Source organism: Coffea arabica, chromosome 1c, assembly GCF_036785885.1.
Source record: "Coffea arabica cultivar ET-39 chromosome 1c, Coffea Arabica ET-39 HiFi, whole genome shotgun sequence".
NCBI classification, from domain to species: Eukaryota; Viridiplantae; Streptophyta; class Magnoliopsida; order Gentianales; family Rubiaceae; genus Coffea; species Coffea arabica.
In genome coordinates, this window is record NC_092310.1 from 50,257,533 (window position 1) to 50,329,470 (window position 71,938).

The 71,938-nt window shown below is 35.8% G+C and overlaps 5 protein-coding genes and 1 pseudogene across 6 annotated transcripts; 5 read left to right on the plus strand and 1 right to left on the minus strand.

Moving 5' to 3' along the window:
• Nucleotides 1–4,891: 4,891 nt before the first annotated feature.
• LOC113726549 (serine carboxypeptidase-like 2) lies at nt 4,892–10,076 on the plus strand. Of its 2 annotated transcripts, none has more exons than XM_027250332.2 (14): nt 4,892–5,216; nt 5,313–5,458; nt 5,978–6,054; nt 6,333–6,455; nt 7,290–7,392; nt 7,870–7,907; nt 8,029–8,130; nt 8,252–8,338; nt 8,791–8,952; nt 9,055–9,126; nt 9,211–9,329; nt 9,415–9,528; nt 9,642–9,687; nt 9,816–10,076. In XM_027250332.2, exons 1-14 carry the CDS (start codon nt 5,059–5,061, stop codon nt 9,897–9,899), a joined length of 1,431 nt encoding a protein of 476 aa, XP_027106133.2. In that variant the 5' UTR covers nt 4,892–5,058; the 3' UTR covers nt 9,900–10,076. The 2 variants fall into 2 exon arrangements, with proteins under 2 accessions (XP_027106133.2, XP_071931842.1); XM_072075741.1 differs by having other exon boundaries at nt 4,893–5,216; nt 9,642–9,753; nt 9,860–10,076.
• A 13,293-nt stretch (nt 10,077–23,369) lies between these two features.
• Nucleotides 23,370–28,428, plus strand: LOC140035303 (serine carboxypeptidase-like 2). Its single transcript, XM_072075720.1, has 14 exons — nt 23,370–23,680; nt 23,777–23,922; nt 24,442–24,518; nt 24,789–24,911; nt 25,746–25,848; nt 26,325–26,362; nt 26,485–26,586; nt 26,708–26,794; nt 27,186–27,347; nt 27,449–27,520; nt 27,605–27,723; nt 27,809–27,922; nt 28,036–28,081; nt 28,209–28,428. Exons 1-14 carry the CDS (start codon nt 23,523–23,525, stop codon nt 28,290–28,292), a joined length of 1,431 nt encoding a protein of 476 aa, XP_071931821.1. The 5' UTR covers nt 23,370–23,522; the 3' UTR covers nt 28,293–28,428.
• Nucleotides 28,429–36,125: 7,697 nt separating this feature from the next.
• Nucleotides 36,126–37,103, plus strand: LOC140006627 (proliferating cell nuclear antigen-like; annotated as a pseudogene).
• Nucleotides 37,104–43,252: 6,149 nt separating this feature from the next.
• On the minus strand, nt 43,253–45,704 carry LOC140006628 (limonoid 7-O-acetyltransferse-like). Its single transcript, XM_072048865.1, has 2 exons — nt 45,632–45,704; nt 43,253–44,768 (listed from the first exon to the last, which is right to left on the minus strand). The coding sequence occupies exons 1-2, from the start codon at nt 45,694–45,696 to the stop codon at nt 43,397–43,399; spliced, it is 1,437 nt and encodes a 478-aa protein (XP_071904966.1). The 5' UTR covers nt 45,697–45,704; the 3' UTR covers nt 43,253–43,396.
• A 1,814-nt stretch (nt 45,705–47,518) lies between these two features.
• On the plus strand, nt 47,519–50,253 carry LOC113687435 (protein FAR1-RELATED SEQUENCE 5-like). Its single transcript, XM_072047183.1, has 2 exons — nt 47,519–49,746; nt 50,010–50,253. Exons 1-2 carry the CDS (start codon nt 47,519–47,521, stop codon nt 50,251–50,253), a joined length of 2,472 nt encoding a protein of 823 aa, XP_071903284.1.
• Nucleotides 50,254–67,924: 17,671 nt separating this feature from the next.
• On the plus strand, nt 67,925–69,039 carry LOC140005914 (putative F-box protein At1g67623). Its single transcript, XM_072047187.1, has 3 exons — nt 67,925–68,049; nt 68,150–68,312; nt 68,641–69,039. Exons 1-3 carry the CDS (start codon nt 67,925–67,927, stop codon nt 69,037–69,039), a joined length of 687 nt encoding a protein of 228 aa, XP_071903288.1.
• The last annotated feature ends 2,899 nt before the right edge of the window (nt 69,040–71,938 follow it).

Sequence of the window (71,938 nt, forward strand, 5' to 3'; positions counted from 1 at the left end):
ACCTAATCCCAAAATAAAAAAGAGGTAACCATTCTGCACGCACACGGGGCCAAATAAAAAAGAATGAATAGTCAAAAAGCTCGCTAAATTATCAAGTATGACGTGGATCGGTTATCAAAATTTTCTTATAGCTATAAAGGTCACTAAACTGGCAAAAACAGATCAGTGAGGGTATTTTATCAAATTTTACCGATAAAACAGCTGATTGCCAAAGATCATTTTGCCTAAAATGTCATTGAATTTCAATGAATTAATGTTGTTTTATCCATAGAATTTGACAAAATGACTTCAATGACCCGTTTTTGTCAATTTAGTGACCTTTGTGACTCCAAAAAATGTTTTTATGACCCGTTTGATGACAAAAAAAAAAATGTTTGGTTGAACAATTACACAAGACACTTAAAATTTGTGGGTCCAATTACGTGAGAAACTTAAAATTGTGGGTCTAATTTGTCCAAAAAATGAGTTTGGTTGAGATATGATTCAACAATTACACAAGAAACTTAAAATTTGTGGGTACAAAGTACCAAAGGGGCAGAAGGAATTGTACTCTTAAATATCAATACATGCTAGTTCAATTATAGATATAATTAAAATCTGTAAAGTGTTGGTTCCCTCTCACACATTAATCTGGCATCTCGTACCTTTCTCAACTATTTCCCCCTCACATATTGGGTCTTAAGTTAGAGCAGTATCAACCTTTTATTCAACGGACAACATTGCATTCAAGCGTCTAGTGGGTGGAGTTGCCATTACTATGCTCCGATAACAATGCTAGGTAGGGATGACAACAGGATGGGGGGTCCCTCTCCCGTCTCCTGCCCTATTGCCAAATATCTCTCTCTACACCCACCCTATCCTTTGCCCCTACTCCTCCTCCCCTGCCCTTACCTCGGCTAGCTCCCCCCAAGGTATTTGCTGGGGAATGCTAAAAAATTGATCCTTTAGTTGTTTGCTTCCACAATAACTAACAAAAATTCAACATATCAACCCATGGACGCGGCTGTCCCTCATTGCCATCCCTAGTATTGAGTGTTTTTGGGTCTTCTCGTCACAAAAGCTATCTCAAGAGTTAGGGTTTTCTCCCACACTTATAACCAAATATCCTATCGCTTCTACAATCATGCACAATAAACTCAAAATTCCCCATTCACATCGGGCCCGGGGTTGGAATAACTTCGACCTTTCATTCAATGGGTCTAGGCTAGGATAACACCAACCCTTCATCCGACAATCAACGTTTCATTCAAGTGTTTAAATTGATTAATTTTTCATTTGAAGATGAAATTGGTCAATAATTGATAGTTTAAATACTAATGTATTATGTTAAAATGTTTGAGAACGAAATATATCTATGACCTCAATTTTAGGGATGAAAACTGGCATTTTCCCGCTTTTACTCTTTCTGTCAATATGTTAAGTTATAAGACGCTCTGCGATAAAGGAAAAAACATTTCTTTGAAAACTTCCATTTAGGAGATACCTAGGATGCGAGTTTATGGGATCCTTTATGACTTCGTTGCGTTAGTAGTCTTTCGTGTTGGACCTCAATAGTTCAGAGTTCTATGTTATCTCCTGCCACAATATCAGTTGAAGTTTGCTAAATACAAAGAGTATAGGGTCAACAATTTGTCGCTCTATGACGATAAGATTAATTATTAAGGCCCTAAAACTTACCTTTGATGATGTTCTCTTTTCTAGTCCACATAAGCTAGATTGATTACATACTATTTGGAGAAAAATTTACCATCCTGAGGTTAAAACTGATACATTTCCATCTATGGCTTCAGGGATACATACTTGGACATCCAAGACTAAAGTTCAAGGAATTCTTTACTGTGTAGTCCCGTTTGCTTATAGAATGGGCCTGATTTCTGATGAACTCTATGAGGAATTTTGATGAACTATGGGAAGGACGTGGGAGGAGGGAGAGGATAGGGAGGAGGTTGCAGGCTGGTGATGTCGGCATCGGCTGGCCAACAGTGGCAGGTTGAGGTGGGGGAGAAGGAAGAAAATGATGGAAAAAGTGAAAAATTTGTGTGTTCTTCGATATTAAGGGACGGGTACAATAAAAATTTTGAGATGTTTATAAAGGATTACTGTAATCAAAATAATTAAAAAACTTGTCTATTAAAAATTAGACTAAAAACTTGCATGCGAGACAGGTTCTGGAATAGAATTAGAATTATACTACAGTTGTAAGGCCACAATTACGGTATTGGATTTGGACCTCACATATAACTGTACTATAATTGCACGGAGTTTCAATGTTCCTCGTACAGCAACAGCAATTGCCCCACGATAATTTGAAGGAAAATGCAAACAAAGGAAACAAAATTAAAATCGGTTTTGCTGATTAACGTCAAAGAAATATTTTGACAAAAACTAGGAAAGTCTTCATTATTGGTCCCCAAATCTGCAATGAGTAATGATTAAACTTTTATCGTACGTACCAAAAAAGAAAATCGCAATCGACTAACATGTTAGTGGGATTCAAGGACCGAATAAGCAATTAATAAGACATCAAGTTAATAACAATTTAAGGAAAATGAGTCAAAAACAAGAAAATACAATTGACAAGAAAGATTTAACATGTTCATATTAATGATCCATTCTTTATTATGAAAAAAGTTCATACAAAAATACAATTTGAATTATAAACCCAACCCTTGTGTAATGTTTCTCATATTGGATTTGTTGGATCCTTCTGTTTTTCAAATACTATAAAATTTTTAAAAAGTACTCTAAAGATACTCTAAAAAATAATCTAAATTTTTTAATGTTTAAAAAAAATCTCAAAATATATTTTAAAAACTCTACTACTTTTAAATATTTCAAAATATTTTCTAAAAATATCCCAAAATATACTCTAAAAACTCTGTTACAGTAAAATTTTTCAAAAACACCCCCAAAAAAATCTCACTCTCATCTATAACACTTGACTCCTTTTTGTGTACTTTAATTTATGATATGACAGTCCCCTTCAATTTATAGGATATATTACTTGAGAAATACTTCAATAATAATAAAAATAACTTAACTGATTTCCAAACGTATGTAAATACAAAATTTCTTGGCAACTACTCCAAATACGTATAAATTACTAGAAACTATTTACTTGTCACACAAATAAAAATTGCCTAAACAAAATAAGTAATTTCCTACTAATCTCCACCAAAAAGCTTGATGTGTAGTTATACATACTGAATTATTACGTTACTGTAATGTCCATATATACATAGCTAATCCGAGTCCAACTTTTAGCTGACTTAAGTTTGTAGGATTTTCCTTTTCACCACTACTTACAACTTGAAAGTAATCTTGCATCCCTTTTTTAATTCTGCTCCCAACTATTGAGGTAATCAAGAAACAAGTTATTTTATTTTTAAAAAAAATCACCATACTTTTCCCCTTCACAATATTGTCTAGCCCGTGTGTGGTTTTTAAAATTTCACCATTAATGAAAACCTCGTAACTTTGAGAGTCTCGGGATGCATGAGAGTTAGATTTTTTTTTTTTGGAATTTTTTGACACACATGTCATACTGCTCAAACAACAAAACTGAAATACATCCAACATCAAGTACATACCATTGGAAATTGTTGAGAACATTTCCACTAAATTACATCCTAATTTAACATTGGACTCTATGTTTTTCCATGTCCTCAGAATCACTTGCCCAAATTTACTGTCAAATATCCTCTATGTTTGTTGTCTTTCAATCCTTTCTAGGGCTACAAACGAACCGATCCGCTCGCGAACGGCTCGAGTCGAGTTCGTACTGGCTCGAGTCGAAATCGATCTCGAATTCGAGTTCGAAATATTAAGATCGACTTACGAGTTCGAGTATATATATATATATATTTTTAATTTTAAGTATATATATTTTATATATTTTTTAATTTTAATAGTAAAATTACATATATATCATTAATATTTTATTATTTATTAAGAAAAAATATTATTTTATTTATTTTTTATTTTTTTCAAGCTCGAACTTGAAATTGTCAGCTCGTCGAGCTCGAATTCGAGTTCAATGAAATTATGTCGAGATTCGGCTCGATTAGACCAAAACTCGACTCGATTCGTCTCGTTTGCAGCCCTAATCCTTTCCCTTCAATGCCAAGCCTTTTTGACATGAATATTCTTTTGCTATTAAATTATTGAATTGAAAATTACCGCAATTCACTTAATACCAATAATTAACCAAAACCTAGCTATGATATTATACCAGATGTTGAGATCCAAGTGCTAACGAAGAATCATTGAAAAATTAAGTGCATGACAATTTAAAGAAAACAAATAAAAAACATGAAACTTCAAGTAGATACAAGATTAATGTGGTTTGACTCAATTATTAAATCTATATCTATAAAGGCAAAACTTGATATGCGAGAAAAATCTAATTTGAATCCCGAGGCAACCGTATTATGACTTTTCTCACGTAAAATTTAGGTAAACTTAATTTTTAAAAATTTAATAATTCAATTTGTATTGCACGCCATTTGACTAAGTAAAGTAACGTAATTTGGACCATCTGTGAAAATCGGAGCTAAGTCTTTTCCATGCCCCTTCACAGTAAAGCTATCATTTCTAACGATAGTTCGATCGTGCAATGCATGAGACTAGGGCAGAAATGGTTGCAAGTGCAGACGTTGCCTGCAGGTATATGCATTTTACATATTACATAATTTTATTACATGTGGTGTAATTTACTTTATATAATGTGAAAATTTAGAATAAAATTTTATAAATCTCGTATATATTATTAAAATCAAGATATAAAATGAAATTTTGACTGTATAATATTTTTTGGTCAAATTTTAATGATGAAATGGTGAATTGTCAGGAACGGTTGTTCCTCTTCCCAATGCATGAGTTGGCAAACAAGACATTTGTGTTGCTAGGGTCAGTTAAATTATTGGCTCCGATAAGGCGATTCTCCGTAGACATAGCAGCTTGTGGGTTAGAGTTCCAAGGTTCCAAGAGCTCTATCCAAGGATCTGGAGTCTAAAGTTGCTCTGCCTAGATCCCAAAACGAGAGATAGGCCAAGCTCAATGGAGAAGTTGCAGGTGCTCCTAAGGCATCCTATCTTCTGCAACCTGTTCTTGCTGCTAGTTTATGTTCAAGCTTGTTCAAACCTTGCGATGGCTGGTTCCATAGTTAAGTTTCTTCCAGGATTTGAAGGACCCCTCCCCTTTGAACTCGAAACCGGGTGAGCCACTAAGTATAACATATATATAATAACACTAGAAATTAACATTGATCAAAACTTAGAAGAAATACTTGATCCATTTTCTGATATTATCAGGTATATTGGAGTTGGTGAATCAGAGGATGTGCAGCTCTTCTACGCTTTTATCAAGTCAGAGTCAAATCCTGAATCGGATCCTCTTATCATTTGGTTAGATGGAGGACCTGGCTGCAGTTCATTTATTGCATTTCTCTTTGGGATAGGTGAATTCTAATGCCTTACACTTTGCAGTAGGTGTCACAAAAAAAAAAAAAAAAGGAACAATTGCGGCACTATTTTGATCTTGATTTTGTATAATCTTGAAACTCTGCAAACAGCCTTTCTGGTTGAAACTCTGCAAAAAAGACAAAAGACGTTGTCTGGTTGACGAAGCTTTATGTAAGGTCTTTTGTTTTGTTTTGTTTTTTTGGGTAAAAGTATTAATTTTATTGAATAGCATCCATTTGTCGCCGGTAGCAACTGCTACAAACATTTGTACAATAACTAACTACACATTCACAGCAAATTAAAATGCCCAAAATATAAATTAAGCTCCAAAAACACGCACCTAAATATTTTTTCATATGCATTGCTATAATAAGGCTTTTGAAAAACATTCCTAAAAACACCTATTTCAAATGGAGCCATAATCTTTATTTGTCTTTAATGTTCAAGTGATAATGACTGAAAAACTGGAGTGCCAGCATTTGATCAAGTCACTGGCCCGTGATTTCCTGTTGCAGGACCAGTAATTTTGGAGCCATTGTCGTTCGACGGAACTCTGCCCAAGTTGGTATTAAATCCCTCTACTTGGACCAAGGTAAACTCAAGAATTGAGTTTCTCTTTTTCTTTTATTTTATTTTCTTGCCAGAGAAAAAGAGATTTAAGTTGATGAGTATATCTTAGACTCATAGAAGTGTTACATGAAAAGGTTATTGAGATACGTATATAAATAAGGTTCCAAATTTTTTCTTTTTTCTTTTTTCTTTTTTTTTTGAAATAATGTTCAAATAATCTTTATCCAAACAAACCTAATTTTCAAGATTAAGAATTCGAGTAGACTGCAAGATTGAGAATCATTTCTTGTTACTTGTTAGGTTGTAAGCATCATCTTTCTGGATTCGCCAGTTGGAACGGGTTTTTCTTATGCTAAGACTGCAAAAGCTTCTCAATCTTCAGATTTTCAAGCCTCTGATCAAGCTTATGAATTTATCAGGAAGGTACACGCCCATCACTCAGCTAATTAATGAATCGTAAGGCTTCATGGAACGTTGGACAATTACTAATTAGGAAAATGCCATATTTGTCTCTAGACCCTTTATTATGCAAAAAGACCAGTGTACTATCATTTAATTATTTTCCTTCAGAATAGTGGAATCCTTCATGGCCGTCCCAAAATTGCCTCCATTGGATTCAAGTTCTCTATGAACACAGTTTTGATCGTATAGAACAGTTGACAGTGGAAGATGAATAAAAGTTACATCAATAATAATTGGCTATGGTAGTTTCGACAGTCAGCGTCATGGAAGCCATAGTAGAGGAGGTCTCTTGCATGGGGAAAGATCCCAAAGTCTCATGAAATGTGGCAATCTCTAGAATGGAATATCCCACTCAGTGTTTAGTTAGTGAAATGTTCTGATACGGCCTCCTATGATAATTAGTTTAACATGTATACTGAGATATTCTATCTCTTGTACAAACTTGTCCCATATCAATGAACTTACAGTTTTACCTTGAAAAGATAGTGGAAGATGACTAATTTTGAATTTGATGCTTACAATTCAATTTTGGGTACAAATTTCAATAAGCGAGGCAATTTATTGTCTTTTTGCATGTTGTTGTATCTTAATGTCTACAATTGGTTTGCTAGTGCCTATGGTACACAGTGCAATTACAACTGCCAATCATAGAGGCTTGGGCAGGCGATATTTGTAGCGTTTTTACCCATTTGAACCTCGAGTTAAAAACTTAATTTCCCTTGAATGGGAAAGCAATTGTACTTAAAAGATGTTTACCTTTTACAAGATTCGTTTTGATAGTTGATTATACTGCAGTGGCTACATGATCACCCAGAGTACAAGTCGAATCCATTCTATGTTAGTGGAATCTCGTATGGGGGCATTCCTGTTCCAATATTAACTCAACTTATATCAAATGGTAAGATTTTTTCAATGTGGCTCTTTACCCTGGGGAAGTTTTTTGGTTGTGTTACAATCTGATTATTGAAATTGTTATACAGAGATACATAGGCGTTGTAAGAGATCTGAATATACTATAAATGCTTTCTGTAAGCTTGTAGTATATGCGAAGTCTCTTTAGGTAGGAATATAGTTGCCACCTTAAGCTAAATGGGTTTTATTACCATAATGCAGAGCTTTAAGAGGGGGAAAAATGGTTAAACGTTCCCTCAGAAATTTGCAGGCTTTTTATTCTTTTCTGTCAATATGTTAAGTTATAAGACGCTCCAGGATAAAGCAAGAAAACGTTTCTTTGACCAGTTCAGAGTTCAACGTTATCTCCTGCCACAAGATGATCAGTTGAAGTTTGCTAAATACGGAGAGTATAGGATCAATGCTTTGTTGCTCTATGACTATTAAGGCACTAAAACTTACATGTATTTTGGTGTTATTCCAGGAAACGAGGGCGGCATTGAACCACGTATTGATCTTAAGGTCTATACCTTTGATGATCTTTTCTTTTCTAGTCTACCTAATCTTGATTGACTACATACTATTTGGGGAAAAATTTACCTTCCTGAGTTTAAAACTGAGACGGCTCCATTTATGGCTTCAGGGATACATACTTGGAAATCCAATAACGAAGGTTTCAGGAATTTTGAACTATAGGGTTCCGTTTGCTTATGGGATGGGGCTGATTTCTGAGGAACTCTATGAGGTAACTTAATTCTTTTGTTTGTTACCTATTGATATCTCAGAACACTGTCATTTGTCACATGCATTCTTACAATGTAAAATTATCCGTGATTTTCTAATTGACCTGTACATTTACAATGCAGTCCTTGAAGGTTAGCTGTAAAGGGGAATATGAAATCATAGATCCTAGTAATGCAGCGTGTTCGAAAAATATGCAGGCATACAATGAGGCAAGCAACCATATCTATGCAATTTTTATGTGACTCTATTTTCAAAAATTAGGCAAGGCCTAATGGATTTACTTAAAGCGTCTCCTAAACCCAAGAAAGAGGGACAGAGTTAAGGATTGTCAGTTGTCAGTGTAACCGTTTCTGAATAGTGTAATATCATTTGAACAAGCAGTAATTCATTGTAACTTACACGTACAATTTCGTAACAGAGTTGCAGTTATTGTTAGGGGCTTACACAAGCACTGATCGAACATCATACTTTTGTTGCGAAATTGTAGAAGTTAACAATGAATTACTCTAATTTATTCAAACAATAACACACTTTCCAGAAACGGTTGTACTGACAATTGGTTCCTACCCCTTCCCTTTAATTTGCGGGCTACAAAAGGTGGGAAGAATCAGAATAAAGGAACGGCAACCAGAGTGATGGTGTTAATAATTTGCTTCTGCAGTTCGTTCGTAATATTGACGATCAACAGATCTTGATTCCCGTATGTCCTTCCCTTTCACGAGAGCCAAATAAATTATTTACTGATGGGAGATCCATTATACAATTGTTGTATAAGAAGTTTGAAGAGCTAGACATTCGGGAATCTACTCCAGTCAAATGTCGAGTAAGATACTACTAGTATCGTTCTATGTAAACTCGTGGATAAGAGCATCAGTTCTTGGTAGCACAACTGATCGCCGTTTCTTCTGTTCGCTGGCAATCGTAGATGGAATGGATTACGCTTGTTGATCACTGGGCTAACAACAAGAGCGTCCAAGAGGCCCTCCATGTGCGAAGGGTATGTCTAAATCGAGCACTATGGTATGTAGCATTTGAAGAATGCCGAAGCAAGCCTGAACTGATTTCTGTAATCACATTGCAGGAAACTATCGGACAGTGGGTAAGCTGCAGCGATACCTTGCCATACACAGAAAATGCAGGGAGTGTTGTACCATATCATGCAAACCTTAGCACTAAAGGTTATAGATCCCTTATATACAGGTTTGGTACCTTACTCTGAATCTTGATGCATGTAGGTTAACAGGAGTGATTTTAAGTACTGAAAGTGGAGTACTTTGTGATTCAGTGGTGACCATGATCTGCTGGCCCCGCACATTGAAACTCAAGCGTGGATAAGATCTCTACATTACCCAATTATTGACGATTGGAGACAGTGGATTCATGAAGGCCAAGTTGCCGGGTTTGGTTCAAAATTGAACAATGTTTCTTTTCTTGATTACACCGCCATTAGCACGAGATAAAAAGATGACTTTACCCATCTCATCTAAATTTGTTCTGTTTTCCTGCCTCCAGTTACACAAGGACTTACGCAAATAAGATGACATTTGCAACAGTGAAGGCAAGAAATTCCTGTTTCTATTGCTTCAGTGCAAGATTTGTTCACATGGTAACGACTAACAACAAGGTTAGAACATTCTTGGGACTAACTAGCACCCCTTTTTTCTTTTTCTTTTTTTTTGGGTGCAGGGAGGAGGCCATGTTGCTTATGAGTTCAAGCCTGCCGAATGCAGAACTATGCTTGAGAGATGGACATCGCATCAGCCTCTCTAATCAGTTGGCATATGGAATATGAACATCTTTGATCACTTCTGAGCATCAAATGATCCACTCTTAAATATAAATTATTGTAACTTTGGGTCATGAGACGCTTCTACTCCAAGTCTCCAATGGATTGCCTTCTTATCGAATAGTGAATAAAATGTAGTAGTTAAAATGGGAATCACGTTACTTACGCCTCCAAAACCTTTCTATATGACTGTTGAAGCTTTTACTTTGAAAATATGTCATTGAAATAAATTTCCTCAATTTTGCAATAAATAAAATTTTGAATTCACAGGAAAGTACCGGCCGTTTGGCAAGGAATTCAAATATTAAAAAAATTTGTTACTCCATTAAACATGAATGGAGGGAATCTACCAAAGCTTTTAAAAGATGAAGAGGAGTAGGAAAAGGAATTTCTTATACATAATTGAAAAGCAATTTTCTTGAGAACACATTTAAAACCTAAAGAAGATCAAAAGAAGAACTCCCTCATGTCTAGGACTGATCTAATCACTTTTTAAGCAAAACTGTGACTCAAAAGTACCTTAAAAGCCTTCTTTTTTGGGTAGCCCTAAATTACGTGTTTGTGACCATTGATGATCTAGTCATCGAAGACTCACACTTGAATAGATCCAATCTTTAAAATTCAATGGGTCAATTTATGCTACCTATCTCACCAATGGTGCGACTTAATCTAGACTGCTGAATTTTTGAAAACCGAATCTTCCAAGTTTTCGTTGAACGTACTAAGGGTACTAGGAGGCATAAATGGCGTGATGGATGTAGGGAACTAAAGACAATATACTCAGGCAAATATGCGGATTAAGGGAGTGATTGAATTTTGGTATATTCTTCGTTTATCCAGCATGGCATGCAAAAAATTTTTTTTTGTTTGTATATGAGTATGAATATGCATGACACTTGACATGGGGAAAAAATTCATTGAGTTATTTAGAATAAGGTTGATAATCCAATGTGCTTCAAACTTCAGGGCAATGCAAAGGCTTCTAATCCATTGCATTACATGAATTTGGCAATAATAATGATGATGTACTTGGTTGTTGCACTAGATAGCAAAATCACAAATTGTAAAGCGAGGTATTCTCTACATTTTCAGAATATCTAACAACTTGCAGGTTGAAGTATTGTAACTTGATGCTATATCTTTTTGGATTCATCACTCGTGGCTTCTGATGTACTTTCACAAAGTAATTGAAAGCAACTAAAACTAACTTTGAAGCAGAAATTGTTGTAGCAAAGATAGATAAATTTTTCAAGAAGATATTACTGGAGAAAATGTGGAATAACCTTACATCGCACTTCAACAATACCATTAAACCACGAAAGAAACGTGCCAGATTACTGATACATAATTAATTATGGCTTAACTGAGCTGAAGATAAAAATTAAAATGCCATGGATACATAGATACCGGTACTAGTTGATCTTAAGAAATGCTTGATATGTTCTTGATAATCGCCTTAATCTTATTTCTACAAGAAAACTTGATGATGAAGGTTACCATAACTCGCAAGGTGGAGGCAAATGGAAACTCAGCAAAGAAAATCTCGTTGTTGCCAGAGGAAGGAAGCAGAGTACCCGCTACTTGATGCAAGCCAAGTTGGGGAAGAGAGAAGTAAATGCAGTTCATGATTCCTAAATTGACCTTTGGCATTGGCGATTTGGACACATGGGTGAAAGGAGAATTCATAAACTTGTTCGCAAGCAGCTCCTACCTTGAGTTAGAGGTAATGTACTTAAATCTTGTGTTGACTGCATTTATGGAAAATAACATAGAGTTGCATTTCAGAAATTTTCTCCATCTAGAATATTAAATCCGTTAGAGTTAGTGTACACTGATGTTTGCTATATGAAAAATAGGTCTCTTGGTGGTGTTGTTTATTTTGTAACTTTTATTGATGATTTTGCTAGAAAAGTTTGATGTTTTGCTTTGAAATCCAAATATCAGGTTTTGGATGTATTTAAAAATTTTCCTAGCAAAGTTGAAAGAGAAACTAAAAAGCAATTAAAGTGTATTCGTGTTGATAATAGTGGTGAGTACAGGGAACGGTTTGAAAGTTACTACAAATCCCATGGGATTGGACTAGAAAAGACAATACTAAAAATTCCTCAAGAGAATGGATTAGTAGAGAGGATGAATAAATCAATCACTGAGCAGGTCAGATGTATGATCTCCAATGCTAAACTGCCAAAATCCTTTTGGGGTGAGACAATGAAAACTAAAGTTGATTTGATTAATCTTTCTCCATCAATCCCTCTAGATGGTGATATTCAAGAGAGAGTATGGATGGAAAAAGTTATGTCTGTTAAACACTTGAAAATTTTTGGTTGTTGGGCATTTGTTTATATTTTCAAAGATGAGAGGTCAAAACTTGTTGTAAAATCAAAAACAGTATATTTTCTTGAGTTATGACATAAAAATTTTAACTATAGGTTATATGGTCCTGTTGAAAAGAAAGTGATCAGGAGTAGGGATATTGTCTTCTATGAAGATCAAACCAATGAAGACATTGATAAAGGTGACAACCCAAAATTCTCAGATAATATTTCTGCTAGTTCAAATTCGGATTCAGATCTAGTTCTAGTACCTGTTGATTTTAATAAAGAGGGATCTGCGATAGAGCCGAAAGAGGATGTTGATGATGGTAATGATCCTGCTATTGATGTACCTGAGCATGAGACGCCACCTACTCCACCACTGCCACCACAAGATAAAATTAGGAAATCTACTAGAGAGAGGAGACATTCTAGCAGATATAATTTCCATGAATATGTGTTGTTGACAGATGGAGGGAAGTTAGAGCCATATTACGAGGCTCTAGAGCATAAGGACAAAGAATATTGGTTGCGAGTCATGCAAGAGAAGATGGTGTTCCTGCATGAGAATCACACTATGACTTAATGAAACTATCTAAGGATAAGAGAGTTCTGAAAAACATATGGGTCTACAGGTTGAAAACTCAATAGCACAGCTTACAACCAAAGTACGAAGTAAGATTGATTGTGAAGGGATTTAGTCAAAAGAAGGGTGTAGACTTTGAAGGAATTTTCTCTCATGTGGAAAAATGTCATCAATTCGAGTTTTTTAGGTATTGCAGCCAGATTAAATTTGAAAATCGAACAACTTGATGTAGAAATAGCCTTCTTGCATAATGACTTGAAAGAGATCTATATGGAGCAATCGGAGGGGTTCAAAAAAAGTAACAAGGAAAACCTTGTATGCCGTCTCAAGAAGAACTTGTATAGATTGAAACAGGTACCGAGACAGTGGTATATGAAATTTAACTTCTTTATGATAGACCACGAGTATAACAGGACTACATCTGATCACTGTGTTTATGTGAAAAATTTTTCAAATGGTGATTTTATTATTCTCTTATTGTATATTGATGACATGTTAATTGTTGGTCGTGATACTATAAAAATTGATTGGTTGAAAAAGAAGTTAAATAAATCCTTTGCAATGAAAGATTTAGATCCGGCTAGACAGATACTGGAGATAAAAATCTCACAAGACAAACAAAATGGGAAGCTTTGGTTGTCTCAAGAAAAGTACATTGAGAAGGTACTTAACAGGTTTATTATGAGTAAAGTTAAGGAAGTCTCTACTCCACTTGCAGGTCACTTTAAATTGGGTATCAAGAAGTGTCTTACAAATGAGAAAGATAAGGAAGACATGAAGAAGGTTCCTTTTATTTCGATTGTTTGTAGTTGATATATGCTATGATTTGCATCATGTCAGATATTGCTCATACAGTTGGAGTAGTAAGTCGGCATCTCTTTAATCCTGATAAGGAGCATTGGAATGTTGTCAAATGAATTCTCAGGTATCTCAAGAGAAGTTTTAAATTGTGTTTGTTATTCGGTAATGGTAAAACTATATTAAACGAGTACACCAACACAGATATAGCAGGTGATTTTGACAATAGAAAATTCATATTTTGGGTACTTGATGATTTTTGCAGAAGGAGAAGTAATATGACAAAGTAAGTTATAAAAATGTATCGCCTTTTTCAGTATGGAGGTAGATTATATCGCAACCACTGAAACATGTAAGGAGACTATTTGGTTGCAAAAATCTTTCAAGAGTTAGGTATGATGCAAGAGAAGTATAGTCTTTATTGTGATAGTCAGAGTGCCATTCAATTGTGTAAAAATTCTACATTTCACTCTCGATCCAAACATATTGATATGAGATATTATTGGATTCGGGAAGTATTGGATTTCAAGTTGTTGATACTTGAGAAAGTTCACTTTAATGACAATGCTGCTGATATGCTGACCAAGGCATTGTCTAAGGAAAAACTCTTATTTTCTAGACAAGAAGCAGGTTTGACTATGACCCCAAATGAGTTGGAAGGAGAGATTGCTGGGTGTGGGCCAGCCCATTTGTGAGCCAAACTACAAAATTAATCCCATTAGGTTGAAGTCAAATTGGATTTGGAAAACTTGACCTTACTTTCTTGAAGAAAGGACAAAAGTTTCAGCCGAGAGAAATCAACTGAGGAAGAAAAAGAGCAGCTACTACTTTTCTTTGTTCGGTGAGAAACGAAAAGAGAGAAATTTGGGAAGAAACTAGAGAGAGAAATAATTTTAAGGTCTTGATTGGTGGGCGATTCGAAAACTTAATTGAAACAAAATTTTACCCACGCGATCCTCTTGTCAAACTCTACTCATCTATTAATTCAAATTTTGGATTTCTTCTTCGTTTTATAACACCCTTTCAAATCCAATTTTTTTACCGTTGTAATTTTTGGAAATGATTTGTAGCTATTTAAGATAGTCGATATTAATGATATTATTGCCATTTGAATGTTCCAAAAAGACTTGTGTATTTTCATTATTGTGATAATGGAAATTTTTTGACCGAACTAGATCCCGTGATTTTTTCCAATTTGAATTTTTCATGTTAAAAATCTTGGTGTCCCGTGCCTTTTATTTTTCCTGCATTCTATTATTAGTATTGACACTATTACTTGGTGATTTGATTTATTCCCATTTTAACTAGTACTTGAAAATAAAGTAATTTATTCTAAACTAACTCTGATATTGAGTGCTTGCACCGGTACCCCTTTCTCAACAGAAAGGAATACGGTAGGGGAGAGAAGGGAAGCATGCAGATCAGGAAGAGAGGGAAAAAGTTAGGAGATCTATGGCATGAGGTTTAGAAATGAATGGTCAGTCTAGATAGTGCAACTGCCTAAAATACCTTGCTTTAGAACAAAAATTATTTGACTTCGCTCACACATAAAAACTTCTCTAAATGACTCAATGAAACTAATTACTTAATACTCCTAGGTCCAGATAACATTTCAGCTATATCATCACACATAAAAATCTTAATGCTGTTTTGCATGATCTAATAAATAACTTATCTGAACAATTCTTTTTTTTTTTTTTAGGTGTGTCCCGCAGGGAGTGGACCCCGCAGACTATTCACCACCCTCAGCAACTTGCTGGCAGCAAGGTTCGAACCAGGGACCTGAGGCTCCATTTTCAACAATTTCAACCACCAGACCAAGCCCCTGAGGGCTTATCTGAACAATTCTTACTAAGAAGCAACCACAGAAAATTAGAGTTCAATCTAATTCAGCTGATTCACTGCATGTTCCTTAGTAATAAACAGTTTGACTTGGTCTTTTAAGTGTTCATGAATGTTCAATTAGCCAAATAGTAACTAAAATCAGGAAATAAATCTTTGAAAAGATGGATCTAAATTCAAAGGTTCCTATATATTAATCAAGCCATGGTACAAGTCTAAGGACAAGGAACACATGGTAAATCATCATTTGGTGCCACACTGGATAACATCGTAGTCATGAGAAGAGTGACAAGCATCTTAAATCATCAAAAGGGTGAATTTAATCAGATAACTACTAAATAATACGCCAAAACTGTAGACAATACGAGGCGCAAGAAAGACTAAATAATAGAATTCCTTTGTTTGTATACGATACTTGTTTGAGCCTGTAAGAGCTATGCTGTACAGTATCTCAAATGAATTTCAGCTGCAAAAAGTTATAATCCTACATTATCCAACATCTATCACGAGAAGCGTGCACAAAAAACACTTCAAGCATCAGTTTGGAATTACCACAATGACTATTTTCTTCTCTCTCCATTTCCTAAAACAACAAGAAGGTGAGCCTAGGCTTTTCAGCTAGTACTATCTAACTTGTATCAGTTGGATGGGCTTATTGTCCAGCATCTTGTTTTTATAGCATGTTACAATCTTGCACAAAGAAATTGCAGAAACCTCTAAAATGATCAAAAATTATGTGACTATTCACATCATATTTAACTCGTCCTTCTCAATTCCCAACAGCCCCTGAAAACTTTTTTTTCCCTAGAAGAAAATCCAAGTTTAATCTCCATTGTATTTCCACCTCATATTCAACTCTCACTTTTCTCAAAGAGAAAATGCAATGAATAATTAAAGGAAAACATCCCTTTCCTCATTGACAATGTATCGATTAGCATTTTTTGAAGTAAATAAAGCAAAGGAACATTAGACAGTAAACTAGAAGGGGAAAAAAATAGAACTGATCAAAATACTTCCAAGCAACAATCTTTCCCAATTTCTTATAATTAGAGGTGCCAAAATGGGTGACTTGGGTGGGTTGAGTTTGTTAAGATGGGTAATGGGTATAAGCGAGTCAACCCATTTATACCCATTTAATTAGATGGATATAAATGGATAAGTCAAAAAATGAATTGGGTAACCCAATTATCCATTTATAACCCATTTATTTTTACTTTTTATAAACTCATTTAAATTCATTTTTGTAAACTAGAATTGGCTAGAGGGCGTACGTCTATCTTGTAGAATTGGCTAGAGGGCGTACGTCTATCTTGTATCCCATCTGTAAGTAGCATATTAAATACAACTTAAATTATGAAATGGCTCATACTTAAAAGAAAATTTCTAAATGATCTAAACAAAAAAAAAAGACAAGAAAATTAGCTTAAAATAAAGAAGAAGAAAATTTTGGGGCAGAAATGATTGCGCAACCAGTTTCTAAATGGTACAAAGCTTTAGTGACAAATTATAATTCATCGTATACAAGACACAGGTTATATAATTTCGTAACAATGACATGAAATAATAAGATTGTTCACAATTAAAAGTATGTGTTATGTTATTGTTATGTAACATTATCTGAATCCTACTTCTTGAAAATTTATTTTGTTGGCAAAATTTAAACTGTTATGATCGATCCAAAAAGGAAAAAAAGAGAAATTAAAGTACATGGTTGAGATCTTCTCTCTCTCTCTCTTTCTCTCTCTCTCTGGGGATATTCCAACCACGTGCAATGTAGTTTGCTAATGACAATTTCCTCTGGCGGAGAAAAAGAAAATTGATGCCGTGAGAGCTTCAACAAAATGACAACCACTATAAGAAAAACCCTAACCGCTAATCTAGCTATTTGTCATGCATGCAAACGAAAATCTCCACTTATTTTTGTGTCCATGTTAAGTTGGTTGACTTGGCTGTCAATTCAGTAACAAAATCAGTGACGTTTCTATAAGGACTCCATTTAAAATGTAGTTCCATCCAGTTAAAATGTTGTTCTCGATTTTGGCAAGTTTCACGGTTAAGTTTGAAACTGAGAGTATCAATTATGCAGATATATAGCCTTCTAAAGAGATCCAAATTCACTATTAATGCTCTTTTATAAGCTTGTGAATCCGAAAAGCCTCTTAGCTAGGGACATTTCATGCTTGCACCTGATAGCAGAGTTTTAAGAGGAAAATGAATTAAAAACTTTACTAAGGAGTTTTTAAGCTTTTTATTCTTTTCTCTTGGTATCTTTCCCTTTTTCCTTCTCCTCCACACCTTTGATGAAGTACTCATGAAGTGTAAAGAAGAAAACTTAGGGATGCAATTTTCTGGGATTTTTTTAATATCTTGATGGCATTACTCTTTCAAGTTGGATCTCATAATTCAGAAAATTTAATATCCTGTCACAGCATGATCCATTCAAGTTGCTGAAAACAAAAATGAAGCAACAAATTATTGCTCCATGAACACATGAAAAATTATCTCATAAAAATTGATTCATTTTGGTGTCATTGCAGGTAACGATGTTAGGATTGAGCCACATATTGATCTTAACGTCTATATATGTCATAACCTTCTTTCTCCTTAATCTATGTAGCAAGATAAAAACACTTAGGCACAAAGTTACATCTTCTATTCCGGCTCCAAAACTCACTATCTAGATTTTACATAATTATACTTCTCAGTAACATGTCGTGGCGTTGTTAAATTGATTGCTTTAGGGATACTTTCTTGGAAAACCTACCATTAATCATCACCTTCTTCTTCCTTCCCAGCGGCTTAGATTTTACATAATTATACTTCTTGGTAACATGTCGTGGCATTGTTAAATTGATTGCTTTAGGGATACTTCCTTGGAAAACCTATCATTAATCATCACCTTCTTCTTCCTTGCCAGCGGCCAAAGCCGCCGGCTCTCTTTCTCTCTCTGAAATTGTTGCCGCTGCCATTGCTACCATGTGCAGCAGTAGCAGCGGTTGCCGCTGCTACTGTCTTGATCTGCCGTGGCTTCCTTATCAAATGGCTGGCCAAAGGCCAGCCTTTGTTTAGCCAAGAGGTCACCGATGTTGTACCGGCGACCTACAGCAAGAAAGGCTCAAGCGACCCTTTCTTCTTCTCTCCCCGAACTGCATCCTTTTTTTTTAACCCCATCAACTTTCCATATTTTCCTTTCTATACAAAAATTAATCCTAAAGTTAAGGAAGAATCCTGCCTTGACTCGAACTCTTTAGAGTTTTTTTCAAATTTTGCCCTTAATTGATTTAATTAACTTTTTAAAGTTAATTAGGCTTTACACGCTTTTATGTTGGAACGAATATGAATGTTGTATTCTTTAGTCGGCAAGTTAATTATTATTATTATTATTATTTTGGACAAGAGAGGGGGTGGAATGTAAGAAACAAGTAGGAGGAAGGGGAAAGAAGGATTTAAATCCAAGTCCTCCAATTCTTAGAGTCTTAATCTTAGTTAATTAAACTATTAAACTTTTATGCAGTATTGTTTCATATGTCGTATTCTTCATTAGGGTTTATTGAGTACTTATGCGTTGATTCATAACTTTTGGAAAATCTTCGGAGTATCTAATTTTTACTTTTCCAATATCCTTTTAATAAATTTCACAATGATCTAACAGATATTGATGTAGTTCTAGACTATTAACATCAAGATCTGAAAACATATGCTTTTGAGAATTTTGAGAGTGTTGGTAATAAATAAGCACATACTTAGTTCACACAAAATTTAGAGTATTATGGAGGCAAAGTTATTTGATCTAATGGATTGAGACACAGGGTCAATCACAAATACTACAAGACCTGAGTCCTACATGGAAGACATGGAAAGTTGGCGGGCAGTGATTGGCGTAAAATATGATATTAACCATGCAATGAAGACGTTGACAAATTATAATAGAGAGCCAATCTTATAGTGAAAACATGGATGAATTGTAACTGGCAGTTTTTCAGCAATGAAACCGTGGACAATTTTTCAGCAAGATAAAGAAGATTATGTACGTTAGTCTAATTTATATTTCAATCTCTAGCAAGCTTAAGTTCCACCATGGGATTTATCTGATTTTAACCTATTTTATATCCTTTCAACTAAATTGGTCCCATATTTGCTTCTGTTTCGGTCGGTTGAACCGACCTGTGTGGTCCAATTTGTCCAAAAAATGAGTTTGGATGAGATATGATTGAAAAATTACACAAGAAACTTAAAATTTGTGGGTCCAGTGTACCAATGGGGCAGAAGGAATTGTACTCTTAAATCTCAATACATGTTAGTTCAATCATAGATATAGTTAAAATTTGTTAGGTGTTGTTTCCCCCTCACACATTAACCAGACATCTTGCACTTTTCACAACTATCTCCCCCTCACACATTGGGTCTTAAGTTGGAACAATATCAACCTTTTATTCTAAGGACAACATTGCATTTAATTGTCTAGTAGGAGGAGTTGCCATTACTACGCTCCGATAACAATGCTGGATAGGGATGGCAATGGGATTGGGGGATCCCTCTCCCGTCTCCTGCCCTGTTGCCAAACATCTCCCCCTACACCCACCACATCCTTTGCCCCTGCTCCTCTCTCCCTTGCTCCTACTTCTGCTAGCTCTCCCCGGGATGTTTGCTGGAGAATGATAAAAAATTGATCCTGTCGCTATTTGCTTCCACAATAACTAACAAAAATTCAACATATCAACCCATGGGGGCGGTCCCTCGTTGCCTTCCCGAGTGTTGGGTGTTATTGGGCCTTCTCATCACTAAAGCTATCCCAAAAGTTAAGGTTTCCCTCACACTTATAACCAAATATCCTGTCGCTTCCACAATCGTTACAAAATAAACTCAAAATTTACCATTCACATCGAGCTGAGGTTGAAATAACTTCAACCTTTCATCCGACGAGCAACATTTCATTCAAGTGTTTAAATTGATTAATTTTTCATTTGAGGATGAAATTGGTCAATAATTGATAGTTTAAATACTAATGTGTTATGTTAAAAAGTTTGAGAACGAAATATATCTATGACATCAATTTTAGGGATGAAAACTGTCATTTTCTCGCTTTTTACTCTTTTTTGTCAATATGATAAGTTATAAGACGCTCTGGGATAAAAAAGGAAAATGTTTCTTTGAAAACTTTCATTTAGGAGATACTTAGGATGCGAGTTCATGGGATCCTTTATACCTTCATTGCATTTGTACTCTTTCGTGTTGGACCTCAATAATTCAAAGTTCTATGTTATCTCCTGCCACGAGATGATCAGTTGAAGTTTGCTAAATACAAAGAGCATAAGATCAACAATTTGTAGCTCTATGACTATAAGATTAATTATTTAGGCCCTAAAACTTACCTTTGATGATCTTCTCTTTTCTAGTCTACATAAGCTAGATTGATTATATATTATTTGGAGAAAAATTTACCATCCTGAGGTTAAAACTGAGACATTTCCATTTATGTCCTAAGGGATACATACTTGGACACCCAACGATTAAAGTTCATAGAATTTTTTACTATGTAGTCCCGTTTGCTTATAGTATGGGCCTAATTTCTGATGAACTCTATGAGGAATGGGGGGAGGGAGAGAATAGGGTAGAGGGGCGGACGAGAAGGTTGCAAGCTGGTGACGTCGGCATCGGCTGACCAACAGTGACAGGTTGAGGTGGGGGAGAAGGAAGAAAATGATGGAAAAAGTGAAAAATTTGTGTGTTCTTAGATATTACGGGACATGTACATTAAAAATTTTAAGATGTTTATAGAGGATTACCGTAAACAAAATAGTTAAAAAACTTGTCTATTAACAATTAGACTAAAAACTTGCATGCGAGACAGGTTCGGAACTGACCGAGAATTGTACTACAGTTGTAACGCCACAATTATGGTATTGGATTTGGACCTCACATAGAACTATACTATAATTGCACGGAGTTTTTGCGTTCCTCGTACATGAACAGCAATTGGCCCACGATAATTTGAAGCAAAACGAAACAAAGGACAAAAAAATTAATAACACGAAATAAGCAACTAATAAGTTGTGTCAACCAAAAAAGAAAATTGAAATCGACTAACCTATTATTGGGATCCAAGCACGAAATAAGCAACTAATTAAACATCAAGTTAATAACAAGTCAAGGAAATGAGTCAAAAACAAGAAAATACAATTGACAGGAAAGATTTAACATGTTCATAGTAATAACCCATTCTTTATTATAAAAAAAGTTCATATAAAAATATAATTTGAATTCTAAACTCAAACCTTGTGTAATATTTCTCATATACCAGAGTCCTTTTCCTCACTCTCATCTATAACACATGACTCCTTTTTGTGTACTTTAATATATGATATGACAGTCCCCTTCAATTTATAGGATATATTACTTGATAAATATTTCAATAATAATAAAAAAATAACTTACCTGATTTCCAAACGTATATAAATACAAAATTTCTTGGCAACTACTCCAAATACATATAAATTACTGGAAACTATTTACTTGTCACACAAAATAAAAATTGCCTAAACAATATAAGTAATTTCCTTATAATCTCCACCAAAAAGCTTGATGTGTAGTTATACATACCGAATTATTACGTTGTTGTAACGTCCATACATAGCTAATCCGAGTCCAACCTTTAGCTGACTTAAGTTTGTAGGATTTTCCTTTTCACTAGCACTTACAACTTGAAAGTAATCCTGGATCCCTTTTTTAATTCTGTTCCCAACTATTGAGGTAATCAAGTAACAATTTTTTTCTTTAAAAAAAATCACCATACTTCTTACCTTCACAATATTGTCTCGCCCATGTGTGCTTTTTAAAATTCCACCATTAATGAAAACCTCGTAACTTTGAGAGTCTCGGGATGCATGAGAGTTAGATTTTTTTTTTTTTTTGGATTTTTTTGATACATGTGTCGTACCGCTCAAACAACGAAGCTGAAATACATCCAACATCAAGTACATACCATTCGAAATTGTTAAGAACATTTCCACTAAATTACATCCTAATTTAACATCGGACTCATTAATGTTTTTCTGTGTCCTCTAAATTACTTGCCCAATTTTACTGTCAAATATCCTCTATGTTTGTTGTCTTTCGCTCCTTTCCCTTCAATGCCAAGCCTGTTTGACATGAATATTCTTTTGCTATTAAATTATTGAATTGAAAATTACCGCAACTCACTTAATACCAATAATTAACCAAAACCTAGCTATGATATTATACTAGATGTTGAGACCCAAGTGCTAACGAAGAATCATTGAAAAATTAAGTGCATGACAATTTAAAGAAAACAAATAAAAAACATGAAACTTCAAGTAGATACAAGATTAATGTGGTTTGACTCAATTATTAAATCTATATCTATAAAGGCAAAACTTGATATGCGAGAAAAATCTAATTTGAATCCCGAGGCAACCGTATTATGACTTTTCTCACGTAAAATTTAGGTAAACTTAATTTTTAAAAATTTAATAATTCAATTTGTATTGCACGCCATTTGACTAAGTAAAGTAACGTAATTTGGACCATCTGTGAAAATCGGAGCTAAGTCTTTTCCATGCCCCTTCACAGTAAAGCTATCATTTCTAACGATAGTTCGATCGTGCAATGCATGAGACTAGGGCAGAAATGGTTGCAAGTGCAGACGTTGCCTGCAGGTATATGCATTTTACATATTACATAATTTTATTACATGTGGTGTAATTTACTTTATATAATGTGAAAATTTAGAATAAAATTTTATAAATCTCGTATATATTATTAAAATCAAGATATAAAATGAAATTTTGACTGTATAATATTTTTTGGTCAAATTTTAATGATGAAATGGTGAATTGTCAGGAACGGTTGTTCCTCTTCCCAATGCATGAGTTGGCAAACAAGACATTTGTGTTGCTAGGGTCAGTTAAATTATTGGCTCCGATAAGGCGATTCTCCGTAGACATAGCAGCTTGTGGGTTAGAGTTCCAAGGTTCCAAGAGCTCTATCCAAGGATCTGGAGTCTAAAGTTGCTCTGCCTAGATCCCAAAACGAGAGATAGGCCAAGCTCAATGGAGAAGTTGCAGGTGCTCCTAAGGCATCCTATCTTCTGCAACCTGTTCTTGCTGCTAGTTTATGTTCAAGCTTGTTCAAACCTTGCGATGGCTGGTTCCATAGTTAAGTTTCTTCCAGGATTTGAAGGACCCCTCCCCTTTGAACTCGAAACCGGGTGAGCCACTAAGTATAACATATATATAATAACACTAGAAATTAACATTGATCAAAACTTAGAAGAAATACTTGATCCATTTTCTGATATTATCAGGTATATTGGAGTTGGTGAATCAGAGGATGTGCAGCTCTTCTACGCTTTTATCAAGTCAGAGTCAAATCCTGAATCGGATCCTCTTATCATTTGGTTAGATGGAGGACCTGGCTGCAGTTCATTTATTGCATTTCTCTTTGGGATAGGTGAATTCTAATGCCTTACACTTTGCAGTAGGTGTCACAAAAAAAAAAAAAAAAGGAACAATTGCGGCACTATTTTGATCTTGATTTTGTATAATCTTGAAACTCTGCAAACAGCCTTTCTGGTTGAAACTCTGCAAAAAAGACAAAAGACGTTGTCTGGTTGACGAAGCTTTATGTAAGGTCTTTTGTTTTGTTTTGTTTTTTTGGGTAAAAGTATTAATTTTATTGAATAGCATCCATTTGTCGCCGGTAGCAACTGCTACAAACATTTGTACAATAACTAACTACACATTCACAGCAAATTAAAATGCCCAAAATATAAATTAAGCTCCAAAAACACGCACCTAAATATTTTTTCATATGCATTGCTATAATAAGGCTTTTGAAAAACATTCCTAAAAACACCTATTTCAAATGGAGCCATAATCTTTATTTGTCTTTAATGTTCAAGTGATAATGACTGAAAAACTGGAGTGCCAGCATTTGATCAAGTCACTGGCCCGTGATTTCCTGTTGCAGGACCAGTAATTTTGGAGCCATTGTCGTTCGACGGAACTCTGCCCAAGTTGGTATTAAATCCCTCTACTTGGACCAAGGTAAACTCAAGAATTGAGTTTCTCTTTTTCTTTTATTTTATTTTCTTGCCAGAGAAAAAGAGATTTAAGTTGATGAGTATATCTTAGACTCATAGAAGTGTTACATGAAAAGGTTATTGAGATACATATATAAATAAGGTTCCAAATTTTTTCTTTTTTCTTTTTTTTTGAAATAATGTTCAAATAATCTTTATCCAAACAAACCTAATTTTCAAGATTAAGAATTCGAGTAGACTGCAAGATTGAGAATCATTTCTTGTTACTTGTTAGGTTGTAAGCATCATCTTTCTGGATTCGCCAGTTGGAACGGGTTTTTCTTATGCTAAGACTGCAAAAGCTTCTCAATCTTCAGATTTTCAAGCCTCTGATCAAGCTTATGAATTTATCAGGAAGGTACACGCCCATCACTCAGCTAATTAATGAATCGTAAGGCTTCATGGAACGTTGGACAATTACTAATTAGGAAAATGCCATATTTGTCTCTAGACCCTTTATTATGCAAAAAGACCAGTGTACTATCATTTAATTATTTTCCTTCAGAATAGTGGAATCCTTCATGGCCGTCCCAAAATTGCCTCCATTGGATTCAAGTTCTCTATGAACACAGTTTTGATCGTATAGAACAGTTGACAGTGGAAGATGAATAAAAGTTACATCAATAATAATTGGCTATGGTAGTTTCGACAGTCAGCGTCATGGAAGCCATAGTAGAGGAGGTCTCTTGCATGGGGAAAGATCCCAAAGTCTCATGAAATGTGGCAATCTCTAGAATGGAATATCCCACTCAGTGTTTAGTTAGTGAAATGTTCTGATACGGCCTCCTATGATAATTAGTTTAACATGTATACTGAGATATTCTATCTCTTGTACAAACTTGTCCCATATCAATGAACTTACAGTTTTACCTTGAAAAGATAGTGGAAGATGACTAATTTTGAATTTGATGCTTACAATTCAATTTTGGGTACAAATTTCAATAAGCGAGGCAATTTATTGTCTTTTTGCATGTTGTTGTATCTTAATGTCTACAATTGGTTTGCTAGTGCCTATGGTACACAGTGCAATTACAACTGCCAATCATAGAGGCTTGGGCAGGCGATATTTGTAGCGTTTTTACCCATTTGAACCTCGAGTTAAAAACTTAATTTCCCTTGAATGGGAAAGCAATTGTACTTAAAAGATGTTTACCTTTTACAAGATTCGTTTTGATAGTTGATTATACTGCAGTGGCTACATGATCACCCAGAGTACAAGTCGAATCCATTCTATGTTAGTGGAATCTCGTATGGGGGCATTCCTGTTCCAATATTAACTCAACTTATATCAAATGGTAAGATTTTTTCAATGTGGCTCTTTACCCTGGGGAAGTTTTTTGGTTGTGTTACAATCTGATTATTGAAATTGTTATACAGAGATACATAGGCGTTGTAAGAGATCTGAATATACTATAAATGCTTTCTGTAAGCTTGTAGTATATGCGAAGTCTCTTTAGGTAGGAATATAGTTGCCACCTTAAGCTAAATGGGTTTTATTACCATAATGCAGAGCTTTAAGACGGGGAAAAATGGTTAAAAGTTCCCTCAGAAATTTGCGGGCTTTTTATTCTTTTCTGTCCATATGTTAAGTTATAAGACGCTCCAGAACAAAGCAAGAAAACGTTTCTTTGACCAGTTCAGATTTCTACATTATCTCCTGCTACAAGATGATCAGTTGAAGTTTGCTAGATACAGAGAGTATAGGATCAATGCTTTGTTGTTCTATGACTATTAAGCCCTAAAACTTACATGTATTTTGGAGTTATTCCAGGAAACAAGGACGGCATTGAACCGCGTATTGATCTTAAGGTCTATACCTTTGATGATCTTCTCTTTTCTAGTCTACCTAATCTTGATTGATTACATACTATTTGGAGAAAAATTTACCATCCTGAAGTTTAAAACTGAGACGTTTCCATTTATGGCTTCAGGGATACATACTCGGAAATCCAGTAACGAAGGTTTCAGGAATTCTGAACTATAGGGTTCCGTTTGTTTATGGGATGGGGCTGATTTCTGAGGAACTCTATGAGGTAACTTATTTCTTTTGTTTGTTACCTATTGATATCTTAGAACACTGTCATTTGTCACATGCATTCTTACAATGTAAAATTACCCGTGATTTTCTAATTGACCTATATATTTACAATGCAGTCCTTGAAGGTTAGCTGTAAAGGGGAATATAAAATCATAGATCCCAGTAATGCAGTGTGTTTGAAAAATATGCAGGCATACAATGAGGCAAGCAATCATATCTATGCAATTTTTATGTGACTCTATTTTCAAAAATTAGGCAAGGCCTAATGGATTTACTTAAAGCGCCCCCTAAACTCAAGAAAGAGAGACAGAGTTAAGGATCGTCAATATAACCGTTCCTGAATAGTCTAATATCATTTGAACAAGAAGTAATTTATTGAAACTTGCTCATACAATTTCGTAACAGAGTTGCAGTTAATGTTAGGGGCTTACACAAGCAGTAATTGAACATCATACTTCTGTCATGAAACGGTTGTACTAAGAATTGGTTCCTACCCCTTCCCTTTAATTTGCGGGCCACAAAGGTGAAAAGGTGGGAAGAATCAGAATAAAGGAACGGGCAACCAGAATGATGGTTAATAATTTGCTTCTGCAGTTGCTTTGTAATATTGACAAACAAAATATCTTGATTCCCATATGTCATCCCCTTTCACGAGAGCCAAATAAATTATTTACTGGTGGGAGATCCATTATACAAATGTCGTATGAGAAGTTAGAAGAGCTAGACATTCGGGAATCGACTCCAGTCATATGTCGAGTAAGATACTACTAGTATTGTTCTATGTAAACTCGTGGATAAGAGCATCAGTTCTTGGTAGCACAACTGATCGCATTTCTTCTGTTCACTGGCAATCGTAGACAGAACGGATTATGCTCCTTCAGCACTGGGCTAACAACAAGAGCGTCCAAGAGGCCCTCCATGTGCTAAGGGTATGTCTAAATCAAGCACTATGGTATGTAGCATTTGAAGAATGCCGAAGCAAGCCTGAACTGATTTCTGTAATCACATTGCAGGAAACTATCGGACAGTGGGTAAGCTGCAGGGATGCCTTGCCATACACAAAAAATGCAGGGAGTGTTGTACCATATCATGCAAACCTTAGCACTAAAGGTTATAGATCCCTTATATACAGGTTTGGTACCTAACTCTGAATCTTGATGCATGTAGGTTAACAGCAGTGATTTTAAGTATTGAAAGTGGAGTACTTTGTGATTCAGTGGTGACCATGATCTGATGGTACCGCACATTGAAACTCAAGCGTGGATAAGATCTCTACATTACCCAATTATTGACGATTGGAGACAGTGGATTCATGAAGGCCAAGTTGCCGGGTTTGGTTCAAAATTGAACAATGTTTCTTTTCTTGATTACACCACGATTAGCACGAGATAAAAAGATGGCTTTACCCAACTCATCTAAATTTGTTCTGTTTTCCTGCTTCCAGTTACACAAGGACCTACGCAAATGAGATGACATTTGCAACAGTGAAGGCAAGAAATTCCCGTTTCTATTGCTTCAGTGCAAGATTTGTTCACATGGTAACGACTAACAACAAGGTTAGAACATTCTTGGGACTAACTAGCACCCCTTTTTTCTTTTTCTTCTTTTTGGGTGAAGGGAGGAGGCCATGCTGCTTATGAGTTCAAGCCTGCCGAATGCAGAACTATGTTTGAGAGATGGATATCGCATCAGCCTCTCTAATCAGTTGGCATATGGATATGAACATCTTTGATGACTCCTGAGCATCAAATGTTCCACTCTTAAATATAAATTATTGTAACTTTGGGTCATGAGACGCTTCTACTCCAAGTCTCCAATGGGTTGCCTTCTTGAGAAATTTCTAAGTTTGTGATGGATTTTAAAAAAATTCTACAAAAGGGGTGATTGTGGCGAGGAATTCTGTCGGGGGGTTTTCGCATTCGTGAAATGCGAGCTCAGGAGAGTTCGCATTTCACGAATGCGAGCTCTGTTGAGAGCTCGCATTCCTGAAATGCGAGCTCAACAGAGCTCGCATTACAGAGATGCAAATTTTTTTTCTTTTTTTTTTTGGAGGCAGAGATTTATATTTTTGTACTAAAACAAAATGTTTTAAGATGTCACATGCGCGTTTGCATTCCTTAAAAAAAATTTATGAAATACGTTATTTTATTATAATACATTTAAATGGTGGAAATAAATTAGATCAATGTAAAAATAGAATGAAATTATTAACATGTAAGGTGTTGACTATATTTTATGAATAAAATACTAACTTTTGATCCTTTTTTGTGAAATAAATTTATTTATCAAATTCTAATTTTCCTTTGTTATTAATGAATCGTATTTATTTGTTGACAACGATGAATATTAGTTATAAGAATCTAATAATTAATAGTCATTAATATCTGTTACAATTTTTTTATTGTAATTTTAGAAATTCCATAACGCAATGCTAATTAAAAATTATATAAGTTATTTTTATGAGGTGCATGTTATTTGTTTGGTAGTTGAAAAGGAAAAGAAATCAAATATCTAGCGATTAAATCTTGCGTGTTTTACCTTTTACAATTGATGCGAATGTAGATATTTTTAGATAAAAATCACCGGTTACACAACATTTGACATACTGAAATTGAAATGGGGTCTTGGCGCTGGGTAGTGGGAGCTCACTGAGTTCGCATTCTCAAAATGCGAAGACCCCCCATTTACAGAAACTCCCCCAGGAAACGCCCTCGTTGTAGAATTCTTTTTTTTTTTTCATCACAAACTAAGAATTCACCCTTGCCTTCTTATTGAGATATGAATAGTAGAAAAATGAATAAAATGTAGTAGTTAAAATGGGAATCACGTTACGCCTCCAAACCTTTCTATATGACTGTTGAAGCTTTTACTTTGAAGATATGTCATTGAAATAAATTTCCTCTATTTTGCAATAAATAAAATTTTGAATTCACAGGAAAGTAACGTTAGCCAAGGAATTCAAATATTAAAAAAAAATTGTTACTCCATTAAACAGGAATGGAGGGAATCTACCAAAGCTTTTAAAAGATGAGGAGAAGCGAGAAAAGGAATTTCTTATACATAATCGAAAAGTAATTTTCTTGAGAACACTTTTAAAACCAAAAGAAGATCAACAGAAGAAATCCCTCGTGTCTAGGATTGATCTAATCACTTTTTAAGCGAAACTGTGACTCAAAAGTACCTTAATAGCCTTTTTGTTTTGGGTAGCCCAAACTTACGTGTTTGTGGCCATTGATGATATAGTTATCGAAAGTTTACACTTGACTTACACTTGAGTAGATTAGATCTCTAGAAATTTAATGGGTCAAATTATGTTATTCATCTCATCAAATGGTGTGACTTAATCTGAACTACTGAATATTTGATATTCGAATCTTCTAAGTTTTGGCTAAATGTATTAAGAGTACTAGGAGGCATAAATCGCGTGATGGGCGTAGGGAACTAAAGACAGTATGCCCAAGCAAATATGTGGATTAAGGAAGTGATTGAATTTTAGTGTATTCTTCTTTTATCCAGCATGGCATGCAATTTTTTTTTTTTTTTTTTTTTGTATATGAGTATGAATACGCATGGCAGTTGACAAGGGGAAAAAAATCACTGAGCTATATAGAATAAGGTTGATAATCCAAAGTGCGTCAAACTTCAGGGCAATGCAAAGACTTCAAATCAATTGCATTACATGAATTTGGCAACGATGATGATGATGTACCTGGCTGTTGCACTAGATAGCAAAATCACAAACTATGAAGAGAGGTATTCTCTATATTTTCAGAAAATCTAACAACTTACAGGTTGAAGCTTTGTAACTTGATGCTATATCTTTTTGGATTCATCACCCTTGGCTTTTGATGTACTTTCACAAAGTAATTGAAAGCAACTAAAACTAACTTTGAATTAGAAATAGCTATAGCAAAGATAGATAAATTCCTCAAGAATATACTACTAGAGAAAATGTGGAATAATCTTACATCGCACTTCAACAAAAGCATTAAACCACAGAAGAAACGTGCCAAATTACTGATACATAATTAATTATGGCCTAACTAAGCTGAAGATAAAAATTAAAATGCCATGGATGCACAGATACCGGGTGCCAGCTGATCTTGAGAAATGCTCGACATGTTCTTGATATTTGTCTTAATCTTATTTCTACAAGAAAACTTGATGATGAGGGCAACCATAACTCGCAAGGCGGAGGCAAATGGAAACTCAACAAAAGAAATCATGTTGTTGCCAGAGGAAAGAAGCAGAGTACCCTCTACTTGATACAAGTCAAGTTGGGGAAATGAGAAGTGAATGCAGTTCGTGATTTCTCAATTGACCTTTAGCATAGGTGATTTGGACACATGGATGAAAAGAGGATTCAGACACTTGTTCGCAAGTAACTCCTACCTTGATTTAGAGATAATGTACTTAAATCTTATCTTATGTTGACTGCATTTATGGAAAACAACATAGAGTCACATTTTAAAATTTTTCTCCATTTAGAAAATTAAATCCGTTAGAGTTAGTGCACATTGATATTTGCTATATGAAATATAGGTCTCTTGGTGGTGATGTTTATTTTGTAACTTTTATTGATGATTTTACTAGAAAAGTTTGGTGTTTTGCGTTGAAATCCAAATATTAGATTTTGGATGTGTTTAAAAATTTTCATAGCAAAGTTGAAAGAGAAATTGACAAGCAGTTAAAGTGTGTTCGTGCTGATAATGGTGGTGAGTACAGGAGACCGTTTGAAAGTTACCGCAAGTCCCATGGAATCGGACTAGAAAAGACAGTACCAAAAACTCTTCAATAGAATGGAGTAACAGAAATGATAAATAGATCCATCACTGAGCGAGTCAGATGTATGCTCTCCAATGCTAAGATGTCAAAATCCTTTTAGAGTGAGACAATGAGGACTACAGTTGATTTGATTAATCTTTCTCCATCAATTCCTCTAAATAGTGATATCTCAGAGAGAGTATGGATGGAAACATATATGTCTTTTAAACACTTGAGAGTTTTTTATTATTGAACATTTGTTTATATTTTCAAAGATGAGAGGTCAAAACTTGTTGTAAAATCAAAACAGTTTATTTTCTTGAGTTATAAACATGAAAATCTTGACTATAAGTGATATAAACCTGTTGAAAAGAAAATGATCAAGAGTAGAGATATTATCTTCTTTGAATATCAAACTATTGAAAATATTGATAAAGATGACAATAAAAAACCCTCAGATGACATTCCTGCTAGTTCAAATTCAGATCAAGATCCAACTCCAGTATCTGTTGATTTTAATCAATGGGGAGTTGAGACAGAGTAGAAAGAAAATGTTGATGATAGTGATGATCCTTCTGCTGATGCACCTGAATATGAGGCGCCACCTATTCCACCACTGCTTCTACTAGATGAATTTAAGAGATCTAACAGAGAGAGAATACCTTCTAGCAGATATAATTTTCATGAATATGTGTTGTTGACAGATGGAGAAAAGCCAGAATCATACTCTGCGACTCTAGAGCATGAGGACAAAAAAGATTGGTTGTGAGTCATGTAAGAGGAGATGGAGTTCCTGCATGTGAATCATACTTATAAGTTAATGAAACTGTCTAAGGGGAAAAGAGTTTTGAAGAACAAATGGGTCTACAAGTTGAAAATTTAGGAGTACAGCTCATAATCAAAGTATAAAGCAAGATTAATTGTAAAGGGATTTAGTCAAAAGAACAGTGTAGATTTTGAATAAATTTTCTCTCTTGCGATAAAGATGTCGTCAATTCGAGTTGTTCTGGGTATTGCAACCAGATTAAGTTTGGAGATCGAGTAACTTGATATGAAGACAGCCTTCCTGCATAGTAAATTGGAAGAGAAGATTTACATGAAACAATCGGAAGGGTTCAAAAAAAGTGACAAGAAAAATCTTGTATTGCTATCTCAAGAAGAGATTATATGAGTTGAAACAGGTATCGAGACAGTGATACACGAAATTTGACTCCTTTATGATGGACTACAAGTACCACAGGACTACATCTGATCACTGTGTTTATGTGAAAAATTTTTCAAATGGTGATTTTATTATTATCTTGTTATACGTTGATAACATGTTAATTATTGACCGTAATATTATAAAAATGGATGGGTTAAAAAAGAAATTAAGTAAATCCTTTGCAATGAAGGATTTAGGGCCTAGACAAATACTGGAGATAAAAATCTCTCGAGACAGGCAAAATGGAAAGCTTTGGTTGTCTCAAGAAAGGTACATTGAGAAGGTACTTGACAGGTTTAACTGAATAAAGTTAAATAATTCTCTACTCCACTTGCGAGTCACTTTAGATTGAGCATCAAGTAGTGTCCTATAAGTAAGAAAAATAAGAAAGACATGAAGAAAATTCCTTATGCCACGACTATTGGTAGTCTGATGTATGTTATGATTTGCACCAGGTCAGATATTGCTCATGCAGTTGGAATAGTTAGTCGATATCTCTTTAATCCTGGTAAGGAGTATTAGAATGCTATCAAATAGATTTTCAGGTATCTTAAGAAAACTTCCAAATTGTGTTTGTATTTCGTCAATGGTAAAACTGTATTAGATGGGTACACCGATGCAAATATAGCAGGTGATCTTGACAATAGAAAGTTCACATCTGGGTACTTGATGATTTTTGCAGGGGGAGCAGTATCATGATAAAGTAAGTTATAAAAGTGCATCGCCCTTTCCAGTACGGAGGCAGAAGGGAAAAGAAGGATTTAAATCCAAGTCATCCAATTCTTAGAGTCTTAATCTTAGTTAATTAAACTTTTCATGCTTTTATGTAGTATTATTTCATATGTCGTATTCTTTATTAGGGTTTATTGAGTACTTATACGTTGATTCATAACTTTTGAAAAATCTTCGAAGTATCTAATTTTTACTTTTCCAATATCCTTTTAATAGATTTCACTATGATCTAACAAATATTGATATAGTTCTAGACTATTAACATCAAGATCTGAAACCATATGCTTTTGAGAATTTTGAGAGTTAAAGTAAGTGTTGGTAATAAATAAGCACATACTTAGTTCAAACAAAATTCAGAGTATTGTGGAGTCAAAGTTATTTGATCTAATGCATTGAGACATAGGATCGGTCACAATACTACAAGATCTGAGTCCAACACAGAAGACATGGAAAGTTGGCGGGCAGTGATTGGCAAAAAATATGATATTAACCATGCAATGAAGTCGTCGACGAATTATAATACAGAGCCAATCTTATAGTGAAAACGTGGACGAATTGTAACTAGGAGTCAACATACAATGAAACCGTGGACAAACTTTTCAGCAAGATAAAGAAGATTATGTACGTTAGTCTAATATATATTTCAATCTCCAGCAAGCTTAAGTTCCACTATGGGATTGAGCCGATTTTAACCTATTTTATATCATTTCAACTAGATTGGTCCCATATTTGCTTTTGTTTCAATCGATTGAACCGACCTGTGTGATCCAATTTATCCAAAAAATGAGTTTGGCTGAGATATGATTGAACAATTACACAAGAAACTTAAAATTTGTGGGTCCAGGTACCAATGGGGCAGAAGGAATTGTACTCTTAAATCTCAATACATGCTAGTTCAATCATAGATATAGTAAAAAACCAATTAGGTGCTGTTTCCCCTCACACATTAACTATGCATTCTGCACCTTTCACAACTATCTCCCCCTCACACATTGGGTCTTAAGTTCGAACAGTATCAACCTTTTATTCGATGGACAACATTGCATTTAATTGTCTAGTAGGAGTTGCCATTACTATGCTTTGATAACAATGCTGGATAGGGATGGAACAATGCTGGATAGGGATGGCAATGGGACTAGGGGATCCCTCTCCCGTCTCCTGCCCTGTTGCCAAATATCTCCCCTACATCCACCCTATCCTTTGCCCTTGCTCCTATTTCTGCTAGCTCCCCATGGGATGTTTGCTGGAGAATGATAAAAAATTGATCTTGTCGCTATATGCTTCCATAATAACTAATAAAAATTCAACATATCAATCCATGGGGGACGGGTGTCCCTCATTGCCATCTCGAGTGTTGGGTGTTATTGGGCCTTCTCATCACAAAAACTATTCCAAAAGTTAAGGTTTCTCTCACACTTATAACCAAATATCCTATCGCTTCCATAATCGATACAGAATAAACTCAAAATTCCCTATTCATATCGGGCCCGAGGTTGGAATAACTTCAACCTTTCATTCAATAGGTGTAGGCTGGGATAACACCAACCTTTCATCCGACAAGCAACATTTCATTCAAGTGTTTAAATTGATTAATTTTTCATTTGTAGATGAAATTGGTCAATAATTGATAGTTTAAATGCTAATGTGTTATGTTAAAATGTTTGAGAATGAAATATATCTATGACCACAATTTTAGGGATGAAAACCATCATTTTCCCACTTTTTACTCTTTTCTGTCAATATGTTAAGTTATAAGACGCTCTGGGATAAAAAAGGAATACGTTTCTTTGAAAACTTCCATTTAGGAGATACTTAGGATGCGAGTTTATGGGATCTTTTATACCTTCATTGCGTTAGTACTCTTTCGTGTTGGACCTCAATAGTTCAGAGTTCTATGTTATCTCCTGTCACAAGATGATCAGTTGAAGTTTGCTAAATACAAAGAGTATAGGATCAACAATTTGTCGCTCTATGACTATAAGATTAATTATTGAGGCCTTAAAACTTACTTTTGATGATCTTCTCTTTTCTAGTCCATATAAGCTAGATTGATTACATACTATTTGGAGAAAAATTTACCATACCGTGGTTAAAACTGAGACATTTCCATTTATGGCTTCAGGGATACATACTTGGACACCCAGAGACTAAAGTTCATGGAATTCTTTACTATGTAGTCCCGTTTGCTTATAGTATGGGCCTGATTTCTGATGAACTCTATGAGGGATTCTGATGAACTATGGGAGGGACGTGGGGGGAGGGAGAGAATAGGGAAGAGGGGCAGAAAAGGAGGTTGCAAGCTGGTGACGTCGGCATCAGCTGGCCGACAGTGGCGGGTTGAGGTAGGGGAGAAGGAAGAAAATGATGGAAAAAATGAAAAAATTGTGTGTTCTTCGATATTACGGGACGTGTACATTAAAAATTTTGAGATGTTTATAAAGGATTACCGTAAATAAAATAGTTAAAAAACTTGTCTATTAAAAATTAGACTAAAAACTTGGATGCGAGACAGGTTCTGGAACTGGCCGAGAATTGTACTACATTTGTAACTAAAAACAGTAAAAGCTATACTACAACTTCATAATACATAGGGAAAAGAGTCCCAATGACCCTCAAACTCTTTCCCAAGTAAAGTTTTAGCCCTCCAATAATTAATGTTAAAGTTTTGGCCCTCGATTTAATAAAATAGTATATTCGTGGTCCTTCTGTCAAATCCAGCAGTTAAAATTGACGGAAAGTATCATCTCGTTAGAATATCAAGGGCGTTATAGTCTCTAAGCAAAGAAAAGCAAAAATACTTTCATCACTGATTTTTTCTCCAACAATCTCCACTCCTTTTTCACCACTAATCAGTCCCTTGCCTCTCCAATGATGGTCGGGTCGCCTTCAACTTCAACAATCTTGAAGGGTGCTAGTGGAAGCCCAAGAACCACTACATCGGCCTCTGCTAGTGGTAAAATAGGCCAAGCTTCTTTATTGGCGACTCTTTCCTACTTTCCCTCCAACAAAAAAAAAAACTCTCCGACCTCTCTACAATCTAACCCTAGCAATTTTCCCTCTGAATTTCCCTTCAAAGATGTTTGAATTAAGGCTGGTTCAGGGTAGTTTATTAAAGAAGGTTCTGGATGCCATAAAAGATTTGGTGAACGATGCGAATTTCGACTGTTCCTCGAGTGGCTTCTCCTTGCAAGCCATGGACTCCAGCCACGTCGCGTTGGTGGCTTTGCTGCTCAGATCTGAAGGCTTTGAGCACTGCCGCTGTGACCGTAATTTTTCCATGGGGATGAATCTTAACAATATGACTAAGATGCTCAAGTGCGTCGGAAACGATGACATAATCACCATTAAAGGCGACGATGGCTGTGATACTGTTACCTTCATGTTTGAAAGTCCCACTCAAGATAAGATAGCTGATTTTGAAATGAAGCTTATCGACATCGACAGTGAGCACCTTGGAATTCTAGAAGTAGAGTACCAGGCTATTGTTAGGATGCCTTCGGCTAAGTTTGCTAGAATTTGTAAGGATCTCAGCAGTATTGGTGATACGGTGGTGATATCTGTGAGAAAAGAAGGCGTAAAATTTTCAACAAGAGGTGATATTGGGTTTGCAAATATTTTTTTGCGGGCAGAATACAACTGTTGACAAGCCAGAGGAAGCAACTGTTATAGAAATGAATGATCCAGTGTCCTTGACATTTGCCCTTAGGTATTTGAACTCTTTTACCAAGGCAAGCCCATTGGCAGAGATGGGTTATATAGGATTTTACCTGGCACCTAAGATTGAAGAGGATGAAGAAGAGACAAAGCCTTGAGTTTGAATGCTTCGGCAATGGACCCAAACCTTTTGCTCAGAGACTATAATGTCCTTGATATTTAGTCGTGCATCTCACGAGATGATGCTTTCCGTGAATTTTAACTGTTGAATTTAATAAAAGGGTCACGAATATACTATTTTATTAGATTAAGAGCCAAAACTTTAACATTAATTATTGGAGGGTTAAAACTTTATTTGAGAAAGAGTTAAAGAGTCATTGGGACTCTTTTCCCTAATGCATATTCAAACGTAAAATTTCGTATTGGTTTACATGTCATAAATGTACCTCAAAAACATATTATCATAAGATATAGTTAACGTATAAGACACACGAAAAATTTTTCCCGTGTAGTTTACTTCATTAATAATTCTCACCTTATGAAAAAATTATAAAGGTTTCAGCTGAATGTTATGGCCTAAAAAACATTTTTATAGTCAAGAAATTAAGTAAACGAAATGGATATATATGGTCATTAGATATAAGATAAAAAAAAATAGTAACTACCTTTGGAAAGTTTCAAGAAGGGCATCTTTGTACAAAAAAGTTGACAATATATATATATATATATATATAGATTGAATCTTTATTAGAAATAAGACAAATAGTAACTACCTAAAACTTTGGCGAGGAGTAAATTAAAACTAGCCTGTAGATTTACAGATGTAACCGCAATTAAATATATACCAAAAGCAATGGAAATTAATTTGCTATTTAGTTTGTAATTTTCTGGTTTTTTATTTACCTATGAATCTATATCAGTAATTGCGCCAATTTGTAATTTTTTAACCAAATTTTTAGTCAAGCTTTGGAGAAGATTTTGTTCAATATGCACAAGTATAATAGTTATTAAGTTTCACTACACTTTTTCTTCATCTGATCCTTAGTAACACTTTGTCCTTGTATAAAAAAAAAAAATTTTCCAAATGAGCTTTAGATATGTACATCGCACCCCCTTCTATGATCAATCAAATATTAGAAACAACCTTTCCATCCAAGAACTTGTTGAAATGAAATTATTGCCCCAAGATAATACTTGTATGGATGATGCCACATTTTCAGACCAAAATATGCAAGGTCTTAATGGATTAAAAGTACTGCACTTAGGTCACGCTATATAAAGTAAATATATAAGAACAAATGATAGAATGGAGAAGAATTGACTAGAAGTTGTAAAGGCAAACGTAGAATTTTCCGAAAACAACTATATTAATTTTGATCTCTTCCTCTCGCTTCATCTAGATTATCAAACAACTAGCATTCATAGTCTCACAAACCTTATAAGATCCCTTCAATATTCTCCCATGATTCTCATGAATTTAGGTGGTGCGAATTGGTAAATTTGTGCCACATTTGCACCTTATTTAATAATAATAATAATAAAATATATATATATATATATATATATATATATATATATATATATGTATTACAATGAGCATTGCGATGAGTATTGAGATTAACTCTTTTACTTGTTTGCACTTCTATGCAATTTTTCTAATTTTTTCGTTGCTAAACTCTTTTTTTTAGTATAAGTGAGAGATTTTGAAATCGGACGTCTCACTTACACATCTTTCCTGTGTATCACCTAATCCAACCCTTCCTCCTACTTAACTTTAATTTCTTCTACATTTAATCTATGTTCTAGCCAAATACAAAGTTTAGTATGTTCAAATGGGTTTAGCAATAGTTGAAAAAATAACAATTTTTTTAAGTTTGAAACTGCATTTCGTATAGTCAAAAATTAGTAGAAGTAATTTGGTCATACAAAAAATATGGCATTATTTTGACCAAATTCAATTTTCATGAGGCATAAAGTATTAGTAAAACCCAAATTCTGGGGAACAAATGCAACGAAGCCGATTTAATTATATACACATTAAAAATTTAAGAACTAGGGGTAATTTAGAAACCCCACCTGAGGTTTCTAACAATATCACTTGGTATCATTAAATTTTTAAAAATTTCACTTCTCACCCCTACTTTAATTTTTCATTTTTGTAATAATTAAAACCTATTTCAAACTATAATATTAAAATATTATTTTAGAAGAGAGAATACAATCTCGTTTTGAATTTGCCCTTTGTTGTCTTCTCTTAATTGTCATAACATGCTAATTTTATCTTTTAATTTTTGTAAACTTGGTTAATTTGACTTTTTAATAGGTATTTAAAAGTTGATCACAGGGTTGAGAGACCCTTTAATAGTTTTTAAGTCATTGGTTTAGACAAGACATATTAAATATTTAAAATTATCAATAATTTACAATACTCATAAACATAACTTGAAATATTTTACAATAATAAAATTAACTTTTTGCACTAACTTGAAAACAACACAAACAATTTTATACATAATTTTCACCATTTTATATTTTTCTAGTTTTTAAGCCATCCATTTGGACACAAGAAAATTAGAAAATTCACATTCATAAAACTCATCAAATTAACTGAAAGCACTTTATAGTAAAGAAAATATTTTTGTAACTTGCAAGAACCTCAAATAAACCTTTAAACATTAGCTCATTTTTTTTTGTATTAAAAGTAAGACAACAAAATGGCGAATCAAATGAGATTATATTCTATTTCCCAAAATAAAATTTTAATATTATATTTTGAAATGGGTTACAAATATTACAAAAATATTATAATAAGGGAGGCAAGTAAAATTTTTTAAAATTTAAGGCCTTGTTTGAAAAGGAACTTTTCACCAAAAATTTTTAGATTTTTCATAAACACATTTTCCAGTCACTTTTTTATCATATATATATTAAATTGTTACAGCATATTTTTTTACAAAAATTTCAAAAAAGTTACAATACAAACACGATCTAAGAGTGCTAAGTGATAAACTTCAAGAGAAGTTTTTGAAATTATCTCGAGGAACTACCGCAGACTCGTATGGCGTTAAATTTACCCCACTTTCAGCCCCTGAAAAATCATGATCATGGATGGGGTCCATAGCAAGAAATAAAGGTACAACCGTAGATTTGTTATTGTTTTTGGGGTCAGGAACCACATGACTTGAGCCACTATCTATTAGTTAAAAACTCCAGTCAATTGATGCCATCGGACTGGCTAGCTGGCCCTCCTAGGGCCCTGCGCAATCCATAGATTTGCATATCTTGGGACAGGTTTATACTGGAATTTACGTTTGGAAAAATGACTTAGCTTCGTCTTTTATATTTCACAAAAATATTCTTTTCATCTCTTATTCTTAAAATAAAACAAATTTATCCCAGATATTTAAAAATTAAAACTATTACATTGTTGAACCTAATTTTTAATCTAAATTAAACCATCCAATAACCCTGTAATAAATTTTAAAATAGAATTGATAGATCATTCGGTCAATTTCATCATATTCACATGACATTTATTAAACCAAAAAATAAAAATTATAAAAAAATGTCATTCTTTGTCTTGGAATAGTAGAGTTTTTTTATTTGTTAATCTTTTCATGCACCGTTAGTAGAGCTGTTAATCGAACCGGGTAGCTCGCGAGCCGAGCTCGACCCGGCTCGATAAGGGCTCGACTCGGCTCGTTTATTGAGAGAAACGAGCCGAGCTCGAGTTCAACTTGGTGCTCGTTTAATAGACGAGCCGAGCATAGCTCGACTCGTTTAAGCTCGACATGCTCGAATAGTAGGGGTATTAGTGTAATTTCATTGTATATTTGATATTCTACAGGCTCGATAGGCTCGAGTTCGAACTCGAAACTGCTCGAATAGTAGGGGTATTAGCGTCATTTTTATTGTGTATTTGATACTCTACAGGCTCGACAAACTCGATCTCGAGCTCGATAAGCTCGACTCAATTTTAAACTCGAGTTCGAGCTCGAGCTCGAGTTTTCTAGCGAACATATCGAGTCGATCTCGAATAGTTTGTGAAGCTCGAATTACTAATCGAGCGAGCTCGAGCTGGCTCGATTAGGGGTTCGAGTCGAACTCGATTATCACATGCTCGAGCTCGACTCGGCTCGTTAACAGCTCTAACCGCTAGTATATTCGCTTGCAAATTTAGATGTGTATCATAAATATAAAATTTGGTGCTTAAAATTAAATTAAAATGATATGGCGGTATATAAAACCGTCAGTGTATACAATAATAATGTAAGAAAGATTAATCTTTCTTTTTTATATTATAATTTTTTATTTTTTATTTTTAGGTTCATTAAATTTCACATGTATATCAAGTTGAGTTAACTAAATGATTTACCAATTACACCTCAAAATTTGTAATCAGGTTGATTGGTGATTTGATTCAAATTGAAATTTGGGTTCAGGGATGTAATAATTTTAGTTTTTAAATATCAAGGAGGAAATTGCTTCATTTTAAAAGTAAGGGACGAAAAGAATATTTTTGTGAAATGTGACGGATGAAACCGATCATTTCCCCTTTACGTTTTAATATTGCTCATTAGGTGATGCATGAATCGGAAGGATCATTACTGTACTGTCCTTTTACATTGTATTGCTGATTAGGTGACTTAATACTTTATTAATTAATTTTATGCACAGATTAGTGCTATTAGGCTGGCATTTCCTAATGCCATGCTCAAGTCACGTGTACTATTAATTTCAAAGATTAAGAATGATTATCGATTAAATAGTCATGAATTTGCTGATTAAGTTGTTTAGTGATCAATTACTGATGAAAAATAGTTTGATGGGCAAAATATGATCCGATCATTAGTTTAATAGTCGCTGAAATTTTTTACTTTAATTTCTAATAAGACATAATGTTTTAGAGTATATGAGTAATTTTCCTCATATAACATAAGTATTTGAGCTCACAATTCTGTCAAGAGAGATTCTTAGATAAGTATAGATGAATAAAATTGTCAAAAACCTCTTAGGAGAGGGAGACAAGATAGGGACGGTCATCAAAAGGACTGTCCCTAAATAGCTCACGGCCAGAATTTGATCCAAAAAAATTATACGATTCAGATTATTTCTTGTATCTCGTTTTTAATAATGTGTGTGAAATTCACAAAAACTTATTCTAAAATTACATGTTGTGCAAATAAAATTATATAATGTGCAAATAAAATTACATGATGTATAAAATACATAAAATCACTAGAAACGATTGTAGGTTGCACCTGCAACCTTTCCTGCCTATGGTTCTAAGGAGAGCTATGTGAAATTATCCTAATACAGCCTCATCGCGTTAAAGTCACTCCGTTATCTGCACCTCGAAAGTCATAATCACGTGGACATAAGCTACAAATTATTTGCCCTTTTCTCTTTCTTTTGTCAGAAAACAAGTGGGTCGAGTCTTTGTTTATTCCAACAAAACTCTGCAAAATCGATGCCATTAGGCTGGCGTTCCTAGTGCCTTGTGCAGTTAAAAGATTTTCGTGCCTTGGAAGGGTTTATAATAATATTTGCTTATTAGGGCAGTGTATGAATGTGAAAGTTCATTATTCTACATTTTTTTTTGTTCCCTTGTGTTCATTTTTGTCGCTTTCAGACTACCAAATTCTTTATTTTCTCCTCCCTGAGCCTAAGCTTGACCCTGGCCGTCCTGACAATCAAGAAAGAGATACATTACAATAGTGATTTTTTTCTTTTGTTTTCTTTTTTTTTTTTCTGTAACGACAATAAAGCATCTTACTTCTACACTAAACTAATTATAAGAGAGGAGAAGTTTAAATGGACTTACATGAGAGTTAAAAGATGAACCGTCAGATCAGATAAATACGAGACTAAAGATTGTTTGTACAGGAGATTATTTATCCAAATATATTTGCTTACATCACTATTATAATTTCCAATACACCTTTTTATCTTCTCAATTACCTTTTTATCTCACATAAATCATATCACAAAAAGTGCTACAGTAAAAATATTTCAAATAATTTACAATCCAAACAATTGTATGGATACTGGATAGAGTATTATTTCAAACAATTATTTGAAATAATTACTGTAATATTTTTTATGATGTGATGTATATGAGATAAAAAGATGGCTGAGAATATAAAAAGATGAATTGAAAAATGTGTTTATGATGCAAGCAAAAATTTTTTTTAGAAAAATTTATTACTATCCATACAAAGTAGTGATGGCACATAATTCAGAGCTAAGGGCTTAAGTTTCCCCAAAGTTTTTCTTTGTTTATACACAACGGTGTTATTTTTGTCTTTTCAAAAGGAAGTCAACAAACCAATGGAGGATAATACACAAATGCATGGTTTTCTGTTCCTACAACTTTCTTTTTGATAACAATCCAACCTTCACAATTGCTTTGTAGGATTTGAAACATAGCCAGACAAAACATGCTGAAAAGCTAGCTTGAATCAAGAGGGCTAGGATTTAAAGAAGCATAATGGAGAAGCTCCTGATTTTTCTCCAGTGTAGCCATGTACTCTTCTTTCATGGTCACCAATGCTTCAATCCCATCACCAGATTTTGTTTCGATCAGATGAGCAATATTTCCCAATCCGTGTAAATCTCTGTTTCCACGCGTAATGCATGTCCATATGGGCTTTCCCCATCCAAAATCAGCCTCATAAAAACCAGTCTTGCGGATGCTGCTGATATAGAGACATTCAGCCATACTATTAGGGTCATAGAACACTTCATGGAAATCTTTTAAGGCTCCCATCAGCTTCTGAATCCCATTCTCACCATTTATAGATTCAACAAAATCAGCGTTCATTGTACCAATGGAATTTGAGATCTTGTTTACCAGCAATTCCAGCTCTAGCTTAGGATTGTCACAACATTTAGCACGAGCCAACCAGACGATATTTCCTAGTGAATGAGGTGATAAAGGGGGCGAAACTTTTGTCCTCAGATTCACCGGGATAAACAAAACAGACCTTACTTTCCAAGCTGCTATGGCAGATTTCCATAGAAGTCCCATAACAGCCTTGGCTGAACTTGGTTTCGCGGAAGATGTTGACGTAGCTGCCTTGGATTTAAGAGCAGCCAAGGCCGAGCTATCGAACACAAATCTGCTTGTAGCATATTTAGGCTCGTTCTTTTGTGGTTTGGAGACCACAGGAGGTGAATCTTGGTACATATCCAAAATGGGAGGAAATAAGGAAGATGAAATAAAACTGGGATTTATTTGTACCGTTGATTCGCGTGCTGTAGCTGCCCAAGATTGCATAAATGTAGAAACTGAGAGACCATCAAAAATCTTGTGGGAAGCACTCAAGCAAATGGCAATACCACCACAGTCAAAAATGTTTACTTGAAACATGATAGGATAACCTTTTGACAATAATTCCGTGGAATCTGGATGAAATGGACATAGCTGATTCATGAACTCATTTTCAGGCTTCCTCAGAAAATCTAACAGTCCAATATTGGTTTGAGTTTCGACGTAGTAAACTCCATCATCATTACACTCAATATGCAAATTATCTTTGATTTTTCCTGCTAGTGGATAGAAGGGTACTAAGGTTTTTGATAGTGATTCCTTTAGACATCGACTTCTTTGGGAAATAACATCGTTGAGATAAGTGCCTTGTTGTTTTCTTGGGGAGAAAAAGAACAATATATTTGTATAAGAGTCACGAGTAAGCTGATCCAAGACTGAAAACCTAAAGGTTCTCAACTCAGGGGGAGTTGGAGATGCTGGCTTGATTTCTTCCTTGGAGATAAGTTCTATGTCCATATATGCAGTTTTCTGATTGACACTCAAATGAATGCTGCAGGGACATGTTTAGAAGAATTTTTAGCCATTACAAAAGAGGATAAAATTATCATAAAATTAAAATTTTAAATTTAATGGAAAAATAAACTTTATTGTTTGTTTTTCATATTTAAGATCAGCTCGTCTGGGGCTGTTTAATTAGCAATTCTGCTTTTGAGTAATAATTTTCAAATTATACTAGTACGTTGTAGTAAATGAATTACTCCCCTATAAATTGAGAAAGTCCTAATTTTCCTGCCAATGACAATAAAAAGAAAGCAATATGAATAAGAGTATTATCAAATTCACGAATAATTATTGCTTTTGGACTAGAAAAACATAATTAGCTAGAGTTTCAATAACTTCACGTTATTGTGATGAATTTTTGGGACGTTTAGAGCTATTCCATAATATCATAAACAAAGAACAAAACTCAAAACGTGAAATTTTTGCTATGCCATTACCGTGAAATGATGAAAGGTCCTCTCTACTAATTCTAGTGCAAAATGTACTATTGAGCATACCAAAAAAGAAAATGTATATTTTCCTATCTACAATTACATGTATCTCGAAGTTGAAACCCTTTAATTCAAGAACTTCTCCTCAAGGACCCTTTTCAAAAAATATTTTATAATCACAGCCTAAAATTGACACTCATTTAGTTTTAGCAAAGGAGTTTCTTCTGTCCTTTCTAGTTATTTTTGTTTTCTTTTTTGTTTTCCCTATTTGTCTTTCCCCTTGTCTATAATAAAAAGAAATTGAAAAAACTTCCCTCCAATGGTCATGGACAACCAAAAAAAAAAAAAAATCAATACTGCGTATTCTAAAGAGTAATGAAGAAAGAAAGAAAGAAAGAAAGAAAAAAATTTACATACATACCTTCTTGAGCCAGCAATGCCAGAACTGGGAAAAGTATAGACATGGCCATTACTCTGCCTGTTCATGAAATGTTCATTATGGTAAATTCTGTAGTGTATTCACATATTTCAAAGACAGGTGTGGAAAGCAAATGATATGGCCAAGAAGCTGGCACGTAGCAACCTGACATGTACGGAGATGAAGGGAATGTTTCTAAAAAAGTAAGTGGTGACCTATAACCGCGGTGAATGTAGCGTACGGCAAATGTTGGAAATGTATTGGGGTGAAACGGAATTAACATAAATATAATGGGGTAAGGAGTAAAAAAAAACCCGTTAACTTTATTAAAACAACCCCAATTTTCAACTCTTTCGTCCATAATAACAACGCAGTACCCATATTGGAATGCATTTTAGAATAAATAGCCAACTCTTTATGGCTTTCCTGCACTACAACTAAAGATTAAATCCATTTTGGATTCGTCAATCTTATATTCAAACGGGTGTCCAAGTTTAAAAGTTTCAGCTCCCCTTGGCTTTCTTCCATCACAACAACATAATACCGAAGGTGGCATAAAGAGAGACTGATTTATCGGATAAAAAGAAATTAAACCCGTTGGTGAGTAAAAGACCAGCTCTTTGTGCCTTTCAACCATTACAGTGACAGAGTACCCAACGTGCCTTAAATACAAATGTTGGGTAATGGGATAAAATTTAGTTAAAACGGTTGTCTTATAAACGACCTGCTGTTTGCGGCTTTCGTCCATCAGACGTTGAGGAGAACCCAATTTCGTAGAATACAAAATTTTGGATCGGAAAGCATAAAAATTAACAGCCGGTGTCGGTTCTGTTGTATAAAACATCGAAGAAATTGGGAAAGCAGTACTAAACAAAGCCATGCTGGGGCCACCGAAGAGGAAGCGTATTAGGTACTAAACACACAGCCATGTTGGGGCCCGCAGTGATGCGTGTGTTTGAAGACAGGTGGTGACGTCGGAATCGAAGGCAAAAATTTGGTAAAGAAGAAGTCAAGGCGGAATAGACAGAGGTGGTGTCTACTGGCGTAAATTTAGGCGCAGGCGGTGACGGTAGATATATCTGAGGAAGGCCCTTGCGAAGCTGTGGTGACACAATGCAGCGGCGTGGAACAGAAGCAGAGAAATCAAAGGTGAGTACTTTTTTGAGTTTTTCCATAACTTTGAAAAATGGAGTAAAATAACGAGTAAAACACCTGTACGTCTACTAGGGTGATTTCTACAGTTCTTGTAAGAGGCAATGATAGAGGAATAAGGAATACGAAGTACGGGGTGTAAGACCCTGCGTCTTCGAACGAAGATGTAACGAAACCGGGAAATTATCGCAGTTTATTTGTGCACGGAGCTTTGTGTACGTACGTAGGAAATCTTGGTCCTCTAATTTGTATTAAATAGTGTAAAGGAAATTAAGCAGAAATGAGTGAAGACGTGAAGAAGACGTTGTAACAGGACTAAAGTCTTAAAATAGAGTGATTTGGATGGCCGTGTGGACATCGATAATGGCCCCCATACTGCATTGCGCATGGTTATGTGAAAAGAATTAAAGAAACACACAGTAGAGGTTGAGTTTGTTGGTGTTAATGAAAATGCATGTCGATAGTGGTATTTTGTGCTAAAGGTTGATATAATTGCATCAGCCACACTTATAAAAACTGTGTATATGAATGTTAGAGTAATGTTTATCGTCTGCATTTTGTGAAAGTTGTGAGGTAAAGTATGGTTTGTTAAGTGAAATGATCGTGTATATATGTTTTGTTCCATTAGTAGACGATCAGTATTTATGTTACAAACGAAAGCATATGGGGAGGCTGAAAAAAAATGTTAAGCGACCATGGTTAGAAAAAGCATTGAACAACCACACAGGGGTTGTAAGTATGGGGCAGGATGGGGTGCTTAAAACTCATGACATGGTGCAGGAAATAGAGAAGGGAAAAATGGGGATGGATGGTTGCGGCAGGTTAATGTCATTTGACCTTAACCAAGAACCTGAGTGTGACCGAGACACATGCAGTGAAGAAAGCGGTGGTTCAATAGGAGGACACGAAGATGAGGAGGCAGATGAATTGGTGGGCGCAATAGGCGTGGATGACGTAATGAAATTAACATTTGACACGGAAGAAGAAGCTGGGGAATTTTATAATTTGTATGCGAAACTAAGCGGATTTGGGATTCGTAAAAGTAATGCCAAACGAGATGAAGATGGCATTTCAAGATTTAGAAAATGGGTATGTTGCTGTGAAGGTTATAGGAATGAAAAGTGGTTTAATTATGAAGACCGGAAAAGAGAAGCAAAAGCAATCACAAGGACCGGGTGTGGGGCTTGCTTTCGCGTGAAATATGACACAGAATCGGTAAAGTATGTGGTGACACGTTTCATTATGGAGCACAATCACCCGCTGGCATCAGAGGCAAGTGTGCAACACCTTAGGTCGCATAGAAAAGTGAGCGATGCAGAATATGCGCAGGCAAAAAGTCTAAAGTTGGTTGGGGCCAGAATATGCCAGATAATGAAACATTTTGTTATCAAAGCCGGAGGGTATAGTAACGTGGGATTTTGCATTAAGGATCTGTATAACCGAATGGACGAGGAACGTAGAAAAGATATTTTTAATGGCGATGCAGAAGGGGCACTTGGGTTCTTGGCAGCGAAGAAGGATGCCGATGACATGTTCTTTTATAAATATCATGTAGATAACGAAGGAAGATTGGCAAGGTTGTTTTGGGCAGATTCTAAATCTCGTGTGGACTTCAGTGTATTTGGAGATGTATTGGTGTTTGATACAACATACAAAACAAATAAATACCGCAAGCCACTAGTTGTACTTGCAGGGGTAAACAACCATTTGAACAGTACTATTTTCGGCTGTGCACTGTTATCAGATGAGAGGATTGAAACATATGAATGGGTGCTAAGTACATTTGTAGAGGCTATGAAAGGTAGAAAGCCAGTAGCAGTGATGACAGATGGTGACAGTGCAATGCGAAGAGCGATAAAGAATCTTCTCCCGGATGCTTGTCACAGGCTATGTTCGTGGCACTTGCATAGGAATGCACGGAGTAATATTCGCTGCGAGGAGTTTAATAACAGGTTGTATGACCTGATGGCGAGAAAGTTTAGCACTCTTGAGTTTGAGGATCGCTGGGCTAGGTTAGTTAATGAATGTGGGGTGGTAGAGAATGAGTGGGTGAAGAAGTTGTACCGTAGGAGAAGGTTATGGGCAGAGGCCTATTTACGCGGTAATTTTTTTGCAGGTATGAGAAGCACTCAAAGGTGTGAGAAAATGAATGCTTTTTTGAACGAGTACTTGAATGAAAAAATGCGACTATATGAATTCGTTAGAAGTTTTGATTTGGCAATAGCATGGCTTCGACATACTGAGAGCAAAGCAGTTCACACAAGCGAAAACACAAAACCAGTCTTAACCACAATCCTGCCCGAATTAGAGGCGAGCGCAGCGGAGGTGTTTACAAGGAATGTGTTCTTCATGGTGAGGAAGCATTTGAACAGGCAGGGACTTCTAATTTCTGAGGGCTGGAGCGAGGATGGAGGGAGTCGTACATATTATTACTCGAAATATGGTGGACACGAAATTAGTTGGAGGGTGGTTTATGATAGGTCAATGGAGAAGCTAATCTGCTCTTGCATGAAATTCGAGTCAAAGGGGATTCCTTGTGCTCACATGTTTCGCGTGATGGTGGTAGAAGGAATGAACAGGATCCCAGAAGCATGCATTTCAAAGCGGTGGACAAAGGGAGTTTACAGTACTAATAATGGAATGAAAGCATTTGTTGCAGACGAACAGCTGACACAAATGGCCAGATATGGCACTTTAAAGTCGAGCTGTAATAGTATGTGTTACTATGCGTCCTACATGGATGATGCGTTTAATGACCTGCAGCAGATGTTTGACAAGCATTCTGTGGACCTAAAGGAGAAGTGGATTGAAAGGGGATATGGGGGAGACGGATTTGCAATGGATTCAAGAGTGATGAACGATAGAAGTAGAAGAACATTCGGGCTGTTAGATCCCAGGGTGTCCCGGTGTAAAGGTGATCAGAAGCATGCAGAAACAAAGAAGAAAAGAAAGTGTGGTCATTGCAGGTACTATCGAAAATGCATACGTAGTTATAAGCAATTTGTTAATTGATAAAATACATGAAGTGGACAGTGAAGGTAATAATTATTATGTGGGTATTTTTCAACAGTAGCAAATAAACACATAATTGAAAGTGCATACAAAGTATACAAAGTTATTGGCAGTGCAAGAAAGTTGAAGTGGTGTAATGTTAGCAATGTGCTTAGTTGACGTGGTTACTTGCAGTCACAAATGATTTGACATGTGATATATGGGTTGAAGATTGCAGGCAGGCCACAACCAACGAACATGCCCATACAAAAAGAATTCGCACAACACAGCAGTTCATGATGATCATATGGAAAATTGTTTGGATGAATCGGTGGAAAAATCATTTGAAATTGGTACGGGGTGGAGCGACTCAGGCGAATGGAGAGGACAAGCATTTGCACCACAAGCATGCGGTAGCGGTGGAAGGGACACAGGTGACCAACAAAGAAGTCCAGGAGAAAGATGAGGCACAACTGTTGTGATGGTTCGGTTTGCAGTTACGCAATAAATAAGGCAGGTTTTGGTGAGTAGAGGTGCAAGAGTATTGAAGGTTGCTAGCTAGGTCTAGATGGGTAAGTCACTGTAGTTCCACCGAAGGCGTCATGCACAGAAGGATCACAAGATGCATCACTGTCATGGTTGCGTCGTAAGCACTGTTGTAGCAAATAGTGCTGCTGCACTTGGTTAATAGGAGAGAGTAAGTAGTTGACAAATTGTGTATTACGGTCCTTTTTTGTAAATAGGAAATTAAGTGGAAGCGTATGTTGCGCAAAATGTCTTCGTGGGATAGACGTTTTCCGAAGTGGCTACTTGGGAATCATCTTCAGTTGCCAGGTTTTGTAAACTGGTGCCTTACGCTGCTGCTATAAACTGCTTTTACGATATGGGCCGTTTGTTCGTCTCCTTGCTATCCTAACCAATGACCGTAAGGCCCAACGCCTTTTGTTTTGCCCATCGTTTCATTCTGGTGTAGGAACAGTAACTTTTGTTTCTCCCCATCTATTTTCATTGCTCACAATGCTTATGCGTCTCTTCAGTGCACCAATGACAATGGTATTATTATATATGTATATTAATTTATGCAATATAATTAATATTATGAATTATACTAATAATTATACATATCTACTAATAGAAATTATTAATTAGTTCGAATAAGTTTAAGAATACATTTGTACTAATATATTTAATTAGCCAATAACTATCAGTTACGATTAATATTTTTTACATCATTTGTACATTTCCATTGGAGTTTACTATTTTACGTAACTTGTTGGCACACGATTAATGAATTTCTTATTATAACAATTATGCAATGTCCGCGTCATGTCCGTAATCTAAATTGCTATTAACATGTAGAAAAAATTCCACATGTTTACTGACACTCCATCCGAACAACTTTGATACCTCTGATGCTTTTTTGGTGACATAGTTAAACAAAAATTGGTATATCCTGTTGGAACAATCCACTTAGGTAGCAATGCTTCGTCAGCCTCCCTCACACTAATTACTGTACAACTGTGTGGAAGCTGGAACACACAAATTACTGTACAACTGTGTGGAAACTTGAACTCATGATATAATGTTGGAGTTGCATTCATACAAAAGGCTTTTCTGTCATGATATAAATAAGTCCAGAAAATGTAATGCAGTAAGTATGATAGATTTATAGTAACAACAACTTGCATTTAAATTATTTTGTTGTAAATATTTAATTTCACTGCAAACTTCAATTGCAGGTGAAGAACAATCTTGGACAGACGAAAAATAAGAACAGGACTAGAAATTAGTTGTGGGAAAATGACGGTGACAAATTTTCTATGGAAGCAGTGAAACGGTACAAATTTAGAGAAACAAGTTCAACGTTACCAATTATCTGTGAACTGTTAACATTTTCCGTGCTGGGTGTTCAAATTTTAAATTGTATTAGAAGTACACAACAGACGTGGCGATTGCTCACAGCTCGGCTTTGTTGCTGGGGACTCCCAACTACTTTGCATGCTCATTCCTCCGGCTACACAACCTTGTTTGCGGTTATGGGCCATGGGTGCTCAGTCTTAGGCATTATGAATTCCCTGACATTCGTGAGCTTTGCCTCTACCAAGGTCTTCCGTAAATGTCTCCGTCCCGGCACTTGTGTTCGGACGCTTAGAAAGACAGGATTCCCAGCCACCAATTCCACCGCGAAGGCAGCGTTTCCCTGCCCCCTTTTGGAGCTTCAATGCAGTTTCCAAAATTACCTGTATTTGATGTAGCCTTTGGTCCACCACTTGTGAGTTGTCCGACACATTGGATGCCAAACGAAATATTTCTGCACTTTTTTCTAAGACTTTCTTTCTGAGGCCCATGCACTGAACAAGCAGGTCCTCGTACCAGTGTCTAGGCACCTAAGCGGAAACAACACAGATGGCTGTATTAATTGTACACAAATTGCTAAAATTAAATGCCGAGTGAAGTACAGGGCGAAGAATGCCATACCACATCACCAACAGCACATGGAAGAGGCAACCCTATTACATCGCCACCAACCCTGTGAATGCCCTCCTGCTGCAGTGATCCATCAGTTTGTATGCACAACACAGACCAGGGAGGGTAATTAATTGGATGTTTCAGTGACGGTGTTGTAGCCTCACTTAGTGGCAACTGGTCACATATATGAATTATGCACTCCTTCCCACTGGGTGGCAACGTGGAGGAAGTCATTGGTTTCATTAGCCTGCTGCGCACAAACTCGTCATACGTAGCATATGGAGGGGGATCTGGGTATAGGCTTGCAATGGGCAGTCCATCAAGCACATCATGTAGCGTGTTTCCCGAAATTGTATCAGCGCTGTACATATCTGATGGCCGATGGGGAGGTTGCTTTGCACATACACCTGCATACACCTGCCTAATAACCCTCTCGCCCAGGTAGTAAAATCGTCCCATGGGGCCATCCAAAAGCAATCTCGTTGCAGTTAGTTCCTTGGATTTGAGATACCGACTAGGCAATGCCATTGCAGGGAAGGGTAGCCAGTTGACCTAGGACACACAATTAACAAGCGATGTAACATTGGTTTGTTGAACAGGCGGAACAAATTCATAACAACTGTTAACACGTAGGCGGTAGAAAATGTAAGATGTCGTAAGTACGGGAACTAACGTTGTCCGGGTTAATGGTGTCAATTGCGCGGCGAAAATGTTCGACCGTAGACGGTGATTGTCGGCTGGCTCTATTACACGAGCGCCATCGCCACATTCTGGGCAATACGTCCCTCTCGTCCTGTTTCAGTTTATACGGACTTAACTGAAGAATTTCATAAGCCCACACCTACACGTGGTTGTACAAATTATATCCAGCGTTGGAGATGAACACTAACTGCCTGAAAAGTTTATTTAACGGAACAGGGTAATGTCGAATTGACACAGAGTGAAGGCAATTGTGGACTTACCTCCCAAACGAAGCTGTAGCCGCCAAGGCTTTTCGTCCGGCGTCGGGAGACGGCGGACATAAATCTGTACAAGGTTGCCATCCCCGCCCCTCCCCAGTTATAATCCCCTATACGATCTACGTCCTCCAGCGCAGGCAGACAGCACAGGTGAATTGTTTCGGCCGTGTTGCTAAGTAAAGTGCGGCCAAGCATGTAGAGAAAGAAAGCTCTAGTTAGATGTGCCAGCTGGACGTCGTCGTTCTCGTCAATGGCTTTGTCTTTGTAGAATGACAATATATCGGTAACTCTGATGGCACCGGCAGAAGCAAAAGCTGGCACCCAACCCAATTGGTCGTTGATGTAATTGGCATTTTCCCTAACATTGTAATCCCACGGAATGGGCAACCCGCCCACTGCAACACCGGTTATACAGGTGAAGTCCAAGGGTGTCAGTGTCATCTCTCCGAAAGGCAAGTGGAACGAGTTTGTTGAGTCCCACCATCGCTCCGCAAGTGCGACAGGCAACTTCCTATCTCTATCGGCCACGGGCAAGTGGCTCAGAAAATCCCCAAACCCAGCAGTAACAACTTTCGCGGCCACCTTACGAGGCAGCCTCTTCCACCACTCCATAACTTCGACTGACGACCCTCTAGGATAAATTGAATAGACTTCCTGTGCATTAATGTAGAACCAATTCAGGCAGTTATATATAAGTATAAACCAAATGAGGGCTTAGGGCAAAATAAGCACAAGTAATTGTCGACATTGATTCTGCAACATGTACCCCCTGTGCAAGGAAAATGTGTGATATGTGGGTTTTCCGATCAACCAGCAGTTCTTGCGAGTGTTCTTCATCAGGCGGTGGCCGGTACCGATGGAGCCTGCCCATCGCACGGCTTTTTTGGAGTTGGATTTTATTCCGAATATTGTGATGGCGCAGCTCTAGTTATCACAAAATCCCTGTCGCCCCACCCGCGATTATGAACAGCTTTGCCGTTAAGTGTTGCGGCCTTGTAGGTGCGTAGGCGTCTTTCTTCGCGAGAAATTTGAATTGTTAGACATTTTGGACGGCTGTCGCCAGGTTGGGCGTGCAATGGGCTTGTACCTGGTAATTAGGGTTGCAAATTGGGAAAAATGTGTTACAGTGACGGTCGGCGCGTGTGCTATGCATGATTTCATTGGCCTTGACATACATACCCTTCTCAGTTTTACTTGGACGACTAAGGAAACAGTATTGTGGCCAACCTGCGCGTCGTAAGCAATGAAATGTCTCCGAACGTTTCATTATAGCGAGTGGGAAATTTGGATCAGATTGCCATGAAATAATTTGAATTTATAAACAGAAACCGCAACCCCAAGACATTAACAGCTAAAATTGAAAAGCACCCGTAATATTACGGATGGTCCGGACGATAAACGAATACGGGTTGCCAGAACTGCAATGACACTATGTTGACACGGGCTGTGCAACGCACAGGCACGGCCCTCTAGAACATTAGTTAAATACATACCACCGGCAGTTTTAGTGCACAATGAATAGAAATATAGGAAAAATATTAAGTATAAAAACAATTAAAATTTGCTGTGAAAAGAACTTTGATATATAAAGTTAACCCCAATTTATTGTGATTTGGAAAAAGGATTTGTAACCAACATTATGTGTACGTAATGATACCAAAAAAGAAAACAAAGCAAATCCATTATGAGTGCATGATCGGTTTAAGAGCAGCATAGTTTTAATTGTAATTAAATAAACAGTAGTCATAATGTTTCAGAAATTTTAATAATTAGAAAAAATATAGAAAGGCACAAAAACCTGTGACCAGCTTCAACATCAATCAAAAAAATACAAACTTGCATATTTTTCTTTCTTTTTTGAGAGAAATAGCGAGTTAATCTATCCATTTAAATCATGTCTAATAGCATTACAAATAGATGAAAACATTATCTAACCAAATAGTTATAGAATATGTATAGCAAGTTTAAATAAAAACATGAATTGCCATATTTGTAAATCTACATATGCAAATTCAAATTCAACAATTTGTTTGATTGCAATTATGTCTTCTTAATGAAAATAGAATTTTCTAATAATATTTTGTATAGTGACACTCTAAGCTAAAAGCCTCAATACTAACTTCCACCACCAAATGCATTCCTTTGAAAACTGCAACTGTTTTAGCTAGTCAAATCAACAAAATATTATTAACTTCTTTAGCCAAATAGTAATGACATGTCCATTTGAAGTTGCCTAACAATCATCTCAAACTCTAATTACATTATCTATCATTATGGGCAATAAAAAAGGATAAAAGTAAGTCATATAGAACCAAATACATAAGTTAAAGATTCTGAAGTCTAATTTTGCAATTTTTTTATTTCCAAGCTATCATTTGCTAAAATTAAAACCATGAAAATAAACTACCTATCATGGATACAAGCAAGTAATTCAAAATGTTGAATGAAGACATATAAAATATTATCTTCACATTCTAAATTGCTAGCCCCAACAAATATTTTACACGTCATCCACAGTAACCCCAGTTTGTAAGCATTTTTCACAATTGATAAACTTTATATAAATTAAAATATAATTATCTATCCATCAATTAAGAGATTGGGTTAATTTATAATTGAATAAACATACTTTTTTTCTTCGTGATGATCGTTTACCTTGGATTTTCATGTATTAGATTTTTTTCTCCTCTATTGTAGTACTATCACCCTATTATCAAATAACAATTATAATAAAAAAATTAGAAATAGAATGAATCTGCCCAAATCACTCTTTTTGATACCTCTAACAATTCTTTCATTGTTAGCGTAAAAATTTTTCATGTAATCACCACTCGTCGTGTTGTCAACCTTAGTTTACTTTTTCCAAAAATAAAAATATGAAAATGTAGTGTGGCCATAAATAAAAAATGAAAAACTAAAAAAAAGTTTCTTTAGATTTGGGGAAAATATTCACAGCATCACATACGTCCGTCCGGGCAGAAAAGAAAGTTAGATGAAGAAGAAATAGGTGACAAAACCAATAAGCAAAGGTTGGTCATCAAGACGGAAAAAATGACAAAAAAATATGAAATAGTATATACCAAAAAGAGACATTAAACGTAGAAGATTATGAATCATAATTTTTGGACTACGGACGAAAGGAAATTTCAAACCCATTCTTGATCTCCTTAAATGAACTCATTCATTTAGTTATTTATGGGGGAAAATGAAAGAAAGTGCATGAACTAATACAATAGAGAAAAAACAAGTTCAAATGATTAGGATGATAGGGGAAAAAACGGAGTACAAAGTAGAAAGTATATAAGAAACATGTAGTTCACGTGAGGATTTGTTTAATTACCTTTATCTGCAATCAAAAAAGATAAAGGAAATAAAGCGAACAAAAGAAAAAACTAAGCAAAATGAAGAAAACAAAAGGAATGGACCACGTGTCAAAGAAAAAGAGATCCACTTGGCAATCATTGGAGTTGCTATAGTAACTCCACTCTGTTGTTATATAATAGGTAGATTTTGTGGTACAAAATCTTGATTATTAATCAAATTTGCCTTGTTATCAGTAATAATTACTATTTATGTATAAAAACTTACTACTACTTGAATTAAAGTTACTAAGGTATATTATGAGTGCTTACTAACTAAGGTACTAAGTTTTAATCATTAATAAAAACATCTTATCATTATTTGAAATAAACTTCGTAATACTACTTTGAGATAAGGTTTTAATGTAAAAATTGTACATGCATTCCAGAATTACTATTTATGTATAAAAACTTACTGTTATTTGAATTAAACTTACTCTTTTAAATGTAAGTTTGGGATATCAAGTAGTAATCTATTTATTTAAAAATTAAGTTTAATATTTATTCCAATTTACCTTTTGAGGTATAAAAGTTACTAATCTATTACACTTAACTTACTATTTTAGATAGGAAACTTACTTCCATAATTTTAGGTGTTATTTTATTTAGGCGAATATGTTCAACAATAAATCAAATGATCGCTAAAAGTGCAACAACGTGTTATATCAGGTAAAAACTATTTCGCTATCATAACTATCGTTTAGTATCTATATCTAAATGTATTGCTGAGGGGGTTTTGGATAAGGAGCTTCAAAAATTATCAAAAGTGTGAATGCTATTTGAATAGAATTTTGCAATTTTTTAATTAAAAAATATTTATCTCTTAACTAATCATGTAACCGGCCCTACAAATCCTATAATCATACTTATATTTTTTCCACATTTCCCTTATGTTTTTTCCACTACCCCATAAAATTCAAACTCCTAAACTTTAACTAACGGATAATAACCACCCCTGTAAAATGATATCTGCAAATTCCAATTCACATCTCACATTTATTACTGACACTTACCATATCACTTAGAGTAATAACTAACCGTTAATTTAAGAAATTCGCAACTACGAAAGTCAAATATCCAAAATATAGGAGCCTGTTTAAATTACAATTTTCACAATTCAACGTATCTTATTGTCATAATATATTTTACTCTCACAATCATTCACAAATTATAAAGGCATTAAAAATAATTCTTTTTTTAAATAAAAATTAATTCAAAGGTAGTTAATTCACACGCACACACATATATACATACATATATATATTCTCATAATGCATATATATATAAGATTATCAAATCGAATGCATACTACTGGTAAGTATTTCATTTTAAAATAAAAAAACATGCAATTACATTTATTTCTATCCATATATCATTCATTTTCTAATATAAATTATTATTATTATTTTAAGATCCTTCTTTTGCAAAAACACAATTCTTGAATGATTTACAGTTTTTGTCATATTTTGAACTATTGTTAGACAAATCTTAAATTTTAATTATGTTGGTGAAGTTTTTTAACTTTTTTCAAATAAAAATGGTATAACCGTTTAATTCATTTTAATAATGTAAGTACCGTGCGTAGCACGGATATTCACACTAGTTGTCCTTGTATGACCGAGCCTGAGAGTTTGAGCATGTTTTGGTTGAATGTTATAATTCAAAATTTGGGGTTTGGAGGGAATAGGTTATATCCAGTGTAATCAAAACTCAAACAAAAGTGGGGATAAGCCTCGTTGTCACAACGAACTATATAAAGCGGATTTTTTTCAATAAAAATAAACCCATTTTTCAATAAAATCCTAACTCTTTATACCTTTCCTGTATTATAAGAACCGTGAACCCATTTTACCATAAACAAATTTATTTATCGACAACAAAAAAATGAACCCGTTTCTCAATAAAACATCAGCTCTTTATGGCTTCCCTCCCTTATAAGAAAAGAGTATCCATTTTGCCATAAACAAATTTGTTTATCGCATAAAATAAAAATAAAAATGTTTTTTCAATAAAAAACCAGTTCTTTATGACTTTCCTCCATTATAAGAATATAGTACCCATTATTCGATAAAAAATATTATTTATCGAATAATATAAAAATGAACCTGTTTTTGAATAAAACACAAGCTCTTTATAGTTTTCATCTATTATAAGAACAGAGTATCCATTTTTTCATAAATAAATTTATTTATCGGATGAAAAACTAAATATATTTTAGAATAAAACACCAGTTTTTTATGGTTTTCCTCCCTTCAGTACAACAAAAAAGGGTATTAGCGACAACAACTTTAGGAAGAAATAGAAAGCTTGACGCTCTTAAGAGGCTTATAGCAAGGAAAAGGACAATACCTCACAAAAAATTTGGTGGACGGAGAGTCGTGAATTTTGGGTTTTTTTTTCCTGATTTTATTCGATGTGGTCTTGTCTGTATGATTGCAAAGTTCAATTTCTGATGTACTTTCAGGGGGGTTTGGCTGTAGCAGCAGGGAAGTGGGGAAGTGGGTGGCTTTCCGGTGGTACCGCCGGCTCAGTATAACCCATTAGACGAGCCGAGTCCATTGGGATTGAGGCTGAGGAAAAGTCCTTCCCTTTTGGAATTGATCCAAATGAGGCTTTCTCAAGCTTATTCACCTAAGGGTGCAAGTTCAAGTAAAAAAGAGCTTAAAGGGACCGCTGCTTCTGGTTCGTCTGAGAAGCTCAAGGCTTCAAATTTTCCAGCAACTATTCTGCGAATTGGGACCTGGGAGATTTTAGAAACTTGTTTTATTGGATTGCTTATGATTTCGTTAATTTTGATTGCAAGTCTTTGTTGTAATTTCTAGTATAAGTCAAGATATGAAGGGGATTTGGTAGCAAAGTGTTATTTTGCAAAGCATAAGCTTGTACGGGAGGTTCGTGATGGCGGGCTCAAGAAGTTGGGTCCAATATATCTACATTGAAATAACACTTATGATGGTCATTGCATTTATGGGCATTTTAAAAAATAAACTCTGCATAAGCTAAAATTTTTCTAACTAAAATTTTTTACATTTGTCATAACTTATTGATGGTTAAAATAATAGCAAGGATTTATGAAATTCTCCATCCCCACATTAATTTAAACTAAATATGAGACTGCATAAGCTGAGAAAACAAAGCAGCATTTGATTTGAACAATCATGAGAGTCCCACTTTCTTCAACTTGAGGGGATGCAGCATCACCATCAGGTGGTCAATCATCATCTTCGAGGAATGAACAAGACATTGTTAGTAGACCTCGAGAAGACATGAAACACCATCACCCAGCTCAGTTATCCTTTTAATAGTCTTGAACCAAAATTTGATATTCACTAAAAGTTTCTGACCAACAGAAATGTAAAATGTCTTTTTCATTTGATTTATAATCTGTAGTGTTGATAGTATTGGTTGTAATATATTATTGCTCGTTTTGTATTTGTAATGACAAATTGGTTTGTTATTTGGTATACAAATTTTGCTATATCTCAATATTGACATTAATGATGATACCTCTTGCTAAAAAAATGGTTGAAAAAAAAATTAGCAACTACAGTCACAAAGCTGCTTTCGGCAACTTTGTTGCAAGAAAATCATTTAGCTGCATTTGATCGTCTTTGGTAAGGGGTCGATGGTTTTCAATAAAACACCAGCTCTTTGTGACTTTCGTCCATAAATTTTCTATTTTTCCTTTTTCCCCTGAAATAATTTATTACTTGGATAAAATCAGAAACTCCATTATAAGAAAAGGTTTGGACGGAATAAGTTGTAAGCAATCCATGACAATTACCGTCTGATAGTAACATGTGAAGGAACAGGGGCTATGACAATTTGCTATATGTACTGTGCAAATCTTATCCCATTGAAAATCACATTGAGAGGTGGGCCAGCATTTTGCTATATGTCAATATTGACATTAATGAGTTTATGTTTATTTTATCCGATAAACAAATTCCTTTTTGCCTTCAAAATGAGTACTCTATTCTTATTCTTATAATAGAGGAAAGTCATAAAAAGCTGATGTTTTATTGAAAAAATGGGTTTATTTTTATTTAATCTGATAAATAACTTTGTCTAACAAAAAATGGGTACTCTGTTCTTAAAATAGAGGAAAGTCATAAAGAGCTGATCTTTTATTAAACAACGGATTTATTTTAATTTTATCCGATACATAAATTTATTTATGAAAAAATGGGTACTCTATTCTGATAATGGAGGAAAGCTATAAAAAGTTGGTCTTTTATTGAAAAATAGATTTATTTTTATTTTATGGCGAACGATAAATATTTTAATTTATGAGAAAATGGGTACTCTATTCTTATAATGGAGGAAAGCCATAAACAGCTAGGCTTTTATGGGAAAGTGATACTTTACGGAAAGTGACCAGGATTTGGTTTATGAAATAATCCCAAATAAAAATTTAGAATGAATTTATTTGTTTTGAAAGTTGTATAACGGTCGTTAAAACTCCAAAAATATTATTTTCATTTTCAATACAATCCCAGGCCTGGAATTGAAATGAATACTTTAAAAGAAAAATAATATGCTCTAGAATAGTTGAAAAATATGAAGGAAAAACAAGGTCCACATACCATTAAACTATTACTATTATTTGAGGAGGGAAAATCCATAAATTATATAAAAAATAAAAAATGGAAAAATATTTAGAAAAAAACCCAATCCACCCCGTTTTTAATTCAGTCGGTGTCAAAGTAAAAAGTGCCATATAAATTTCCAAGGATTCAAGAAAAATCATTCGCCAAAATTGGCTAACGGTTTCTAAAATTATCCTTTGAAATTTGAAATACATTGGTTTGTTTTAGTCCGAAAGGTTGAACTTGATTCGTTTGTATTGGTCAAAATAAATTTTTGTAAAATTCAAAATAAAAAATTAGAAGAAAACAAGTAAGGACATCACCAATTGTAAAATGTCATCTACACATTCCTTATAATTCTTTTTGATACCTCCAACCAATGCTTATTGTCCAAGGACAAGAAAGAAATCTAGTAGCTTTACTTTTTTTTTCTTACATTTTCTTGACGAAACCCAAGAAGCTTGACGAAATCTTACTTCTCACATTGGAATTCACATTGGAATTCACAGTGGAAGGTGGGCCACCGGCAACGAAATGAAATGTGGGCCACCAGCAATGAAATGACCGCTCACATATCTGTCCATCCGTCCACGAGGCTGTAATTCTTGTGCTATAAGCAAGACTGGCGCCAGTCTGCCGCCAGTCTTGTCATCTTCGGGACTAACCCCGCCAACCGAGCTAAAAATCTTGGCGCCAGTCTTTGTTTACGTGAATTGAAGTAGATTCGCTTTGATACCTAAAAATGGGTACTCCGATTACAATGGAGCAAACCCAAGAAAACCGTATGTTGAAGTGGACAAGGGTTACTTTATAACTCAAATACATAATTTGGTGGTGTATGAGTACCGTCATCTTATAACTGTGGGGTTTATTTTCTGTATAGGTTTGTATTAATTGAATGAGCATTTTATGTAAAGAAAAAGATTAATAATCAAAACTGAAAATCTTGAATAGTTTAGGCATCACTTATTTTAAATTTTCTGTATATGTATACATATATACGTATGTATATATATTTTAATAATTATTCTGTAGCACAATATAAAAAGATGTAAAAATATTATTTTCATTTTCAATACAATCCCAGGCCTAGAATTCAAATGAATACTTTAAAAGAAAAATAATATGGTGTAGAATAGTTCAAAAATATGAAGGAAAATCAAGGTCCACATACCATTAAACTATTACTATTATTTGTAAAGGGAAAATCCAAAAATTATATTAAAAACTAATTAATGGAAAAAAATTTAGAAAAAAACCCAATCCACCCCGTTTTTAATTCAGTCGGTGTATGAATACATAATTTGGCGGTGTATGAGTACCGTCATCTTATAACGGAGGATTAACCCCCGAATAGGTGGTGTTTTATTTAGAAAACCTATTATCTGTGTTTTATCTCTTAAATTAAGTTGTGTATGGAACAATGGGTATGTAATTGGTTGTAATGGAGGAATGCCGTAAAGAGCTGGTCATTTCTTCGAAAATGGTTGCATTGTTATTCGACCCACAGCTAAAAGGGGGAAAATGGGTAGCCTGTTGTTGTAATGCGGGAAACACATAAAAGGCTGGTATTTTATTGGAAAAAATCATTGTTATTATTGTATTAGGAAAAAAATGTCTGTCTACGGAAATGGGTACTCTGTTCTCATATTCCTGCCGAACCCGTCCACAGCTGGTCTTCTACAGCGGAGTAGTGCAATTCAGAAATATGCATGCCATTTGGTTCTTCTAATTTTCCCAAATAAAAATTTAGATGCAGTGCCAGCTGTGACTTATTATCGCACTAACCCAAGTTAGGTTGGTTAACCGTGGTCCGCAAAAGGATGCCTGAGAGGGGTCAAACTGCTCTTAACCACTCAGTCCATGCACTGCAAGCTCCTCCATTTAAACCCAGGTCCGTCATCCTTATCTCCTCCTATAAGAGCTTCCCGAAACTAAACTTCTTCCTTGCATGCCCATTGACTTCCGCATTGGTTTGGCACAACAGCCTTCGCTATAAAAGGGCCGCTTCAGTTGTTTACCACCTGTAAGACGTAAGTAGACGAAAGAATAGCTTCGTTCTGCATTTTCTAACCCCTGAACCGACCAGGCTCGTCGTACCAAAATCCTTTTCCATACTGACTCATGGCACTTGGACGATTTCCTCAAATACATGTCCTCAACAACGGAGGCATGGTCGGCTACTTTCAAGATGAGGTGTTACCACTTCACCACATTGGAGTGAAGTGGATAGTTGAGGAAGCCCTGGTTCGGTTAGATAGGTTTCCCGGAGCGGAGTTTCCACAGTCGATGCTGGTGTCTTGCATCCCCGTTCGCAACCCCATTGCGAACGAGGAAGTATTCCGGTCGCTGGTCAAGTGGCGCCGCCGTCCACTCCCCCTTATGCAGAACCTGAAGGCGTTTTATATCATGACCTACAATGCATGGTTTGCGGGCAAGGAGGAATTTGTTGCACATTTCCTGGGTCTAAAACCACTGCTCCATACCGACGTCTGGATCCTCTTCGGCGCCAACTTTGAAGACTGGTCTGTAACAAGGTTTCTGGCTGACCAGGGGTACCCCGCTAGTATGACACGGAACGTTGCCATTGCGGACAACCTTCACACCGCAACCATTTGCTGGAATCCATCAGCTGTAGAGATCACGTTTGAAGACAGAGATGCTATTGACAGCCTTGTCCTCACTGTGCGCCGCAGAAAATACCGCAGCTTTCTGAGGGTAGCTACCACGGTTGCCTCCTTAAACCCTATGTTTGGTCTTATTGTGGAGCGTTTCGAGTGAAGGTTCGCAGGTACGGCGGTGTGCTTTTAATTTTTTTGTTGAAGATCATATTTGGATGGTGGGTGGTTGTTTGTTCATGGCCCTTGCTGTTGTTGGGCGTACCATGCATGGTTTTGATTGTTAGCGTATCAAGGGTAGGGGTTAGGGGATGATAATATGCAAGGCCTGAAAATTAGGAGTGCACCGTTTGTCGGATATGTAAGCGATGGTACTTACACCCAAATATATAAGTAAGAACTTGTTTCGTCGTTCAACTCCACAAATTTTCCAATTTAACCTAACAATGCTGTGCCACATCCCACTTTGTTGTACGTAACCTTCAGCTTGTTCAGTTGCCTGGCTAAGCTGAAGTTCATATTTAACAACGCAGCGATTGCCATCCCACTGACTAATGACGTTCATCGATCAATCAACGATCCGTAGTACCTCATCCGCACACACATTTCGTGGGACAAAGGGAACAGGGCATGCCGAAAAACCACATAATGCAGAATGTCAAAATAAACCAAATACGGAAACCGAGTATGTTATATAACGCAAAATCACCATTTAAACAGTAACACTCCGCCGGTTGGCCGAAAAACCACATGCGGCAACCACCGGTTGACAACGGAGGGACAAAAGGCATAAGGAGCACAGCAGTGGCAACCACAAATACAAGAGGCTGTAAACGAGCCTTAATGGCCATTCTATCCTTACGGACACCATAGTCCAGTACTGTAGGGGGGGTTTGGAGGGAATGCAATCAACGCGAACACATGAATTCACGGTTTCAGAACCAGAAGAAGGACTACCGCCACCACAGCTACCACAGCAATGTTAAGGATGGTCACGTTCCTTTGCATGCTTCTCAGTTCAGCTATGATGGCAGACACCTCCGCCGCGGGTGTATTAGGAAAAACGGGGGCGGTACTTGACGGGGGGGCGGGATCGGGAACTTCAAACCCCGTTGCTCGTGCAAACTCATCACACCAGCCAATGAACGTTCGACAGGGCCTCTGCAATACAACTACCTTAGCAATCCGAAATTAATGGAAGAAACAGTTCTACCGAAGAACATACCAGGGCGTTAGCGCAGCGATAGTAGTGGCGCCCCCTGTTTGCTTCAGACTTCCAGACAACCCGAACTGCACAGCTTCGACCACAATTGCAATATAATGTAGGCCACACCGTGCTATTGACCGACCCGGCTGAAGACGAAGAAGCCATTCGCAAAGGTTAATCTCCTCCGCGACACCGCCTAACTTTATCTCTGCGAAACACAAGGACACGGCGCTCCCACGGTGTCGACGGACAGCAGCTTTAACAAGAATTTGGGGGTTGGAGGGAATAGGTTTTCGCCAACAGTAGTCAACACATTTGTTTGCTTATTTGGGTGTGGATGAGGTTATTGCTTGGTTCAGTACTTGGAGTCTCCCATCATGTATAGTTGATGTTTCGGAACGAATACAATAAATATGAATAATCTCACTATCCTCCCCTGAGGTTGATTTAAATTTCAGTGGCATCCCATCCCATTTAACAGAAATTTCACTGACCTCCCTTACTCTATTGCGTTTTTTGGTAACAACGCAGTCCAAATCTGATTACAATATTATTTTCATGTGTGAGAAGGTATTTTTATTCCATGGATGCCCCTTTGGTCCTTGTATTGGTAGAAGATTGAAAGAAGAATAAATTATTAGAATGATTACTAAAGTTGAGGGGTTATAAGTACAAAAAAAATTTTTTGTAAGCACCGGATGTGCCAGGAAAAATGCCGAGTTTGACAAATTTTAAGTGAACTAGTAGGTTATCTATTTAACATAAAATAAGTAAGTAATTAAACTAATTAAATGCAAGAGAGAGAGAACTAATTAAATGGAAGAAACTCGTAATAGAGGAAACCTATGCAAAACGAATATTAGTATATCAGCTTATAAATTGTACTCACGTAAACTAATTGACAATTCCAAAAGCTGGTTGGTAATTACATTTAACGACAATAACAGAAATTTAATATGTAATGAAGGTGATTAAAAAATTATTACTGCTAGGCGGCAATAGAAGAAGTAATTTGGCGCCAATTTTTGAAAGTTAAATTTATGTATTTAACATAAATTGAATATGTGAAAGTTAAAATAAGAAAACGAAATTGCGCATGACATACCAGCTCTATATGGCAAACATTGTACCTTCTTTGTATGGGAAACATACCAGCTCTTTATAGGAAATATTGGTTAAATAGCGGACGGTGGAAAACTAGTATGTTTTGAACCAAATTTTTGTGGCAAACATACTAGCTCTTTATAGCAGCAACTACCGGCCAAGACAGAACTAGTATGGTTTTTATTTCACATAACAATAATTATATGACGGTTTAGGAAAATTTGAACAAACAACGCATACTATACCAGCTCTTAAAAATAAAGTGGCATGTTTTGTAGTACGTTAAGTTTCAGATTTTTTTTTGGAAACATACCGAAAGTTTTATAGGGAACAAGGGTTTAGTAGCGGACGTAACTTGTAACCTAGTATGTTTTCAATTCAATTATAGTATTTAATTTTATTAGTTTTATAACAAAAGTATTACTGCTGGAAAAGCCTCACCAAATCGTGGTCCCAGTCTGTAAAGTATCACTTTGTAGTATAAGACCAGCTCTTTATGGTCTTCCTGCATTATAATAACAGAGTACCCTTTTTTCCATAAATAAATATATTTATCGGATAATATAAAAAATAAACTCGATTTACAATAAAACTGATGCTCTTTATGGCTCTCCTTTATTATAAGAAAAGAGTACCCATTTTTTCGATTACAAATTTATTTATCGGATTAAATGAAAATAAACAAGTTCTTGAATAAAACGCGAGCTCTTTTTGGCTATCGTCCATAAAATATCCATTTCATGATTTTTCCATAAGCTAATTCGGGGGAGGTTTCTGAGGGTATCCCTTATAATATATGTGTATATAATATTAATAAATTATATAAAAACATAATTACAATTGTTAATATCAATAGATTGTAATCTGCTGCCAAAGTAATTTGGCTTCCGCATAACCCGATTCGGAATACACGCTCCAGTACCGAAACGGGTTGATTTTCCAATATGTAAATCGGGTTTGCCTCCCCTCCACGCCCGTCCCCGCCACATCAATTATCCCACAAAAAGCTTGTCTTACTTGAACTTCTCATCGTTTTTCCTGTTTAGCCCATCAACGCCTCCGCCGTTGTGTAAACACACTGAACAGTGTCGGTTTAAACTTTCCCCCCCCAAAGTGTGGAATTTCGAGCGTTACAGAGGAAAAACACCAGCTCTTTATGGCATTTACCCAAACATTTGTCAACACCAGCTCTTTGTGCGTCTTCTCAATTAATGGGTTCGGGTTACGACGTTCGTGGCAGCATACGAGGAGTGAGTCTGGACAAGTTTGAAGGACGCGACCTTTTGGTTGCCATTTACCCCGTTCGTGGCAGCATACGAGGAGTCAGTGTGGATATGCATCGGACGCGACCTTTTGGTTGCCATTTACCCCGCCCGACCTGTCTGCCAAATCTGTGCTACCGGCTTCTACGAGTTGGTTGACGACCACAGGTACGAACTAACCCTCCCTGTTTATCACTGTGGAACCTCCTTTGCTATGCGATTAACGCCCGTAAATTTACGATGTACGTGTAGTTCATGACTGTTCATCTTCCCTTGCTATCGGTGTATTGTTACGGTTCTGATGAATTGACCGTATTGACACATACGTTGGTTGGTTTGAAAAAATGTTACGGATGACAGTTTTTTGACGACAGAATGTTGCGTCGTTTGCAGGAGAAGTCGCCACTTTCCCATTTCTGTTCGAACGAACGCTAAGGTTAGTCGGATGTCCAGAAACAGTGGGATATTACACCTGATCTATCATTTTTGGATTTTATGAGGAAGTAGTTTTTGTTTGAAGTTTACTCCATTCTTGGGGCTTTCAGGGATTCACTAAACTGTGCCCAGTAAAAGGAGTTAACCGGTCATGGCCAACGCACAAAAACGGAGTTCACGAACCTCCATCCTCTCCCTTCCAACCGAGGTGCTATCCGAGGTGCTTGCACGTGTCGCGTCTTCTTCATCCGCTGATCTTTTCCGGGCAAAACTGTGGTTCGTTCTGCTATGGATGATACAAACTGGAAGAGGCGTATTCTTGTTCCATTCTGTGCTTTTCGTTTTAGTTTAATGGATCATTTCTATTATTTTGCAGCTGTAAGTTGTTCAACGAAGTTTCCGAGGCAAAGAACATTTACCAGCGGGTGTCCCTCGACAGGTTTGAAATCGTTCCGTGGCCAAAAAACCACAAAGTGTCGAGGTTCTTGAAGAAGTGCAGACAAAGCAAAAATCCAGAAGCCTTGTACCGAAAAGGAGTGGTAAGTTGGGTTGCTTTGGAACGTAAGACGCAATAGTCATGGGAAAATTCGGTAATGTTTTAAATGGAATAGTAATGAACTAACATTCCATAACCATACTTGAGTTACAAAATTTCTACACCAAGCTCACATCATCTCTTTCATTTGAGCTTCAATGTGATTTTGGTCAGCACACTTCACCCAAAAGATTGGCGTACAACAGGTTACTGCAGCTTTGGGCCCCAGTAAATAACTGTTGTCTCGCCGCCACTGTTCTGCCTGCACTTTTAAACTTTTTCGTTACTCATACATTTCGCAAGACTGTAATATCAACCTTGGAACTGCTTAGGTTGATTTTTTTTCGGATAAGCACGAGGACTCAGCATTGGAAAACCTGGAAGAAGCTGCTAATTCAGGCCATGCCGATGCTGCATATGCGTTGGGAATAATTTACATCTTTGTTGGTGGGGACGAGTTAAAGCGCAAAGGTATGAGACTGCTCATGAAATCCAGACTTCTTCAAGGCAGAGTGAATCTTTGCCGTCAGAATTTGCGAGCGCTGCTGAGGATGATATGGGTCAAGAATCCTGTGTTTCTAAACCCAACGCCCATTTGTTGTGCCATGACACATGAGAGGAAAACATCTTCATGGCCTATGCATCCCGATGAAGTGGAGGAGAGTACATGTGAAGGGTGCGCTTGCGATGAAGAAATTCGAGCAATTTGTGCTGCCCTGCCATATCGTTAGTGTGTAAGATTGAATGTTGACAACACATCGTTACGCTTTTTTTATGTTTGCCAACTGAATTGACCGCTACTTCTTACTCTCTTAATATTACTGGTATGAAAACATAAACAGCTTATCTTGGCCCTTGTATGTTCTGACATTTTCTCGACAAAACGCCGTTGTAGACAAACGTGTATGAAATGTAAGAATAAAGGATGATAGTTAGAAGGTAAAGAGGGAACTCCTCAGCAGTGATCTACGTGACGGATACTGTAGTGAAGTGAGAAGTTTACTAAGTACAAACGAAATGGTGGTTGATTAGATACTGCAAAACAATTTACTTATGGAAAAAAGGGTACTCTGTTCTTATAATGGAGGCAAGCCATAAAGAGCTTGTCTTTTAAGACAATGTGATACTACGATGAATAGACCACGATTTGATTTATGAAATTATCCAAAGAAAATTGCTGAATGATTTTGTCAACTTAATTAATTAATTATTATACATATTCATATAATGCATTATATAATTATGCTAATCTTTAATTTTATATTACTATATACACATATATATTATAATTATATGCACATATAAAATACATTTATAAATATATTTAAATAGTAATATGTAAATATATACTATAACAGTATTTATAATATACATTTATAAAAAATTTTAATTAATGTATAATATACTGTATAGTGATATAATATATTAGTATAATTATACAATGCATAACAAAAAATATATAATAATGACATAATTTTCTTTGCATAATTTGATAATCCAAATCGTGGTCCCAGTCTGTAAAGTATCACTTTGTAGTAAAAGACCAGCTCTTTATGGTCTTCCTGCATTATAATAACAGAGTACCCTTTTTTCCAGAAATAAATATATTTATCGGATAATATAAAAAATAAACTCGATTTACAATAAAAGTGATGCTCTTTATGGCTCTCCTTTATTATAAGAAAAGAGTACCCATTTTTCCGTAAACAAATTTATTTATCGGATGAAATGAAAATAAACAAGTTGTTGAATAAAACGGGAGCTCTTTTTGGCTATCGTCCATAAATTATCCATTTCATGATTTTTCCATAAGGACATTCGGGGGAGGTTTCTGAGGGTATCCCTTATAATATATGTGTATATAATATTAATTAATTATATAAAAGCATAATTACATTTGTTATTATATAGATTGTAATCTGCTGCCAAAGTTATTTGGCTTGCGCATAACCCGATTCGAATACACGCTCCAATACCGAAACGGGTTGATTTTCGAATATGTAAATCGGGTTTGCCTCCCCTCCACGCCCGTCCCCGCCTCATCAATTATCCCACAAAAAGCTTGTCTTTCGTGAACTTCTCATCGTTTCTCCTGTTTAGCCCATCAAAAGCTCCGTTGTTGTGTAAACACACTTAACAGTTTCGGTTAAAGCTTTCCCCCCCCTTTCTGAAATTTGGAGCTTTTCGAAAAGTTTTTCGCGGCAAGGTCGAAGAAGAAGTAGATTTATCGCGTTCGCTTCCTCTGTTGCTCAAAGTACTCAACAATTGAATCGCATCCCGGAGCAAGCATAGGCAGTAACATGGAGGCCTGTATGAGTCTTCCAGTGTATGCAGGCATGTGGGTCGACGTAGAAGCTCTCGCTGGTGAGTGTATTGATATCACGGAATATCTGAATGCCCAAAATTTGTTAAATTTGATGGCAAATAATGACAAGTGCTATGATGCGATGGTTAGGGAATTCTATGCTAACTGTAGGGCAAATAAGCAGAAGTCAGTTCTGCGTTCAGTCGTTAGGAATGTAGAAGTGTCAGTGTCTACCGAGGTTTTGTGTTCAGAGTTTGGGTTGGTTGACAGTGGATACACTGTTGACTATAAACGGATTAGCGCAAAGAATGTAGATAAGGTTGCTGTGAAGGGGTACAATGACCTAGAATTTCTTGGAGAGATTAGGCAAAATGGTGACAGAGTTATGAACACGGGGAAAAAAACTAAGTTTTATGCGCCGTATATGAAAGTGTTGCCACGGCTGTTACATCTGATAATAACTCATAACATTTTACCCAAAGCCGGAAGTATCACTTCCATTAGTGCATTAGAAAGAGTTATATTGTGGCATATGTTACACAAACAACCCGTCAACATAGCCAATTTGATCATTGCAACAATGCTCAACAGGATTAGGAAGATTAAGAGCAGGGAGAATAAGAGAACACATCTCCCATTTGGTATGTTGCTGACCAGGCTCTTTAGGCGCTTTAATGTGCCATTCTTGGCTGACCATGTTGACAGAGGATTTTACGCCCAAAATATGGGAGTATCGTACTTCAAAAAACTGGCATTCAAAGCTGAAGATGGTGGTTGGATGTGGAAGAAATCCTATACCTCTGATGCTGTCATTGGTGAGACTGGGGACGCGAATAGAAAAGTTGAAGAAATAAATAAGATGGATAAGGGGGGGAAGTGTGCTGGGGTCGAGGTGGGGCCGGTTGTGGGGGAAAAGGCACACCTTCAAGATGTTGTCATACTGTCTGAACAAACCAGAAAAGGGGCAAGTGTATGTGACAAAGTTATTTTACTCCTTTTTGTTTCTTCTTCTCGATGGCAACACAGGAGCATAACCCAATATTTGTATGACTAGGTTGCGGATAAAGTGACACAAATTTTACAAAGGGTTGGTGCCATCGAAGTGAAGGACTGCGGAATTGAGAAATTGCCATTTCTACGAGATGTAAGACATGCTCTTGCACTCTCATGTAATCCCCTTTTTATATGCTAATACCTTTATTGTCCAGTGTCTACCACAAGCTTCCGGCGTAGCACCTGATGAATTGAAAGAAGCCGTACGCTTTCATGTCAGAGAACTCGTCCCGCAGATGTATGTTAAAGTATCGGTATTTTCTTTGGCTAAC

What these genes read in the sequence shown, in the direction of transcription:
- LOC140035303 (XM_072075720.1), top strand. Translation starts at nt 23,523, where the DNA reads ATGGAGAAGTTGCAGGTGCTCCTAAGGCATCCTATCTTCTGCAACCTG. An exon ending in CCCTTTGAACTCGAAACCGG is followed by an intron (nt 23,681 to 23,776) that starts GTGAGCCACTAA and finishes TGATATTATCAG; the next exon opens with GTATATTGGAGTTGGTGAAT. An exon ending in TTTCTGAGGAACTCTATGAG is followed by an intron (nt 26,587 to 26,707) that starts GTAACTTATTTC and finishes TTTACAATGCAG; the next exon opens with TCCTTGAAGGTTAGCTGTAA.
- LOC140005914 (XM_072047187.1), top strand. Translation starts at nt 67,925, where the DNA reads ATGGCCAACGCACAAAAACGGAGTTCACGAACCTCCATCCTCTCCCTT. An exon ending in CTTTTCCGGGCAAAACTGTG is followed by an intron (nt 68,050 to 68,149) that starts GTTCGTTCTGCT and finishes ATTATTTTGCAG; the next exon opens with CTGTAAGTTGTTCAACGAAG. An exon ending in CCTTGTACCGAAAAGGAGTG is followed by an intron (nt 68,313 to 68,640) that starts GTAAGTTGGGTT and finishes GGAACTGCTTAG; the next exon opens with GTTGATTTTTTTTCGGATAA.
- LOC140006628 (XM_072048865.1), bottom strand. Translation starts at nt 45,696, where the DNA reads ATGAACAGGCAGAGTAATGGCCATGTCTATACTTTTCCCAGTTCTGGC. An exon ending in GGCATTGCTGGCTCAAGAAG is followed by an intron (nt 44,769 to 45,631) that starts GTATGTATGTAA and finishes ATGTCCCTGCAG; the next exon opens with CATTCATTTGAGTGTCAATC.
- LOC113726549 (XM_027250332.2), top strand. Translation starts at nt 5,059, where the DNA reads ATGGAGAAGTTGCAGGTGCTCCTAAGGCATCCTATCTTCTGCAACCTG. An exon ending in CTTATGAATTTATCAGGAAG is followed by an intron (nt 6,456 to 7,289) that starts GTACACGCCCAT and finishes ATTATACTGCAG; the next exon opens with TGGCTACATGATCACCCAGA. An exon ending in ATATGCAGGCATACAATGAG is followed by an intron (nt 8,339 to 8,790) that starts GCAAGCAACCAT and finishes TTGCTTCTGCAG; the next exon opens with TTCGTTCGTAATATTGACGA.
- LOC113687435 (XM_072047183.1), top strand. Translation starts at nt 47,519, where the DNA reads ATGGGGCAGGATGGGGTGCTTAAAACTCATGACATGGTGCAGGAAATA. An exon ending in AGAAAGTGTGGTCATTGCAG is followed by an intron (nt 49,747 to 50,009) that starts GTACTATCGAAA and finishes TGAAGATTGCAG; the next exon opens with GCAGGCCACAACCAACGAAC.